The following is a 71,643-nucleotide window of genomic DNA, read 5'->3' on the forward strand; positions in this document are numbered from 1 at the left end:
AGTCAGTTGGTGAATTCGGGATTTTTCTATTTTTTTGAGTGAGGCTTGGATGGCTATGTATTTCCCCCTTAGGACCGCCTTTGCAGTATCCCATAGGTTTTGGACCGATGTGTTTCGTTCTCATTGATTTCCATGAATTGTTTAAGTTCTTCTTTGATTTCTTGGTTGACCCAAACATTCTTGAGCAGAGTGGTCTTTAGCTTCCAAGTGTTTGAATTTCTGCCAAATTTTTTCTTGTGATTGAGTTCCAGTTTTAGAGCATTGTGGTCTGAGAATATGCAGGGAATAATCTCAATCTTTTGGTATCGGTTGAGACCTGATTTGTGACCCAGTATATGGTCTATTCTGGAGAAAGTCCCATGTGCGCTCGAGAAGAATGAGTATTCTGTTGTTTTAGGGTGGAATGTTCTGTAAATATCTATGAGGTCCATCTGGTCCAATGTATCATTCAAAGCTCTTGTTTCCTTGTTGATTTTCTGCTTAGATGACCTGTCCATTGCTGAGAGTGGAGTATTGAGGTCTCCTACAATTAACGTATTGTTATCAATATGACTCTTTATTTTGGTTAACAGTTGGCCTAAGTATATGGCTGCTCCCATGTTGGGGGCATAGATATTTACAATTGTTAGATCTTCTTGTTGGATAGACCCTTTAAGAATGATATAGTGTCCTTCTGTGTCTCTTATTACAGACTTTAGTTTAAAATCTAATTTGTCTGATATAAGAATTGCTACTCCAGCTTTCTTTTGAGGTCCGCTGGCATGGAAGATGGATCTCCATCCCTTCACTTTCAGTCTGGATGTATCTTTAGGTTCAAAATGAGTCTCTTGTAGACAGCATATGGATGGGTCCTGTCTTTTTATCCAATCTGCAACCCTGTGCCGTTTTATGGGAGCGTTTAGGCCATTCACGTTGAGAGTGATTATTGAAAGATATGAATTAATTGTCATCATGTTGCCTGTGAAGACGTTGTTTTTATAGATTGTCCCTGTAAATTTCTGTTGTAGATCACTCTTGGGGTCTTTCTCCTTTTATAGAACCCCCCCTTAATATTTCTTGCAGGGCCGGCTTAGTGGTCACATATTCTTTCAGCTTCTGCCGGTCGTGGAAGCTCTGCATCTCTCCATCCATTCTAAATGAAAGCCTTGCCAGATAAAGTATTCTTGGCTGCATGTTCTTCTCATTTAGTACCCTGAATATGTCTTGCCAGGCCTTTCTGGCTTGCCAGGTCTCTGTGGATAGGTCTGACGTTATTCTGATGTTCCTCCCTCTGTACGTAAGGAATCTCTTCCCCCTAACTGCCCTTAAGATGGTTTCCTTGGTTCTAAGATTTGCAAGTTTTACTATTACATGCTGGGGTGTTGGCCTGTTTTCCTTGATCTTAGGAGGGGTCCTCTCTGCCTCTAGGACTCGAATGTTTGTTTCATTCCCCAGATTAGGGAAGTTCTCAGCTACGATTTGCTCAAATACATCTTCTAGCCCTCTCTCTCTCTCCACTCCCTCCAGGATTCCAATGATTCTGACATTGGAACGCCTCATGGTGTCACTTATTTCTCTGATTCTATTTTCATGGATTCTGAGTTGTTTTTCCCTGGCCTCCTCTTTTCCCTTTTTATCTATTATACTGTCTTCCAGATCGCTTATTCTCTCTTCTGTCTCAGTTACCCTGGCTGTTAGATTATCTAGATTGGATTGGATCTCATTGATAGCATTTTTAAGTTCTGCCAATTCACCTTTTATTTCTGCCCTTAGAGACTCTATGTTGCCATTAATTGATTTCTCCATTCTAGCCATTGTCTTCACAATTGCTAGCCTGAATTCCATCTCTGACATCTTGGTTATATCTGCATCCATTTGTAAATCTGCAGCATAAGTCATAATCTCTGAGTCTTTTCTGTTTTGGGGGCTCCTCCTCCTAGTCATTCTGTTGATGGGTGTTTGAGGGAATGTATAGAGTCCAAATTATTGACCAGAACCCAAGCAAGAGGCACCTGTTTTCTTGGGACCTTAGGGTTGCTGGCCTCTTTTTTTCCCAGCCTGTCTTCTGCGGGAGGGGCCTGCCGCGCTGTTACTCAGGCAACCCTGTTTGGGCGGAGTTGCCCTGCGCCCCTGTGGCGGGGGATGGGCTCAGTGGGAATCAGTCTTTGGGGCTTTTGTTCTCTGGCGCCTTTCCCTGGCGGCTTTCCGCGTCTCTTCCGTCTCTTCCGCGAGTCAGAGCAGAAGAGACCGTTTCCAACCCTCTGCCTCAGAGCAGAGAGACCTCAGTCTGTTCTTCAGTGAGCTCTCCAGGCCACACTGTCTCCATTTCTGTCCCTGCTGCTATAAACTGCAGCGTCCTGGGTTGTGCGCCCCTCCGCAGCGCTCCCAGTCCTGCCTCCAGGTCGGGGCATGTCTCTGCCCTTTGTGCTTCTAAAACCGCCAGCCGCTCCCAGTTCACACGAGCGCGACTCCGCCGCTTGGGGTTCTGTCCCGGGGACTGCAGTTCGCGTGCGCGCGACTCCACCGCTCGGGGTTTCTACCCCGGGGGTTGCAGTTCACCGGCGCGACCCCGGCGCACCGGGTTTCCGTCTCGGAGGCTGCAGTTCGCGTGCGCGCGACCGTTGCTTCGGTTTTTGTCGGGGGGGCTGCGGTTCGCGTGCAGGCGACCCCGCCGGTCTGGTTTTCCACCCCGGGGGCTGCCCTAAAGTTCTTTCCTGACGCTACCAGTCTGCGAGTCTGTGCCCGTCCGCAGCGTGCGAGGCTGTCACTCACCGGCGGTGTAGGATCCCCATGGCCAGGCACCCTTCCGCTGCCATTTATCCTCCGATATCTGCCCGCAGAATCATGGCTCCCCGCTTCGTACCCCAAAACCAACCGCCTGCGATATTCTGTTTGTAGAGATCCAGATCTTCTTACATCTCAGGCTGGTTTCGTGGGTGCTCAGAGTGGTCTGGTAGATATCCAGCTCAATTCCGGGGCCCAGTTGAAATAGGGTCCCCTACTCCTCCGCCATCTTTCCCCTCTTCTGGTTCAATATTATTTTTATACTGTTGATCCATGTTGTTGTCTGTTGGTCCAGGTTATGGTTTTCATTGGTGTCTAGTATTTCTCTATGAATATTACACAGTCCATTTGTTCTACTGGCAATTGATATTTGGGTTGTTTCTTGTTCTTGGCTATTGTGAACTGGTGCTATTATGTATATGCATCCTTTATATGCATCCTTGTACACTTGTGTGCAAGTTTTCTAGAATCAATATCCAAGAAGTAAAATTGCTGGGCCCTAGGGGAAAACACTCGTGTATACTGCCACAGAGGCTGTGGTCTGTACAATTAAAGGTAATATATTCCTATAGATAATGATGTCAGTGGAGCCTTGGGGGTTGTACATTGTGGCAGTTTTGATAGGGAATGTTTACCTTCAACTTCAGAAGAAAATGCCAAACTATTTTCCAAAGTGATTGTACCAATTTATACTCCCACCATCAATGTATGAGAGTTCCCACTTTTCCACATCCTGACCAATTGTTGGTAAGTCAGATTTTCAATTTTTTGCCATTGTAGCGTATAGAATTATTTTTATGGTTGTAATTTTTATTTCTGTGATTACTAATGAAGTTAAGCATCTTTTCCTTTGTTGGCCATTTGTATTTCTTTTTTTAAAGTGCTTAGATATGTCCTTTGTTCATTGTTCTGTTGGACTACCTGTCTTTTCATATTGATTTGTAGGAGTTATATATTTTGGACATGAGCCATTTGACATTTATGTGTAGCAAATGTTTTTTGCAATTCTGTGTCCTCTTTCCATTTTCCTGTACAGTGGATTGTTGAACAACGTGGGGATTGGGGGTGCCACCCTGCTCCCCATGCAGTCAAAAATCTGTGTATAACTTTTGATTCCTCAAAAACGTAACTACTAATAGCCTCCTGTTGACCAGAAGGAAGCCTTACCGATCATGTAAGCAGTCAGTTAACACACATTTAATATGTTGTGTATATTCTGTACTGTACTCTTACAAGAAAGTAAGCTAGAGAAAAAATGTTAAGAAAATCATAAGGAAGAGAAAATACATTTATAGTACTGTACTGTATTTATAAAAAAACCCACATAAAAGTGGACCCATGCAATTCAAACCCATGTTGTTCAAGGGTCAACTGTAGTTTCTTTTTAGGAACTGAAGAACCCAATTTTAGTATAGAGATGTATGGTCTTTACCTTTATAGTTTAGTGCTCTCTGTGTCTTATGAAGTCTTTCCCTAGTCGCAGTTGTAAAGTTATTCTCCTATGTTATCTTATAACTGTATAGTTTTGCCTTATCACATTGAGTCTAATCACCTGGAGTCTTTTTTTTTTTTAATGAAAGTATAGTTGGCATACTGTATTACATTGGTTTTAGGAGTACGACATAGGGGTACAACAACTCTATACATTATAATGTGCTTATCACAAGTGTAGCTGCCCTCTGTCACTATACAGTGTTACTAAAATACCATTAATTGTATTTCCAGTGCTGCACCTTTTATCCCTGTGACATAAACATTCCCTAACCAGAAGCCTGTACCTCCTACTCCCCTTCACCCATTTTGCCCATCCCCCCAGCCCCCTGCACTCTGGCAACTACCTGCTCTCTACTTATGGATCTGTTTCTGCTTTGTCTGTTCCTTTGTTTTGTTTTTTAGATTCCACATATAGGTGAAATCATATGGTTTTTGTCTTCCTCTGCCTGAATTGTTTCACTTAGCATAATACTCTTTAGGTCCATCTATGTTGTCTCAAATGGCAGAATCTCCTCCATTTTTATAGCTGAATAATACTATATTGTGTATATATACCATATATTCTTTCCTCATTTATCAGTGGACGCTTGGGTTGCTTTTTTAAAATTTTGCTTTTAATGATTGTAAATAATGCTGCAGTAAACATAGGGGTACATATGTCTTTTCAAATTAGTCTTTTCATTTTCTTTGGGTAAATACTCAGTAGTGGATTTACTGGATCATATGGTATTTCTACTTTTAATTTTTTGAGGAACCTCAGTGGCTGTACCAACTTACATTCTCATCAGCAGTGGACAAAGGTTCCCTTTTGTCCACATCCTTGCCAACACTTGTTACTTCTTTTCTTTTTCATACTAGCCATTCTGACAGCTATAAAGTAATATCTTCTTATGGTTTTAATTTGCATTTACCTGATGATTAATGACATTGAGCATCTTTTTTTTTTTTTTTTTTTTTTAAGTAATCTCTGTCCAACATGGGGCTCCAACTCATGACCCTGAGATCAACAGTCACATGCTCTACTGACTGAGACATCCAGGTGCCCCTGATGTTGAGCATCTTTTCATGTGTCTGTCAGCCCTCTGCACGTCTTCTTCAGAAAAATGTCTATTCAGGTCCTCTGCCCATTTTTTTAATTGGATTATTTGTTGTTTGGTGTTAAGTTGTATAGGTTCTTTGTATATTTTGGACATTAACCCCTTACCGGATATATCATTTGCAGATATGTTCTCCCATTCAGTAGGTTGCTTTTTTTGTTTTGTCCATGGTTTCCTTTGCTGTGCAAAAGCTTTTTATTTTTTATTTTCATTTTTATTTTTTAAAAGTATTTTATTTTGAGAGAGAGAGAGAGCTAGAGTGTGCACTAGCAGGGGGAGGAGAAAGAGACAGAGAATCTTAAGCAGACTCCATGCTGAGCACAGAGCGCAACACAGGGCTCAATCTCATGACCCTGAGATCATGACCTGAGCCAAAATCAAGAGTCAGACGAAAAGCTCTATGTTTTGATGTGCTCCCAGTAGTTTAATTGCTTTTGTTTCCCATGCCTGAGGAGACATACCCAGAATAATGTTGCTAAGTCCAATAACAACAAGATTACTGCTTATATTTTCTTCCAGGACTTTTATGGTTTCATGTCTCACATTTAGGTCTTCAATCCATTTTGAGTTTATTTTTGTGTATGGTGTAAGAAAGTGGTCGTTTCTTTTGCCTGTAGCTGTCCAGTTTTCCCAGCATCATTTGACATTCTAGGCTTTAGTAGTGGGTTTATTGTGATTGTAAATATATTTAGAGGTCTTTTGACCATTTTCTTTTGTTTTTTCCTAATCATCATTTTTTTTCTGTACTTTTTTTATTTTGGGGGGGGGTTGATTTTTCTCTCTTACTTTTTCTTCTCCACTATTGATTTAGAAGTTTTACAGTTCAGCTCTATTGATTTTTCTATTGTTACTCTATTTTATTGATTATCTTAAAATTTTAAATATATACTTAGGGTCCAATCAGCAGACAAACCACGTTGCATAGGTAGCTAACAGGAAAATTTAAAACAAGAATTGCTAACTAGTAAAAGGTAGTTAACTACTATGAAAGGGGATAAAAGAGGACTCTAGGAGGTACAAAATAGCAACTGCAGAAAGTAGATACTACCCTCAGGGATAAAGGAGAGTGAAGAAAGAAATTGTGAAATTTGGAAGAATGCCTTCCAACTAGGCTGAGATTGAAAACTTTGAGGAGAGGTTTGGCAGCCATAGGAAGAAGCCTACTTGTGGCAAAAAAAAGAACAAAACAAAACAACCCAACTTGCTGGCTGGTGCTGAACCATGAAGGCCATGGTTATGGTGGCAGAGCCCAAGGACATGAGCCAAGGGTAAACTGTGAGGGGTGCTTCCGTGACAGAGAACAGCCTCCACACAACAACCAGCTAGCTGCCATGGAAAACAGCACATTAGTAGAAAAAAGAAAAGCCCCCTTTTCTTGCTCCTCTGGCCTTGCAGTGTCTCTCCAATGCCCTCTACTGGGAAAGCCTAACATCAAGCCCCCTGGCAAAGAGACAAGTCTGGTGTCCCTTGAATCATCAAAGGACGGCAAAGATGGGCTGATTTGGAGCTGAGAGGTGATAAGATAGTAACTGACCTAAATTTATCTATAATTTATTTTTAAAATATAAAACTATCTTTAGTTTCCTAAATAAGATAATGACCTGAACACTTCAACTTTCCACTGAACCAGCCTCTTGTCCCTTTTTAAATGTTAATACCAGCATTTTAGTGCCACTGTGTTTTTGAACCCAGTTTTTGCAAAAACTTTTGGTTGCTTGCCTGTTTATATTTTGTAAGCAGTCAAGACTTAGGTTAACACTGTGGATTTCTTCGCTCCCCATTGTTTCCCATGTACCACTTCTGAATATTACACTTTCTTTCTTGCTGAAATACATCTCATGGCCATTTTTCAGTTTGATGTTCCCATGTGTTTTATATTTTTAAAATTCCAATTTTATTTTATAGTTTTGCCCATGAGCTTCTTTTAGTGGGAATTACATGCTGCAGGGGTCCCACATGTGCCCTGGATGGGCCTGGCAACCCTAACGGCCAGTTTTGTGGTTGCCTGTGTCAGGGCTTCACGTGATTGTAGGTTCTAAACCAGTTTTCACATTAGTTTCAAGGTTTGGGGTTTCTATTCCAAGTCAGTTGTGTGTAACCTCAGACCCTGTGTTCCTGTAGGACAGATTAGTTGACTGCTTCCACTCACTGTTGACAGCCAGTTCCTTGTCCTCATTGGCAGCCAAGGTGTTTTCTGATACAAAACTTTTCAGGCTTCTTGTCCCTTACATAAGCCTTGCCTTCTGTCAGTGTAGGCTAAAATTCTGGTTCCTGTCAACACTTAAATTCCCCTACAACTCCTGTACACTGCTTTAAATTTCCTCTTTGGACCATCACCAGGAAATTTACCTGTGTTACTTCTTAATCAGCCATGTTTAAAATAAATGCTGTTCCTGGTTTAAGTAGGTTTTCTCTGTGTTTGGAAGAAGAAGGGATAGGTTTTTCACTTGTTGGCCATCTTAACCAGAAGTTGTTTTAGGGTTGCTAATATTCAGGATGTGATACATGATGCATTCCCTTATACGTCTCCGATGCTTTACCATTTTCAAGGCACATGTATTTAGTGAACATTCCAATGCCATTGTGAAGTAGACAGGACAGGCATCAGTTGCCTGATTTTGTTATGAGAATTTGTCACTCAAAATAGAAATCTTAGCAGAAACAAATTTTATTACACATCTACCATGTACTTAGCATAGTCTTGGATGATGGGGGCTGAAAATCAATTACAGTAACTTCGACTGGATGGACAGTAAACAAACATTAAATTTCAAACACAGTATGCGTAGTTGCCTAGTATGTGACCTTCATAGATATCTAATAAGCCTTTTTAATAATTAAATGTTACAAGGCAGGGAATTATTAAAAAATACACAGCATTGACAGTAAATGTTGTAAGAGGTGGGGGAGAGGCCATTTCAGTGTGGACTGGCATAATAGAGGTGGGTTTTGAGACAAGGCTTTTGAAGAGGATAGGATTTGAGTAGGCAGGATATGATACATAGACTATTCTGGAATAGAGCATCTGCACATAAAGTTGTAAAACACTGGGGGCTAGATTGTTAGGTTTAAAGGACAAATTAAGGATTGGGTTTTATTCTTCTAGAAAACAGGAAATCATGGATAATTTATAAGTGAGAGTAACATGACAGAAACTTTAAGATGTTACCATTCTTCAGAAAAGCCGCAGTGAAGGCCGTGTGGGGGAGGGGACCAGGAAACTAATGGCAGGGGCTGTTGCCTGAGTGAAGAGAAAAGGATGCGAACTCAAGGGTAACTCTAGGATAACATCAGAGAGGATAAGAATATTTGGTGTTATAAAGTTTGAAATGCAAAAGAGGCATTTGTTTGTGCAATTTACATATTTTGCTTTTAAATGCTATTTAGGTGAACCAGCCATGTCTTAGAAAAGTGGAATAGAATTGCCAAACCATCTGAGAGACAGACAAGAAGCTTTTTCCTCTGGCACTAACACTCTGCAGCATTCTCGTGCTCTGCTGTGGGAGTGGAGATGTAGACCTGGGCTTGGGGTTTGGTTTGCTTTTTCCTATGGAAATGAGGCCATGTGCTGGAGTTTGGGGCCAGGCCATCCCACACTGGAGTATTTAACTCAGGGTATTTGCGTATATCACTGTAACATTGTTGCCGTCAGAAAAGTACATGCTGGTTCTACAGGAGATACAGGAACAAATGTCCTGGCGGCGAAGTACCAGAGGTGCCAGAAGGACCAGAAGGGCTTAGGTAGTGTTGGCTTTTGGCACTTTTAGTGTGGGTCATTTTTTATTCCCATAAAAGAAGCCTCTTCCCTTGGTCAGTCACTTCCCAGGAATACTGGTAGCTGCTCCAGGAACAGACGTCCTTCACCCCTTATGTCTGAGACAGGACACTTTGGACACATACATTTGGGCAAATCCCAAGTTATATGGTGTGTAATTACCTACATAAAAAAATCACCACTGAGGTTCTGATAATTTATTAAGTATGAATACCCCATTTCTTTCTGGATTTGAACAATTAAATCCAACTGAGAGAGAAGAGTACTTGCTTTTATATACATTTACCTCTCCCTAATATTATCCAGTCATGTACTTAAATTTCACACAAAAATGTATGTATATATTTTCAAATGGCTGTTCTGATTTAAATTACAAAATATACATATGTACACATTTTACTATAAAGGTAGTGAGGGTGCTCATCAACTTCTGGGCTGTCCATCTGGAGTCAGCTCGTACCTGTAAGACAGTTGGGTTTGGACTTGTGTTAGTATCGAGAGTGTGTTGTGGTGGCAGCATCAGGCCAAGCAGCCTCCTCTAGCCAGCCTAGGCCCCTGGGGGACAGGGAGAACCCATCCCTTTGTAAGTCGACCAGCCAGGATTAAGGCTAGAGCTTATAGAGGTCTGTTAGGTAAGTGAGAACTGCAGGCAGAAAAGCCTTAAGTATAGGTTATAATGTGTCTCCTTCCTTGGTAAGCAAAGAAGTGGACATGTACTGAAAAAGGAAGAATTTTGGAGAAAGATTATGTGCAACTGTCGGAGACAGTGTCTTGAGTACCAGATTAATGTGATAAAATGAAAGGGCTCACTTACCATCGTGAGAAGCCCTTAATCAGATCCTCTTTTGATAAGTCAATCAGTACCTAAACAAACGCAAATAATCAGTTTCCTTCCAAAAACTGCATTAAATGGAAACATATTGGGACAAATGGAATTGATCGTAAAAAGGGCCTCCTTGGGTTTCAGTTTTGAGCAGGGACTCTTTTTCTTTTAGCTCTCAACATGGAACCTCTCCAGAAGGGCAATATAGACACTGACCTCAGTGTACTGGGAAAAGGTGAACTGCTCTTTGGAGTTAAACCTCAGAATATATAAATGTTACTGAAAGAGAGAACAACTCGCCTTTACTCATGAACTGATTCGTAATTTTAAGCAAGACACCATAGTTGCCTCAACTGTGTAAAAATGAAGATAATTTCACCTACATCATAGAAGCAGGATCTTAAAAAGAAGGTCTTTATTGAAATACAACTGCAAAGTATTGTACAAATGTCATTCTTTTTGTCTGTCCTTGGCATCTTCCTGAAGATTATATTTTCTCTACTTCTACTTAAAGTAAAATCCCATCTCCACAAAAATCTTGACATAATGAGACCCAAGCTTCACACAGTGCTATATTTATCAAAACAATACTTAATAGATGTTCAAATACTTGTGCGATGATGAGTTTGGATAGATTCTCCAGTTTGTTAAAACAGCATTTATATTAATTTACACATCTGTTTTACTTTCAACAATGTTAAAACACACACACCCAAAAACCTCCCAGTGAGGCTCTAACATCCTTGAAGCCACTTCTGGTAACACCCAGATGATCCCATCAGAATTTCCGCAAGGTGTTCCACCAGTGAACTCCAGTTAGAGTGCCAGGGGACAGAGTACCAAGAGTCCCTCTTGTACTTACTTTTCCTAGCTCCTTCCTTCTGTGTGAGCCAAGTGGCCTACTGTTTTTCACTGCGACATCTAGTGACCTCTTCTTTACTTCTTCCATGGGAACAAAAAATTCAAATCTTTAAGATGCAAAAAGTCAGAAAGTGAGATTTACTTTTTTTTTAGATTTACATATTTTAATCATTTTTGTTGAAAATCTGAAGTGTTTGATCCATTTTCCTACTTTTAAAACAGAAGCTATAGACTATTTAGGGGACCGTGTAGAACAGTTGGCTCATAGCAGATATTCAGTGCATCATTATTACAGGTAATCACAGTCCTATGCTAATCACAAGCCGTGGACGTATTAAGAGGCTGTTTGCCTCTGTGAAGTGCCTTGTACTACTGTGCTTTGGGGTTTCTTACTTTCTCTGAGCCTACCCTGGCTGCCTTTCTTTCAGCTGCCCCTTCTCACTCTCAACAGTGCTTGCTCATAGGACCACCTCCACCCCTACCTCCGTTGTCTTTTCTGACCAGCTAAGGACTAGGATGCTGAAGAGTCAGCTGCAATGGAGTTTCATAGAAAATAGTGGCCCTTCCCTCTTCTGCCTGTGGAGTAAGGCAGAGGAATCTTAGTGTATAAGCTTTGTCATATACTCACAAGAGGCCACTGGAATCCTTACTTCTAGGTATGTTTTTGTTTTTGAGGTAAGGGAACATTAGTTTCAGGTGTTTAACAACGATTTGATATTTGTATATATTGCAAAATGATCATCGTAAGTCAACATCCATCACTATACATAGTTATAAAAACTTTTTCTTGTGATGAGAACTTTCAAGATCCATTCTCTTGGATCTAGCTACTTTCAAATATGTAATACAGTATTATTAAATATGGTCACCATGCTGAACATTATATCCCCGTTACTTCATTTTATAAGTGGAAATTTTTTCCATTTGACCCCCTTTACCTATCTCTACCCTCCCCCCACACACACATAACACCAGCCACCAATCTGTTCTTTATATCCACGGGCTTGGCATCTTTTGTTTTTTTGCTATCCTTTATGGGCTTTTTGTTTCCTTTAGATTTCCACATATTAGCATAATACCCTAAAGGTTCATCCATGTTTTTGCAAATGGCAAGATTTTTTTTTTACGGCCAAATATTCCATTGTGTATATGCCACATTTTCTTTATCCATTCATCCATCAGTGGACACTTAGGTAGCTTCCATGCCTTTTCTATTATTGTAAATAATGTTGCAGCAAGCATGGGAGTATGTATGTGTTTTTGAATTATTATTTTCATTTTCTTTGGATAAATATCCAGAAGTGGAATTGCTGGATCATATGTTCTATTTTTAGTTTTTTGATGAAACTCTGTACTGTTTTCCACAGTGCCTGCACCACATTCCCCCCATCAGTGCACCAGGGTTCCCTTTCTCCACATCTTTACCAACACTTCGTAATAGTCATTCTAATAGGTATGAGGTGATAGATCATTGTGGTTTTGATTTGCATTTCTCTCATGATTAGTGATATTGAGCACCTTTTCATGTGTCTGTTGGCCATCTGTATGTCTTCTTTGGAAAAATTTCTGTTCAGGTTCTCTATCTTTAAACCAGACTTTTTTTTTTGCTTTTGAATTGTATAAGTTCTTTGGATATTTTGAATATTAACCCCTTATCAGATAAATGGTTTGCATATATTTTCTTCCATTCAGTAGGTTCCCTCTTCATTTTGTTGACAGTTTTCTTTGCTGTGTAGAAACTTTTTAGTTTGAGCTAGTTGCATTTATTTTTGCTTTTGTTGCCTTTGCTTTTGGTGTCAAGTTCAAAAAATCATCAAATTCAATGTCAAGGAGCTTATTGCCTATATTTTCTTCTAGGAGTTTTATGGTTTCAGGTCTTACATTCAAGTCTTTAATCCATATTGAGTTTATTTTTGTGTATGATGTAAGATTGTGGTCCAGTTTTATTCCTTTAAATGTGGCTGTTCAGTTTTTCCAGCACCATTTATTGAAGAATCAGTCCTTTCCCATTAAGTTGTCATATTGACTATTGTCATAAATTAATTGACCATATATGTGCAGGTTTATTTCTGAGCTATTTTGTTCCATTGAGTTCCATTGATCTTTGTTTTTATGCGAAAACCATACTGCTTTGATTACTATAGCTTTTTAACAGAGTTTGATATCAAGTAGTGTAATGCCTCCAGCTTTGTTCTCAAGATTGCTTTGGGTTTTTTGTTGTTCATACAAATTTTAGGATTTGTTCTATTTCTGTGAAAAATGCCATTGGAATTTTGAAAGAGTTGCATTAAATCTGTAGATTGCTTTGGGTAGTATGGACATTTTAACAACATTAATTCTTCCATTCTATGAGCAGTAACTATCTTTCCATTTATTTGTGTTGTCTTTGATTTTTTTTCATTAATGTCTTACAGCTTTCAATGTATCGATCTTTCATCTCCTTGGTTAAATTTATTCCTAGGTATTTTATTCTTTTTGATGCAACTATAAATGGTATTGTTTTCTAATTTCTCTGATAATTCATTGTTAGTGTATAGAATGCAACAGATTTTTGTATATGATTTTGTATCTTGCAGCTTTACTGAATTTGATTAGTTCTAATGGTTTTTTGGTGGAATCTTTAGGGTTTTCTATAATGTCATGTCATCTGTGAACAGTGACACTTTTACTTCTTCCTTTTCAATCTGGATGCCTTTTGTTTTTTTTGCTTAATTGCTCTGACTAGGACTTCCAAAACTAAAAAGGTGGCAAGAGTAGGCATCCTTGTCTTGTTTTTGATCTTAGAGGAAAAGCTTTCAGGTTTTCACCTCTCAGTATGATGTTAGTTGTGGGCTTGTCTCCTGTGGCCTTTATTACATTGACGTACATTCCCTCTATACCCACTTTGTTGACAGTTTTATCATAAATGGATACTAAATTTTGTCAAATGTTTTATTTGCATCCATTGAGATGAACATACGATTTTTGCTAATTTGATGTTTCATATTGATTTGCAGATGGATACTGAATAATCCTTGCATTCTGGGATCCCCACTTGATCATGATGTATGATCCTTTTAATATATTACTGAATTCAGCTTTCTAATATTTTGCTGAAGATTTTTGCATCTATGTTCATAGAGGGTCTGTAATTTGTTCTTGTGTCCTTGTTTGGTTTTGGTATTAGGGTGTAATGCCTTGTAAAATGAGTTTGGAAGTGTTCCCTCTTCTGTTTTTTGTTTGTTTGTTTGAAGAGTTTGAAAAGGATGGGTATTCTTTGAGTGTTTGGTAGAATTCACCAGTGAAGCCATCTGGTCCTGGACTTTGTTTGTTGGGAGATTTTTTTTTTTTTAATTTAATTTTATTATGTTATGTTAGTCACCATACATTACATCATTAGTTTTTGATGTAGTGTTCCATGATTCATTGTTTGCGTGTAACACCCAGTGCTGCATTCAATACGTGCCCTCCTTAATACCCATCATCGGGCTAACCCATCCCCCCCATGTTGGGAGATTTTTGATTACTGATTCAGTCTCCTTATTAGTAATTGGTCTGTTCAGATTTTCTATTCATTATTCAGTCTTGGTTGTATGTTTCTAGGAATTTACCCATTTCTTCTAGCTTGTCAAATTTGTTAGCATATAATTTTGTTCATAGTGGTCTCATGATCCTTTGTACTTCTTTGGTATTAGTTATAATGTCTCCTCTTTCCTTTCTGATTCTGTGTTTTTTCTTGATGAGTCTAGCCTAAGGCTTGTCAATTTTATCTTTTCAAAGAACCAACTTTTAGTTTCATTGATCTTTTCTATTGTCTTAGTCTCTATTTCTATAATTTATTTCTGCTCTGATCTTTATTTCCTTTCGTCTGCTAACTTTGGACTTTCTTCATTCTTTTTATAGTTCCTTGAGGTATAAACTGAGATTGAGATTTTTATTGTTTACTGATGTAGGCATTTATTACTGTGAACTTTCCACTTAGAACTGCTTTTGCTGCATTCCACGAATTCGGCAAGTTGTATTTTCCATCTGTCTGAAGATATTTTTGATTTCTTCTTTGGTTGGTTGTTCAGTAGCATGGTGTTTAATCTTTACATACTTGTGAATTTTCTGGTTTATTTCTTGTACTTGATTTCTAGTTTCATACCATGTGGTCAGAGAAAATGCATGATATAATTTCAATTTTCTTAAATTTATTAAGACCTGTTTTGTGACCTACATATGATCTATCTTGGAGACTGTCCCATGTACACTTGAAAAGAACGTATATTGTGTATATTCTGCTTTTGGATGAAATGTTCTGTATCTATCTGTTAAATCCCAGTGGTATAACGTGTCATTTAAGGCTGATATTTCCTTAGTGATTGTCTGGATGATCTACTGTTGATGTAAGTGGGGTATTAAAGTCCCCTACTAGTATTGTATTGCTATTTCTTCCTTTAGGTCTATTAATATTTGATTTATATATTTAGCTGTTCCTATGTTGGGTGCATAAATATTTGTAAATGTTATATCCTCTTGGTGGACTGACTTCTTTATCGTTACGTAATGCTGTTTTCAAGTCTATTTTGTCTGATAGAAGTATAGCTACCCCAGTTTTCTTTTAGTTTCTATTTGCTTGGAATATCTTTTTCTATCCCTTTACTATCAGTTTGTGTATGAAATGAATCTCTTATAGACTGCACATAGATGGGTCTTGTTTTTTTTTTTTTTATCCTCTCAGCCACTCTGTATCTTTAGATTGGAGAGTTTAATTTAAAGTAACTATTGATAATTTATATTAATAGTAGTCAGTGCCATTTTGCTGTCTTCTGTTTTGTAGTCCCTCTCTATTCCTTTCTTCTTTTGCTCTCTTCCATTGTGGTTTTATGACTTTCTTTAGCGGTATGCTTAGATTACTTTCTTTTTAAGTTAAGTTTTGTGTACCTACTATAGGTTACTGCTTTGTGGTTACACTGAGGCTTACACAGAACAGTCTTTAAGCTGATAATATCTTAAGTTTGAAAGCATTCTAAAGCTTTCACCCAGCCCCACCACATTTTACATCTTTTTATATCCCTTAAAACTAGTTACTGTGATGATAGTTATTTTTAGTACTTTTGTTTTGTAACCTTCATACTGGCATTATGCGTGATTAATCCACTACCTTTACTATATATTTACCTTTACCAGTGAGATTTATACCTTTATATGTGTTGTTACTAATTAGCACCCTTTCTTTTCAGTTTACAAAGTCCCTTTAACATTTCTTTTAAGGCCAGTCCAGTGGTAATAACTTAATTCTTTATGACAACTTTGCCAGACAGAGTATTCTTGGAAGTTTTTTCTTTCAGCACTTTGACTATATTGTGCCAATCCCTTCTGGCCTGCAAAGTTTCTGCTGAAAAATCTGCTGATTGTCTAAAGGGGTTCCCTTAATATGTAACAAGCTTTTCTCTTGCTGTTTTTAAGATTCTCCCCTTACCTTTAACTTCTGACACTTTAATTATAATGTGTCTTAATATGGGTCATGTACTCACAAGAGGTCTCCGGGCTCCTTACTTCTAGGTTTATCGTGAGGGTGGAGGTTGCCAAGTCTGCCCTCCAGATAACCTGGTCATATCTTACTGTTACAATTTTGAGAGAGAATTACTAACAAACAGATCAGGTTTGTCACAAAAGCCAAATGTCAATCCTCTCCCTCCTGTGTTCCCACATAGCAATTGTGAAATCCTTTTATTTGAGGGCAAAGTCTTTTACTTGTGTGGCTCTAGAATATAGGATGGTGCCTGGCATAAAGTGTTCAATAAATAATGAATAGATTCTCTTTCCCACACCCTTTCTTGATATCAATGAACTCCAAGTGAAGCTCTTAAAGGAAAGTATTAGTTCTTAGACAAGGCCCAAAGAGGGCTCAATACAACTCTTATTTAAAATGAGTAACTACTGACCAAGATAAGAGGAAATCAAAATTATCAGGTATATTATCTTCCCAGGCTGGTTAGAAATGGCTTTTGTTAGGATTCTGAAGCAGAAGGAAGCAATAATGAAATTTTGACTTCTTGACTTCAAGTTGACCTCAAGGTACAGAATATTTCACGTAAGACTTGCTATACGAGACCCATCAAAAGCAAGAAATGTGATTAGGATCTCAGTTGTGTACCCAAGCACCTGGGTGGACAAGTCAGGGGAGGACATCTGTTTCACTTGCCACCTATGCTTTGTTGCAGAAGGGAAGACAGGCCACAGAGCTTGGAGCTTCAGAAGAAATTTTAGGTATCTGGATTCAAGATATGTTTGTTTTTAACTGCTACTTTAAAACAGAGTCAAAGAAAACATTTGGTCAGATTTAAATCCTTTTAGTGCTGAAGAGGCTTCATTTAGAGAAAAAGTAGGGAGCAGTTCATAATCAGAAATATTTTAGCCTCTATGAGCAAGAAAAGTTGGTAGCTGTTTTGCTAAACTGCCCTGGCAGTCCTTTTCTCCCACTAATGTATAGAAATTTCATGAAGGCATAGACTGTGTTATCCTGAGGCCCACAGACCTAGCCCTTCCCAGCATCGGGCAGGCTTGCCAGGCACACAACAGGTACTCAGCAAATACTTGAATGATAAGAAGACACTCTAAGCAGGGCAGTTTGGTTCACTTACGTCTCATCAAACAGGGGTTCCAGGGTCTTCCGTTTTACTGAGGTCTTCTTACGACTTGCCCACCTCCTCTCCGGTAACAAGTAGACACGGACATAGGGATCAGCCCCACTGCTGGTACAGGGTGTCAGGTTTCTGATTTGGTTTCAAAGACATTAAAGAAAAAAGTTTTGAAACACTGAAAGGACTCTTGGAGAAGGCCGTACTAGCCATTCAGCTTGAGATGGCTTGTGGATAAAAATGCCCTGTTGTCTAGATGACCAAAAAGCAAAAGTCTGCAGAATTTGGAGGATAAAACATCAGATGCGGATTTTGAAAACACGTGTTTTTTAAAGCCCGGAGTAGAGCAAGTACTTCCCATCTAAAGGAAATTGGAGATTCGCACTTGAGAAAAGGTACTGGCTCCAAGTCCGCTCAGACAGTTTTTGCAGTGGTTATATTTAAACGAAGCCCTTGGCTCTGGAGCCCGCCCACCGGCGTCACTGGGAACCTTGTCATTCACCGCATGCCGCCTTCACACCTCACTCCTTCCTAGTGTATTAGGATGCCCACCCCTACCGTTACTTCAAGCACCTCCACTCTCTCGTTCCCCCGGCCCCAGCCCCCCGTTACCTGCAGCCGTTGATGAGCACACTGAGGCAGCGCCGCAGACACACGTAACGCACGGTGAGCTGCACCTCACCCAGCCTCCGCCGCCTGAGCTCCCCGCCTCTGTGAGGAAAGGGCTCGTCACTCCCCTTGCCATTACGGGTGCTGGCCTCTCCCCCAGCCTCTAAGACAGAAGCACGCCCTGCTTTAGGCACATAGAGCCATGTGCGTTAGTAATTCTCATTGAGGTGCCTTTCAGTCAGAAGTCAGTTCCATCCATTCACATGTAATGATCCCACTTCACAGTAGGAAGAACATGAACCCTGGAGTGGGATCTGCCTTTATACCATGATTTCCTGTGGGACCTTCGGTGAGTTATTCGACCTTTATGATATTAACTTCTATCTCCTAGGGTAATTGTGAAGATGGAATTAAATAACATGCTAAGCTCATAGTTAATAAATGGCAGCCATTGATGATCTGTTTCCACATTCTAAGCTTTCCATATCATCCCAGTACACTTGAGAATTCAGGAAATGTTTCTGTCGTAAGGAACCTTAACAACCGAAGCCCAGCACCTGTGTTACCGCGGGAATGCACTTGCTCTCTTTCTCTCCCTTGCCCTGTGTTTCTAGCATATACCATGCTGCCTCTCATGAAGCCACTTTGTAAAAGACCAGAACTTGCAGAGAAAAGTGAGTTTGTATATCTATCTACTTTTCCATCCAGGAATGTATTTTTCACACAGGTCATTGTAGACAAGATTAAACAGAGAGGTGCATACTCAATGTTGAGGCTGATATCTGTCAGGTCAAAGCAGGAGGAGGCCAGGGAGTTGAGCGAGGACATGCTGGGAGCCAGCCTCTTGGGCGGCCATGCGAGTGGGGAGGCAGGGCATTTCATGGGTCTGGGTGACTTGATGGGCCCTGGAGAGTGGGGGCCTGGGACAGTCAGGAAGATGGTGGCCGAACTCTTCTTCTTCCCCAAGGGCTCACAGAACCCTTTGGCACCGTCCTTGCCTTTGGGCTCTGGGCCTGTCTCTTGGGGCGTGGGCTCGGTGGCAACAATAGTGGCCCTGGTGGTTGTCATGGTGCTCTTGGAGGTTTCTTTGGTATCAGAAGCAGGATCTGGGGGGCATGGCAAATTTGCAGGGCACTCTCCCTGGGTTGGGGCTTTGGGATCCTGGTTGGTGTCCACCTTCTTAATGAACAGAGGACCTTTCTTTAGGGCTTCAGGTCCTGTGTATGGGCTCCCCATCTCTCGTTCTTCCACGCGCAGGAACTGCAAGCAGATGACAGGATTATGGGCTGGGCCTCCCACATCCACTTTCTCCTCCTCTGCTCTCATCTTAACCTCTGGGAAATGGTTCCTTCCTGACTGCCCAACCAAATGGATTTCTCCCCGCCCCACCCCCATATCTTCCTTAACCTCTCTCTGCCCCTGGGTCCCTGTAACCAATTATTCTCTTTTTCCCTTACTACTGCCTCAATAGTGAGTCTTCATGAGGACTCAGTCCTGGCCCCCACTCACACTGACTGGTGGAGACCTGGCTCATTCTTAAAGTATGTATTGTCCCTCTATGCAAAGGACTCCCAGAATCTACACCTCTACCTTAACCTTCACATATATCACACACTGCTTCTGGATAGGGCCCTTTCCAGCTGTCACCCTGTTCACCATTGCTTTCTCTAAAATGTGTTTCCTGTCCACACACACCTCTGTGCTCCTATAACCAAAGTTTCAAACCTCAGCCATTGTGTTTCTCCTTCCCCCTGTCATCAAGACCATTTCTAGGTACTTCCATTTCTAGCACTATAGTGATCAAATATTCTGAAAAGCCTCATTAAGAATGACTAATAAAATGAAACAAATATCCTTTTTAAATGCATAGCCAAAGTTACAAGAAAGTAAGGAAAACCCCTAGGGTTACTGAAAAATAAAGGCTAAGCTTTCCTAGGGTCATTTATCAACCTTGAAAAATCCAAGGGGTAATTAGGAGAAGAGGCCTCAGGTCAATGTGAGGCTGAGAGTTGAAGTCGGAACCATGAAGGTGGCGTCTCTTTAGGGAAAAAAAGTCTAGGATAAACATTCCACGCCCCCCCCCCCCCCCCCAAGGAAAGACTGCTAAGAAATAGATCCATCTCTGCCTGTACTCTGCTGGGGGAACTGAATATTTTCTGAGAATATGGCACCTGACAGGACTGTCTTATATGAATTTTGGTTCATATTTATACCTGTGGAATCTTGAAACCTAAAATTTAAAAATTAACCTAAGAATGGACCCTAGTTTGTAATGCCCCCAACGTGCATGGTTATAGCAAAACAGAACCTCCTTGGAAACAAGCAACCTCAATCTAGGTCACAAAAGAACACTCAACATATGTTTGCAGCGCAAGTCACCAAACGTAGAAATGAGTCACCCTGAAAAAGCATCAACAGATACAACAAATATCAAAATCTAACTCTCAAGATCTTCAGATAATAGAATTCACAGACACACATTATAGCATAGGTATTTTCAGATGATTAAAGATGGAATTAGAAACAGACACAGTGGATTTGGAAAAGATAGAAATAAAAAACAGCCTTTGAAATAAAAACCATGAATATGTAAAGAAAAGAATTAGTGGTCTAGAAGACAGATCTGGGGAAATCAGAATGTAGCACCAAGAGATAAAGAAATAGAAAATATGAAAGTGAGGTCAGGTGGAGACAGAGGAGATGGGGAGAAGGTCCAGTGTAGGAGTTCTAGAATGAAGGATTAGAATGGGAGAGGCAATATCTGAAGCTGACAATATTCCAAAGTTGATGAAAACTATGGATTTCCTAGCTTCTCAGCACAGAGCAGGTACTTAGTGCTGGGATAGTCCGCCTTGTTCCATGGCCAGAGCTCCACCCCTCACGTACCCTGGGGAACAGGAGGAGAGATTTACCCGAAGCACCAGCCTCATGGAGATGAGGCTGTCCAGGCCTGAGTGGTCCAGCTGAAAGCGCTGCTCAAGGGTGAGGTCTGTATAGGGTAGAATCTGGCACAGGGGGAACTCCAGCACTCCCAAAGCATACTCTTGGTCATCGTCTAGCACCTGGGCAGGGGGCCAGTCACAAAACAGGAGAACCAAGCCCCACACCCACCACCACCTCTCTCTGGGCCCCATTCAAGTCTAAGTTCACTTCAGTAAGCATGTACTGTGCTTCTATTGGCCTCTGGTCCTGTTCTGAGAACCCAGGACTAGGACCAGATCTGTCCCCCGTTTGCAGTCAGGGTAGAGGCAGTTAGGAGCTCTATGCGGCAAGTGTGGCAGATGCCCAGGGTCGCAGGGGCTTTAGGGACTGATGGGCTGAGGGCCTTAAAAGATCCCAGTTCTAACATTTGTTGTTTAAGCTTTCATGACTAAGTCACTGTTTGTGCCTCTGTTTGCTTCTGTGTAAAATAAAGAAGCTATCTCTTTTCCACAGATCTTTTGTGAAGATTAAATTATTTTTTTAAAGAAGTACATCATCATCAAGGTCCTGGGATGATCCCAACACAGGCCACTCTGGGTGCTGGGTAACAACTTGAAAGAGTCTTGCAGGGAGAGCCAAGGGACTTGAGGGCTTGTCCTTCCACAGCCTCTTAACCCACTGCCCTTGGGCACCAGCCTCATGAAGATGTGGGGCCTCTGTATCCTCTCCCACACAAAAGGGGCCGACTTTACTGCTGGGAGAACCTGCTCAAGGTGAATTACAAGCTCCCCACCCCTCCTGGCTTAGACACTTCTTAGCTTTGTTCCAGGAGCCCAACTTCAAACCTTCAGGTGCAGCTCCTCAGCTGCCACGTTGGACACAAAGAAGGAGAACGCCTGGCTCCACACTGGGTCCTTGCTGTGGGGACAAGTCTGGGGACAGAAGAGAGAAAGATCATTGAAGGGTCAGGATGGGCAGCGCAGGATACTGGCACCCTCTGCTTTCCACTGGCCACCCACTATCACTGGGAGCCTTCTCCGCCCCCGCCCGGGGATCAGACCCCACACACTACCGCTTAGGGGAGGCATTAGAGCAGGGCAGCCAGACCCAAAGGCCAGAAGGGAGCTTTCCCAGGAAGTTGTGCAGGGGCTGAAAAGCATACCAGCAGCACTAGCGCTCACTTCCCGAGGAGGGGACCAGCAGGATTTCTGCTGCTTTCTAGCTGGTGCTCTTGGGCAAGTCACTCATCTCTGACCCTCAGATTCTTTTTTTTTTTTTTTTAAGATGTTTTTATTTGACAGAGACACAGCGAGAGAGGGAACACAAGCAGGGGGAAAGAGAGAGAGGGAGAAGCAGGCTTCCCATGGAGCAGGGAGCCCGATGCGGGGCTCGATCCCAGGACCCTGGGATCATGACCTCAGCCGAAGGCAGACGCCTAACGACTGAGCCACCCAGGTGCCCCTGACCCTCAGATTCTTAAACCATAGAACTATTTTGTGAGGTTGTTCTGAAGACAAACTGTCTAGAATGTAGCCTGGCACCTACTAAGCATTCAGTTCTCTAATTCCCTTCCCTTTTCTTCTCTCCTTGAAAAGGTGTGGCACCCCCTTTCCTTGTCCCATGGCTACATACCACGCTGTCTTACCTTGCTCGTATGTGTCTTCTTGCCTACAGATAGCTTGACATAGGAAGAAGGATCTCTATTGACTTTATTCTGTGAAGGGCAAATCCACAACAATGAAAGTGGCACCACTGGCTTGAGACCACCCCCCACCCCACCTTACCTCCCAACTCCCAGAGCATTGGTGGGATCTGGGACCAACCGATTGCTTCCCTTCGAGAGAAGGCTACTGTGGTGCTCCCAGGGCCACTGGGCTGCCAAAACTGTGCAAGCACCAGGATAGGGCTAACCCCAGGAGAGGTTCCAAGTTAATGACAAGAGGCCGGGAGCTGGGCCTGGTTCGGCACAGGCTCTTGTTCCCTGGGGCTATGGAAATGGTCAAGTTCTGGCTCTTTAACTTATGACCCAGGTACTTAACCTTCTGGGTGCTACTTGTAAGATGGCAACAAAAACAGACACACTCATCATGGGACTCAGGCATAATGAACATGGGGGACGAGTTGTAAAGCCCAGTGCCTGGCACACAGCAGACTTAATGAACGCACTCTTGTCATCCGTAGGCTGTGGGTGCACAGATGATCACCCAGGGGACAGGGCTGTGGTCACTCTGGGGAAAAGGAGCCGCGATTTGCTTTCACTTACCTTGGTGAACCTGGAGAGTTTTTTGGCTCGATATTCACCATTCAGGTAGTCAAAAGGGTTTCTCTATAGCACAAGGACAGGATAAATGAATGACACACGGACATTTGCAAGTGATGGGCACAAGGCAGGGTGTGACACTGGTCATGTCACCACTCACCGGCAGGTTGCAGGCACTCTCCAAGAAGACCACGAGGATGGCAGTTGAGAGGCCACCTTGGTCCTACAAACAGACACAGACCCTCACTAGGTGCGGCAGCAGCAGGAGACACAGACTGGTTTTGGAAAGGAAGCCAGCCAGCCCTTGCACTCCAGACAAGCCCTAAGATTCCCCACAACCTAGCTTTTGATTGAGACTGAGTCTACAACTGCAGCAGGACAGATTCCAGTCAGACACGGGGGGACTTCCCCATGAACTGGGCTGACCGGCACTAACAGCTTTTGAGGACCCCATCTTCCTGAGATGCTCAGAGGCTGTCTGCTGAGAGGTCACGAGCTGCCCTGGGTGGAGATGAGGCTGAGGGACAGGTTCTGCAGAAGGTGGGGCTGGCTGGACGATTCTGGGAGTGGGATCTGGGGGCTTCATCCCGCCCCCTTCCACACAGCTCTCACACGGACCAGCCCTGCCACAAGTCCCACCCCCGCCCCACCACACCCACACACCTTTCCTTTAGGGAGCACTGACACCCCACACTCACCTCGATCAGAGCTTCTGGGTCGGCGATCAATGAAAGCCACTCCAGCCGCAGGTGCAGCCGCCCGCTGGTTGTGTCGTTCAGGACAAACCACTGCAGGAGGAGGGTGAGGAGGGAGAGGAGAGCTCAGGCAAAGGGCCAGTGAGGTGCTGCTGACCCTCTTCAAGTAGTTCCGTTCTGGGACCTGGGGGGGGGGGGCGGCCTTCGTAGAGGCTTTAAGGAAAAGGTGACCCAGCCCAGATGGGGTGGGCTCTGGGCTTGAGGGACCAGGAGAGGTGGTCATAGAAGTGCTTCTGTCCTTCTACGGACAGATGGCAACAAGGATGTCCACAGGGAGGGGGTGACAGGCACCAACTCTACCTCATCCACCACTCTGTTCGTCATGACATCCCCGAGGCAGATCTGTAGGCTGGAATACAGAGGGAGTCAGCTCCACTCCAAGGAGGCAAGAAGCCGCAGATGGGAGTGCGGCCCTCAAGGCAGGGGAGCTTATTCAGCCCAAGGAAGCCATGGTAGACCACTCGCAGCTCAAACAAATGAAGGACTGTCTGACCATCAGGGCTGCTGCCTGGGCAGGCAGGTGGCTCCGATCCCAGAGGAGAATGAGCAGACACTGGACACACTGGCTCTGGATTTCTCCGTGATGGTGCTACTGGTGTTTTGAATGGCATGATTCTTCATTGTGCAAAACTGCCCATGCATGGCAGGAATTTAGCTTCCCTGTCCTGTGCCCTCTAAATGCCAGCGGCACCACCTCCCACAGTCATTGTAACAACCCCAGATGCCCTCCGAGGGTAGGTGTAGTTGGCATGCATGGGTTGGCATGTTCACAGCGTGCCTCCACCTACCCGACCCAGGCCCAAACGGGAGCTCCCGACAGCCGGCGGGGAGACTGTGTAGCCGTTAGAAATGTGCTTGAGCTCAGAACACACTCGAAATCAGTCACAACACGAACTACAAGCCACACTTCTAACTTGCAACAATACAAAAACTGCAGCTTTTTCCATTAAGATAAAAAGAAAAATAACATCTGGTGGTGAGCTGTTTCTTAGGCTGTCAGATCATGCCCCTCCCACTTTGCTTTGTTTCTGCTTTTACAATTACATGTTCATGGAAACAAGCTAAACAATACAGCAGTGTGAAAATTTGGGTAAAACTCTTTTCTGCCTCCTCATCCCAACCCCCTGAGATGAGCAGTGTGAACAGCCTGCTGTGTAGCTTCCATGCCCTTCTCTGTGCTCACACACACACTCGAGGGTCCTCCCTGGAGAAATGAATCAGACTGCACAAGCCACTTCCAGCTGCTTTCTCCCCCATACTGGCGTCCTCCACGTCAATGCACATAGATCCTACTACTCATCATTTTTAAAAGCTGCAGAATATTCTGTAGTTTGGCAATGGCAAATTTATTCAAATATTCAGCCAGTATCCTCTGAGGCTGGACTATTCCTGTTTCGCCACCACAGTTCTGCTCATTGCGGAGCATTTCAGGTATAATGCTTTTACTTTACAGGAGATTCCTGGAAGTGGGGCTAACGGGCCAAAAGACATGTAAATTTGCAATTTCTATAGCCAGCCCCAGCAGAGCCATTTCAGTCCTCCCACAGCCCTGAGTTTGGGTTCTGCCCCAGAGCAAGTGGCCAGGGCTCCTTGGCACTGGGGACCTGCCCATCTGTGCCAGCTTGCCCCTACGACTGCTCCAAATGGGGATTCTGGGTGCATCATCATCAGGAGTGCAGGAAGCAGAGCCACGGTACACAAACGTTGGGGTCCTCGGTATCCCCAAAGTCCAGCTCAGGGCTGGGCACTCAGGAGACTTCTAGGAAGGAGGTTAGCGGCAGGAACGTAGAACAACGGAGCCAGTTGCCTAACACAGTCACCGTGTCACAGTAACCAAGCCCAGGGGTGCAGGTCACTGAGTGGTGGAAGCAGGGCTGCTGTGTCCCAACGCCCTCGGGGCCCAGCTCAGCCCTCCTCCTCACCTGCCCAGGAAGTCGTCCCTGTTGGGATCCTCGTCATACAGGTCCACCTCCAGGTCTTGCCCAGGGACTTCATACACTATCAACTGGAAGGAGAGACAGGTGACTTGGTCTGCAGGCCACAATGGCTGATGGAGCAGGGCTCGAGCATGACCCAAGGGGAGCCAAATTCCAGCTCTGCCACCTGCCAGTTCAGAGCCCTGGGCAGGTTCCTGCCTTCCGGTGCCTTTGGAGAACCCCACCTCTAAGAAGGGAGTGATGCCCTCTGGCAGGACGGGGAGGATTAGGGTGGGTGCTCAAGGGACGGTGGCTGCTGGGTGTTCTGCACGGGGCTCGCAGCTTCTGGAGCACTAAACAGGCTGTGGGTACTCCTCTTCAAGTAGTAGCGATTGTGGGTGAATTTAAGGGAGAACTTTAAGCTCCTGGCGTCAGGCTCTGGCAGGGGAGATTGAGAGGATTTGGGCAGAACCGACTCTGAGGTTCCGAGTCTGCCAAACTACAGACAAACCATACTCTGGTTTGAAAAATTCCAACAAAGCTGACTGGTGGGGAAGGGAGGTGGGAATGCACCTATGAGCTGTCCCTCCAGCAGGGCCACATTAGCCCCGCTCTGAAAGCCTGGTGGATGTGGGAACTAGGCCCACGCCTTGGGCCCAGTGTTGCCCCATGGGTATGTGAGGCCCTCCCTTGTTTGGACCCAGCATGACCCAGCATGGAGCCTGGAGGGCATCAGAAGAAGCCAGGAGACCCTCACCTCAAATACCTCATTCCAGGTGGGGTTCAGGTTCTTGTAGATGGTCCTACTCCGGAAATGCTGTAGGCCAATGCTCACCTTGGCGTAGGGGTCTGACTTGCCTCGGACCCCTAGGAAGCTGTCCTTCTGAGCCAGCTGCTCCGCCTCCAGCAAGTGGACTCTGAGCACTCCCTGGAAAATGCCCCAGCCCAGGGCTCACAGCCGCTTCCTGGGCTGTGGCAGCCCTCCAGGCCCGCAGCGTTGGGGCCGAGGGCCGATCAGACATCACCCCAGGCCCGCCCCGCTTTCTCCATGTCTAGATGGCAGTCAGAAGCCAGCTACGGCAGTGTCCCCGCCAAAGCCATACAGCAAGTGACGTCAGGGCCCAGGGCTCTGTCCGCTGCATCACGACACCCTGCCCACCTTGCGGGCCCTCCCGACCTTGCTGGCCTCCAACCTGGCATGGGACTGGCTTGTTCAACTGCTGTGGAGCCATTTCCTCCAGTGCCAACAACCACCATCCGAGGAGGTTTTCTCCTGTGCTCCCCACCCTCTCTCTAACCTGCATGTAGAGCAAGTTCCAGTCATTTCTTTCTGACACCCAGGGGTACACACCCCTATGGGCACTGCCTGCTGTGGGCAGTGGGTCCCTGTGCTCATAAAGGCCCCGCACTGACTCCCCTCCCCCCCAAGCTTTGTTCTAAGGCAGAAAAGAGCACAAGAATTAGGAAACCCACTTCATGGGGCCAGTAAGGGCTCCTGCCTGGAACTGTTTTTTAAAATACCAGTAGATACATGTACACTTATCACGATAAGCGGCTGAGGAATTGCTGAATTGCTGGATCACTTCACTATATACCTGCAACTAATCTAACACTGGATGTTAACCATACTGGAATTAAAGTGAAAAAAAAAACATCAGTAGATACACATTCATTTACCCTTTGACCCAGCAATCCCACTTCTAGCTCTAAGAGGATACTGGTAAAAATATAAAAAGACATGTACGAGGCTGTTCGTGACAGCACTGTCGGTAACTGTGGAAGACCGACACACTCACCGGCGCTCAGAACTAGCTCAGTAACACACAGCCACTCACCCCACGGGGCACGGTACGGCTGGAGGAGGAAGGGCTCTGTCTACGCTGTCACTGAGGGGCGCCCAGGACGTAGGGAGTGATAAAAGCAAGGTGGAGAAAACTGTAGTTCACTGCCATCCATCGAAGAAGGGGAACGTGACCATAATTAGATACGCACACAACTGTACGTGCATCTGCTCATATTAGAAAATCAATAAGGAACAGTGGAAGGATAAACCATTACTTATAGGAGGAGGGTGGAGGTTAGGTGGAGAGAACAAGGGACAGAAGCCAGGCTCCTTAAAACAGAATTTGTTTTTTTTATATTGGATTTTGGAAGCTTGCAAATATTTTGCATGATGGTAAAAGGAAGTTACGGTCAAAATTAAGCCCTAAAAATAGAAAATGGAATGAAACAAATCAATCTAAATATTCATGGCCAGTCGTCACAAACACACAGAACTATTCCAAGTGGGTTTAAATCGGAGCCACTTGCCAGTACGCCTTGGGGATATATCCCAAGGACAGACTGCTTTCAGTAATGGCGATGCAGGTGATGGTACTGAGCTGTTATTCTGAGACTGCCACACACAGTGTGGGATAAAGCCCACGCGTCACCGTGGGAAGGCTGTGAGGACGCGTGCGCTGCCTCCCTGGCCAGCCCGGGCCTCCCCCGGGTGCGGCTGGAGCAGGCCGATGCCTCATACCTGGCGCTGACGGTGAAATGGGCACGTACCCCTCTCCTGAGCCCTGACTGCCCGTCCCGAAGGGCACCTTCTGTAGGGAGGCCGTGTGTCTGTGCTCAGAGGCCTCCCAAGCGGGGCCCAGGATAGAGGGTGCAGTGGGGCTGAGCACACAAGAGAGCCCCATGTCCCAGGCTGACTGAATATTCTTCCCAATTTACCCCAGGGATCCTTTCCACCCCGAAATGATGGAGTCCGGGGAGCTTCATGTCCCTGAAGGAAAGACAGGAGTCTCCTGGAGTTTCCTCGGGGCAGGGGTGACTACCCAAAGTCCCCAACCCAGGCGGCAGAGGGGGGCCAGGATCCAGGAAGGAATGCCACCTGGGCTCTGCCCCTCCTTAGATGGGTGGCTTTGGGCAAGCCAGTCAACCTTCCCAAGCCTCAGTCTTCACCCAGTAAAATGAGGATGCCACGCTCCCACCGGACAGAGACAATCATCATGTGAGAATGCCTTCCCTCCGCCAGCCTATGTGTCCCTCGGTCCCGGGCCCAGTGCTCCGTGGCCAGTGTGGGTACTCACGCAGGGCAGAGGGAAGAGCAGGGTGGTCACATCCAGCCCCCTCTTCACAGGCACAGTCACACGGTTGGGCAGCACCAGGTGGGTGGCAATGAGGTCCTCCAGCAGGCTGTCTGACACCTCACTGGGGACAGTGGGCACGGCCAGCTGTAGAGGGGCGGCACAACCTTCCCCAGGTCACCTGCCCCTCCAGCCAGCCCCAGAACCGGAGCCAGGAGCAGAGCTTGGTGGGCGGGGTGGGCCCTGCCGGGGAGAGAACAGCCCTGACTCCAGCCTGCCTGGCCTGGGGGGATGTGGGGCATACATTTCGACAGCCCCCGGCCACCCTCTTCCCCATTTTTGTTCTCTGAGGCATCACAGTGGGGCAGCTAAGAGGGGTGACCTGGAGCCTGTGTGCCAATCTTGGCTCCATGACCCATGAGCTGTGTGACCTTGGGTAAGTTGCTAACTTCTCTGGACCTGTTTCCTCATCTCTAGACTGAGGATATTAATACTACCTCCTAGGGTTGTTACAAGGAGAGTTAAAACACACAAAGTGCAGAGAGCAGCGCCTGGTGCACAGTAAGTGTAGCTAAGGGTTTCTTCCCGTGGCCCTTCTACTCCCGGACATCCCATCAAAATTCTCTACCGCCGGACCCCATCTCCCCAGGAGAGGGGCAGGGATAGTGCCGAGAGCACGGCTAGCAGGCAGCAGTACTCAGTAAACATCTGCCAAACGACACACTGTACAACTGGATTCTCTGACTCCAGGGGGCCAGGATCAGTGGGAACACCCCCCGTGAGGGGCCGGTGGTCCTTCCTGCAGGCAGGGGAGGTGCCTGAGCCCGGTAAGCCCCAGCTTGCCCTCGTGGGGACATGTGTCCACATGGGGTCGGAGCCCTCCTCTGCTCCTCTCGGGGGGCAGGAGCCCCCGCAGCCAGTCCCAGGAATGTGGAATCTCCCGGACCAGCTCCTCTTCACTGGCCTCTGCTGGGAGAGCGGCCCCCTGCGACCATGGCTGGGGTGGGGGGGGGCTTGTGGGCATCTCACCACACACTTGGGTCGGGGAGGGGATGGGGTGCAGCTGAAGGGAGGCCATCGTGTGTGCCCACCCCACTGTGCCACCGCACACACCTAAGTGTCCTCCCAGGACCACAACACAGAAGGAGCAGGCTCCCCTTTCATGGAGGGAGAGCCCAGAGGGGTAAAGTAAATTGTCTGAAATCACACAGCGCTGAGCGACCGAGCCAGGACCCTGGTCTGGCCGGGTGTGGTTCCAGAGCCTGTGCTCTCAGTAGCCCCCACGGCCTCCCCCGCCCAGGACAGCTCATCTGGCCAGTGTGTGCCCAGGCATTTGGGGGTGTGTGCGTGTTCTGGGTGCAGCGCCTGCCCACAGAGGCCAAGCAACACTGCTAGCCTTCCGCTCCCTCTCCAGACACACCACCCCTCTTCCCGCCGGAGCAGGGACAGCTTGGTGCAAGCGCCACTCCTCCCGTGGGGCCCCGGGCAGGAGGGCACAGCCGCCGTGCCGCGCCAGTCACGGGCTGCCCAGCACAGAGGGCCCCACTCCGGGGTCTGCCCGGCAGCTCCCGCGGCGCACTCACTTGATTCCTGGCACATCCAACAGGTTGGTCAGGCCCGTCCAGTTGATCTGCAGATGCTGCAGGGGCAGAGGGAGGCTGTTAGACTGGAAGCAGCCAGAAGCCCAAGGCTGAGGTCCCTCTGCCAAGCCCCTGGCACCCACCAGCATGGAGAACGCAGCCGGCTGCGGGGGGCACCTCCACAGGGGTGTCAGGCCAGTGAGGGCACCTCTCAGCCCTACGCAGGCCTCGGCTTGGGACGTCCGGGGCTGCCAGGCCTGCCGCTCCCTGCCAGGACCTCCCAGGAGTGGAGCAGTGCACAGGGCCACAGGCCGGCCTGGACCGAGAGGTCTGAGAGACACACTCCTGTCCACCTCACACACTCCTGGACCCTCTGTGTGACCCGGGCAAGCCGCTCTTGCGAGCTGCTTCCTGCTCTCGGGGAGCGCAGAGTCGAGCACCTCAGGCTGCCTCAGACGGCGGGACACGAGGAGTGTGGAGTGCCCGGGTCTAGGCTGGTTTCGGCCGCTCCGTTCTCGGACTCACACTAGCACCTGGGGCCCAGCAGGCGAGTGCTTACTCACAGGGAAACAGGGCCCGCGTCCCTCCTCGGGACCTACCGGCTTTTGAAGGAAGAACACGGTCACGGCTCCCACGAAGGGCTTGTCCACCAGGAGGGGCTCCAGGATGACCCGCAGCGTGCCCTGCAACTGGATGGGAACGGAGGGCGCAAACTGCACCTCTGCCTCCCTCCTCCCCGCACCTGCCGCACTCGGCCAAGGCCACTGCTGTCTCGCTCGTGCCCATGCTGCCCCCAAATGTCAGGGCCACCTGCTGTGGCAACAGGAACCACACGCGGGGGACAGAAACCTGCACAGGGCTGCCACCCCTCTGCTGGCTACCAGGGGCCATGGGCTAGCCACCACTGCTGTCCACTGGTGCGCTGGGCCTGAGGGGCCTGCAGCCTCGCCCCCATCTCCGGCCAGCCCAGCCAGCAGGGCCCCAGCGCCGGCACTCCTCCTCTGCCACGGCTCTCTCCCCCTCCTTGATCCACCCCGTTCCTATGCACGGCTTCTGCATTACTCCATAAGCAGAACCTTGCCCTTCCCTGGGCAGCTCATGTCTCCCTGGGGGCACTTGAACAAAGAGAGGCAGGTGTGGGGCCCCGGGGCCAAGCAGAAGGTTGGTAAAGCCCAGTCACTCCTTTCTGGGCCTGTGACCTCAGGCCTGGAGCCCCTTGATCATTATCAGCCTGTTTGTGATGTCCTCACCTTTTCTGCAGCCTGCTCCGTGAGAGCCGGTTTCCCCCTGCCCAGCCTCCCACCCCAGGGGCAGGAAGGGTGGGGGGGGCAATGCCGCCAGGTTCCACGCACCTGAATCCCGCTCACACCAGCCTGGATCCTCTGCAGCTCCACACTGATCTCACAGTCCCCAATGTAGCTGAAAGTGGGGAGGGAGAAGGAAGGCCGGGAGGAAGGGGAGGTCCACCGCTCAGAGAGACCAGGAAACTTGCCCAGGGCCACACAGCCCAGGCTCAGGCAGCCAGCCACCACGCCTGAGCCCTGCATCACCTGGCTGTGGCCTCCCCAAAGCCTCAGCCTCTCTCAGCTCTGCAGCAACACTGACCTAGGCCCAGCCCTGGGAGGCAGCCCCCAGGTCCCTGTACCCAGGTGCCCCATGCACATCCTCTGCCCACAAGGCCAGTGACTCTGGGCACCACTTTGCCCCACGACACCCCACAGATGTCAAGGAGGGGCTCTTGATGAACATACCGCCCATCCCTCTGCCGCTGCTCTGTGCCGACCCTGTCTCTGCTTAGGTCTCTTTCCCAGGGACACAGGAACCTGAGTCTAGCTGGCGGCTCTTACCAAGCGATGGGCACAGGGAGCCCAGAATGGGTGCCTTTGAGGGTAAAGATCCTAAGACCCCATCAAAGGACTGAAGGAGAAGACGAAGGGGAGAGAGGGGGCAGCCTTCAAATACCTGCAGGACAGGTGGAGGGGCTGGACGTCACAGAAATGCTGGGTACCCTCCGGAAGGGGGGCAACCTAGGGATCCCAGGGGCTGCCTGAGCTGGCTGAGAAGCTAAGTGGGTGCCAGGTGACCCTGGCGGATCTGGTGGCACAGCCTTGGAGCCAGGAGTGCCCAATAGCCATCATCATCCCAACACGTCCCCCAGATGGGGATGGGTGTTCCCAGAGTGGGCTCCGATCTACCCAATATGCTCTCAGTGCCAGCCTCTGGGCTAAGGACAGGAAATGAGACACTGCAACGTTCTGGAACTTTCACAGTTGATCCTTGGTCCTTTACTTTTTTTTTAAGATTGATTTATTTTAGAGAGAGAGCACAAGTGCGGGGAAGGGCAGAGGGAGAGAATCTTCAAGCAGAGTCCCCACTGAGCGCAGAGCTGGACCCCAACACCCGTGAGATCATAACCTGAGCCGAAACAGAGCCGGATGTTCAACTGACTGAGCCACCCACGCACCCCTAATCCTTGGTCCTTTAAAGCACAATTAAAACGTCACCACCTCCAGGAAGACTTCCTGGACTGAATGTCCCTTCTCTCAGACTCAAGCCTGCTACAAATATCTTTCAAAAGAGGTACCTTTGCCCAACCCACCGAACTAGTCACTCATGTGTCTTTGCATCCTTGTTTTCCTTAGGCTCCAGAGTCCAGTTCTCCCACAGATCTCTCACAGCCTGTGCTCAGAGCTCCCTGGGCCTTACCACAAGGCCCCACATCTTCTTGTCGTACTTGCTCCCTCTTTCTACATCCTCTTTAAGGCAGCTGGTCTGAGCCTCCAGGTGACTGCCCTGAGCCTCCAGGTGACTAGCCCAAGAAAGCCCTGCGGCCTGGGCCTTGGGACCCAGAGCCTGCCTGGTGCCTAGTCTTATGGGAGAAGCGAGGCCTGGGCTGAGGGGTCAAACAGAAGCGGCTTCCCTGGGACTATCCATTCTCCTGATACTCTTCCCGTCCCAAGCAGGGACCTTGTGCTCCAGCCCAGGGTGGTGGGTGGGGGTGGGGGGGTGGGGGGGGTTGTGCTGTGAGGTGCTTTCCGACCCCAAATTAGAATGTAACTACGCTACTCCACCTTCAAACTGGCTGGTCTCACACGGTGTTCCCCTGTCCCCTGCACCTGGCCCACACAGGCAAGAGGGCTCACCATATCTGCAGGTCCAGGACCACCCGTCTTCGGTTGCGCTGGTTAGTGTGCGCCTTGACCCCGTTGACCCGGGGGCACTGGAAGAGAGGCCAGAGGGCTAGGTCAGCGGGGATCTCGCAGCAAGGGATGGCTGCTGGCCCCCTGCCCAGCACTGGCTTTGTCCATAACAACGTGACCACTACACTCCTGGGATGGGGCACAAACAGAGAAATTCACACTGTGGCCCGTCTGTCCTTGGACCTATGATACCTCCCCTCCCTAGGATATGCATCCTTCCTTCTCTCTCTCTCCTACCACAGATATTCACAGAGCACCTGCTCTATGCCAGGCATTAGACTGGGAAGAAGGTAAGGAGCACGACAGGCTGAGCCTGCCCTCATGGGTTGGAAGCCCAGCAGAGGAGACAATGGTGGGGTACGGTATGATGAGGTGCAGCCCCTGCTGTCACATGGGGATCAGGGGACTTCAGGAGTGCCTTCCTTGGGTAGACCGAGGGTAGTGAATGCTTTTGGAGGAGGCGGCATTTAAATAGTTCTGGCATATGAGTAGGAGTTGGCCCCCCAAGGGCAAGAGAAAAAGGCAGGGATCTGACCCTAGAAATTAAAGTGTCCCACACCAGGGCCATGGTCCCCCAGCCTCTGGGGCCAAGGGCTGAGCTCCTAAGTAATCTCCCCCACCCCACTCCTTTTTTTGCCTCCTGTCAGGAGGCTAGTGGGCATTGGAGTGGGCTCTGATTATTAAGAATAAAAAAAGTATCATTTGAATTTGAGTTATATGCATGATGAAGTAATTAGGGGTGAAGTTTACTAATGTCTGCAATCTAGTTTAAAATGCATTAAAAAAAGTGAGGAGGAAAAGCAGATGTGTGGATATGTGCTAAAGCAAATATAACAAAAGGTTAGCAGTTATACAATCCAGAGGGTCCACTGTCTAATACTCTCACATTTTCTGTATGTTTGAGATTTTTCACAATGAAATGTTGGAGAAAAAAAATTAATCAGCCATACTAGAGGAGATTCCATTATCTTTCTATTCTCTCTTTAGAAAGTGACATTTACAGGGCACTGGGATGGCTAAGTTAAGCGTTTGCCTTTGGCTCAGGTCATGATCCCAGGGTCCTGGGATCGAGTCCCACGTGGGGCTCCCTGCTCATTGGGGAATCTGCTTCTCCCTCTGCCTCTGTGCTCTCTCTCTCTCAAGTAAATAAAGTCTTAAAAAAACAAAGTGACATTTACAAATGCACTGTCACATAAAAAGCTTATCAGAGTACAGAGCCAAAAATGCAGGGCAAAAGGTATTATGGGGGGGAGCCTGGGTGGCTCAGTTGGTTAAGCGTCTGCCTTTGGCTCAGGTCATGATCCCGGGGTCCTGGGATTGAGCCCCGCGTAGGGCTCTGCTCAGTGAGGAGCCTGCTTATTCTCTCCCTCTGCCTGCCGCTCTGCCTACTTGTGATCTCTCTGTCAAATAAATAAAATCTTAAAAAAAAAAAAGGTATATAGGGACATCTTGAGCAGTTAATTAAAATCATCACGTGGTTTTTCCAGAGTTTGTGATGTGTGTGATATGTCAGCTTTTTTCTTTTTTAAAAGATTTTATTTATTTATTTGACAGAGAGAGACACGCGAGAGAGGGAACACTGCTTAAGCAGGGGGAGTGGGAGAGGGAGAAGCAGGCTCTCCGCCGAGCATGGAGCCCGATGTGGGGCTCGATCCCAGGACCCTGGGATCATGACCTGAGCCGAAGGCAGACGCTTAACGACTGAGCCACCCAGGCGCCAAGATACGTCAGCTTTTTAAAGTGTTTAATTTGCTGTGGTTTATTTTCCTATTCTTTCTCATATTTACTTAATATTCATTTTTCTCCTGATTTTACATTTTAAATTTCATGTCCTTCTTTTTAAGAGGGTCCTCCAAATCATAGGCACTTCAGGCTGCATGGCACCTGGCTCCACCCTGGCCTCCAGGGCCTTGATGGTAAAGACCCAGAAAAGCCAGTGGAAGCCTGGGAGGCGAGTGGGGCACTGTAAGGGACCTCCCGCAGCCTGGAGTCGCCGCTGGGCCTGCTTCTGCTGTGGCGAGGGATGGCTTCCCAACAGCACCGCATCCCACAGGCATCGGGCTCTGCTCTAAACACAGCAGTCTGCCGAGTCCTCCGAATGCCGGCTCAGCCGTCAGCCCCTCCCGGCAGTCTTCCCGGACGACCACAGCCCCCGACAGCCCTCCGCTCCTGAGCTCGCGCATTCCTGCTCCGCGGAGTACACGGCCGTGTGGTGGCCCACCAGTCTGTGTGTCTCCGTAACGGGCCAGGGACCTTCCCAGAGGCAGGGGCACAGTCACACCCATTTCTGTCTCGGGTGCCTCCGCACACAGCCACGCTCCGTGAGCCGACACGAATGCAGCAGGGAATGAACAAAGGAACTCACAGATGCGGGGACAGACGAGTCCTGGCTGAGTGTGAGAGGCACAGACCAGAATCTCCACGGGCCTGGCAGGCCCGCTGCCCTCCCCACTCAGGCGGCTAGCGGGGCAGGCTGGCCTGCGCTCTGACACCTGCCTGTCCCCCAGCAGACCGGATGCCAATGGGTCTGGTTTACCAAGGCATGGACATCAGGCAGTCCTCTGCCCACGGGATGCAGTTCTTTTTAAGTAAACCCTACGCCCAACGTGGGGCTCAAACTCACAATCCCTAGATCAAGAGTCACATGCTCTACTGACGGAGCCAAATGACAAAAATAAGACTCCTATCAATGGGGCCCTTTGGGACAGCAGAAGTGGGGCAAGAGGGTAGAGTAGGAAGCCGTCAAGAATAGGGACATGATGTTGGGTGTGTCAAACGCAAACCTCTTCTAGCCTGAGTCACCTATTAGCTTCGGAGAAGTAGTGAGGCTTGTAACCCTAACTGACAGAACCGATCAACTGGTAGAGAACTGTCCCCTGCTTTGAGGCACTGTCCCCCCCACGGAGGTGTGCTCTTCCTCGCTGATGCCTTACCAAGCACGACTTGTACATTTTCATATCTGGCTGGCTTCTACTGCATGGCACGTTTTCAAAATTTGGCTCAAGAAAAGTGGACTCATTTCCCACCTTTCCTTTTTGTTCTCTCGGAGCCAGGCTTCCTTTGACCCTGCAGACATGTTGGTGCTGGGACGCGGGGGTGCAGGGTCTACACTGAGGCTGAGAGGCTGAAAAGTGCAGGTAGGGGCCGCGTCCGCAGGGAGCCTCCCTTGGGATATTTTCAGTCAGGCGAGTGACCTGAGGCAGGGTCTGGGACAGAGAAAAGACTGCATGGTAGACAGGCTGCCCCTCCTGAGACATCACCCACCTTTTGTCCAAAGTAGAGCTTGGTGAAGGTGAAGGTCCTCAGGTGGACGCTCTTCTCCCGGATCTTGGGCTCGAGTTTCTCCCGGAACTTGTTTTCCATGATCATGCTCAGGTAGGGCCAGGTCTGACAGATGATCTGTGGCAACAAGAGGAGGCTCTTGGGGGTCAGGTCTGTTTCCCCCACCCAAGACCCAGGGCTGCCCGGGACAACCCGACCCAGGGGTGGGGGGCCCGCGGCCCTTACGCTGCAGCACCCACAGGCCTGCCTGCCCAGCTATCACCCCCCCATCCATCCATGTGTCCATCAAACATCGCATAACTACAGCAGTGGTTCTCACACGTGCCCAGGCAGTGGGACCCCAAGATTTGGTGCTGTTTTGCAGAGTACCATGAAATAGTCACTAAACTTAGTATTATGAAACTTTTGGTTCTGTGCTAAAACAAAAGCTATCAGAGTCGACACTGTGGTATAATCAAGAAGTAGCAGGTGCCAGAGGCTTAAGGGAAAGAAATCACAGAAAACAAAGTTAGACTGTTTCCTGTGGATTTAACTTATTCTAGCAATCAGAAAAGGCCGCCTTTGGCTGATCTCTGCAGCAGAGTGACTCATGGCCCAGGTCTGGGAAGCAAGGGGCGGGGCGGGGGGGGGGTGCCAGGGAGGGGGGGGGAGGGCGTGGAGGGAGGGGAAGGGGGGAGGGCTCCAGGGAGGGGTGGGGAGGGTGCCAGGGAGGGGTAGGAAAGGAGCAGCAGAGGCAGACCTGTTCTTTCTGGGCCAAAGGCTTCGCCCTCCTCCTCCTCCTGGACGTGGGTCATAGTTTACCGATGCACCTTGGCTCCCCAGACCCATCATCAGAGGAGGCTGAAGCAGCGAGGTTTCAGGGCCCTACTGCCCCCATCTCTCTCAAGGGCCCCCTCAGGGCTGGACCCAGCTTCCTGACTCGCTGCTTTGGGGTCTTGAGCACAAAGCTCTTCGGGACACACGTGGTGCCCCAGTGTGTGGTCTGTCTACACAGCTGTCTCCCCATCCATGCCCTGAGCTGAGGGCAGGAGGCTCATCACACCGGTCACACGTCCCCAGCACCTTGTGTGGGGCTGTGTGTGTCAATGCAAGAAAGAAGGATGGAACACACGAGGGCACCCGTGAACTAGTGGACACACAGGCAGGAAGAACACGGTCTGTCCCAGGGGCCCTGGGCCCTGCATTAATCCACAGAAATCCTTGGAAAGGAGCAGTCCACTTCCTCCAACTTCTGCCTGCAGGCTGGGAACGGTTTTTGATCCACACTGGCAATGACATTTCTGGTAACACGAGACTATCAGCCTTGGCTCAAAAACCATCAGGAAGTCCTTCTTTATACCTAAACTTAAGTCATTCCCGCTACAGGCTGTTCTAACCAGAACAGAGGCAAGGTCTGTATTAGAAAAAGTCCCGAATCAGGATACTTGAAGGGGTGGGAAGATACTCAAGTCTCCACATCTAGGAGACAGGTTTGGGCTGATCAGGCAGGGGCCAGACTCTGTTCCTCATCTGTAAGAAAGGGCCAGACCAGGAGTCACAGAGCCGGGCCCTCCCTGAGGCCTCGGCAGCAGGGCCCGAGGGAGCTCCCCCCAGGACCTAACAGCAGTCATTCCGATGGTGACAGTGTTCCTGACCCCCCGGGCACTGTGGGGCTTTCATTACCTCATGAATCCTCACAACCTCACCAGGCAGGGACCATAATTAGTCCCATTGCGCAGATGAGGGAACCGCTCTGAGAGGTGGCAGATGTGGGCTGGCGACCAGGTGAAGGGCCGCAGCGGGGGTGGGATACCGCCCTCCTCTCCCTAGGAAGCCCCGACCTTGGCCTCCTGCAGGGCCGCATTTTTCTCTATCCTTCCCTGTATTTTCTAATATGTCTGCTACCGCCGTGCACTAATTTCACACTAAAAGAAGGTGTGTGTTTGTTTTTTAAAGAAAGTCATTGGTAACGAGAAGAACCCTGAGGGTAGGAAGGGGGAGCGGGCAAGGTTACTGCCAGCAGGCCTTTGTCCGTGGCCACCTCGCCCGCATCCAGTGTGGGGTCACTGAGCCCAAGAGGCCAGCCCCGCCAGGCCCACCGCAGCCTTACCTTGTTGGCCCACTCGACCCGCTCCACATCCGGGAAGTGGATCTAAGGAACAGAAGCCCCGAGGGCAAGTTAGACTCAGCACCTGGCCGCCCCTGGAGACCCAGCCGCACGCAGCCTGGGGTTCCCGCTCCCACCCCACGCGCGCCTCTGCTCTTCCTCCCCGCCCCCTCAGCGCCCGCTGGCCACCGGCCAGCAGACTCAGCCAGCCCTGCCCCGGGGCGCGCAGTCCGGAGGGGCAGGCGGCAAGCAGCCAGACTGCACCAACGTGCGCCCGGAGGGGGACACGCGGGCGGTTCCGGGCAGACAGCTCCCCCACCCCCGACTGCGCCCGGCCGCCCTCAGGCTCGAAGGGCGGGGCTGGAACCCGTCGTTTGCTTATGCACATAAGCCCCACCTTCCCGGTGGAAGCGCAGAACCCCCACCCGGCCCGCTCAGGGTACCACCCATACCACCCGACTTTGCTCCTTGCCACTTCCATCCTCCTTATTCTTTTAATGACACAAGTAATCATGGCCTCTGGAGAAAAATTAGAAAATGTGGGTGAGCAAAAGGAAAGACATTTCATCAGAGAATGCTGAGTGGCAACCACCGTTAACAGGTGGATGCATCTCCTTCCAGCCTCTTACAGAAACAAGGATATGTAGTTTTCACAGGAATTGAGGTGTTTGGTAGTCTGCTTTTTCCACTTAGCAACGAATAGGACTGTGTTGATTCCTAAGGTAATGATTGCCAATTTGAAAGGCTGAAAAGGGGATCATGCTGTTTTCATAGGCAACTGGGGAATGGGAGCACCCCTCCCCAGCAGGCCAGATCCTGGGGTCACATAGGGGAGCTTCCTTCAGGTCACAGCCCCCAGCCCTGGGTTGGTGTGTGTGTGGGGGGGTTATCCCCAGGAGAAGTGACAATCCTATTGGCTACCCTTTGCATGACCGGATTCTGAGGGTTCTTAACCCCTTCCTTGCCAGAGTCTCAGTCTCCGCCAGTGTCTGCTGAGCTTCTCATAGACCCCCAGCCCAGCCCCAGGGTTTTCAGGGACAAACAGGGAAGACTGTACTGGTGCCTGACACAAAACCTGATCAGTAAAATGGTAGCAATGGTCACCTCTGTCACCAAGTCCTCAGAGCACAAGGCCAACTCAGGATCAGATTCATGGTGGGTGTAGGACTCCCAAGGTCAGGAGAGGAAACATGTCCATGCAGTTCACACATCTAGTGCACGCCAGGCCTTGGGCTTGCTCTGGGGGTGCCCTGAAGGCCCAAACGTAGACCCTGGCCTAGAACACTATGCCCAGGAGTATAGAGTAATTTAATTCTTTTAGGAGTTTTCCTTTTTTTTTTTAAAGATTTATTGGGGGGGAGGGGCAAGTGGAGGTGGGGGGAAGAGAGAATCCCAGGCAGACTTCCCGCTGAGTGTGGAACCCAATGTGGGGCTCCATCTCATGACCCTGAGATCATGACCTGAGCTGAAATCAAGAGTCAGTGGCTTAACCGACTGAGACACCCAGGCGCCCATTAGGAGCAGTTTTTAACAGCCTTGAGAAGTCAGAGAAGCCCAGTGCTTCTGGGACTCCCGGAACATCAAGCCCTTCTCCCAGCCTCAGTTTCCCCAGTTCTGGACGGTGATCCATACTAACTTGAAGAAGCATCTAATATTTCCAGGTGCTAAAGGAAAATCACTGCCTGGCTCCCAAGGGGGGGCTGGCCCAGTCCTTAGGAACAGAAGGGAATGATGGGAAAGGAATCTTGGGGGAAGTGAGCAGGAACTAGGGCCAGCCCATCCAGTTCAGCTGGGGAGAAGCAGCCTATTCACCATACATTCCCTGCTGCTGCCCTGGGTCAGGTCCCAGGCTGGTACCACGCAAATGGAGGGTGAGACCCTTTCACTGTCCCCTATCACACCACCCAGCACTAAAGTAACAACTCCTCCATATGGGGCTGAAACCGACATCCCCATTCCTCTTTGATCGCTCCATTCATCACCATCTTTGACTTCACTTCTTCCAGGCAGCCTTTCCTGATCTCTCAAGTCAGAGATAGGTGTCCCTATTAGGTGTCTGCTGGTTCTCCATCACAACATTTAATACACCTCATTAGAGCTGCTGGGTCTTACTGCCTGCCTCCTTACTAGACTGGAAGCTCTAGTGGGCTGACTCAGACTTGTTCCCTATTAGTGCCTGTCCCTGGCATATGAATATCTTAATAAATATTTGTGGAATGAATGAATGCATAAATGAATGCAAGCTTCTTGCCTACCAACAGGTCCTAGGCTGGTAAAGGAAGCAGGCAATTAAGAGACCATTCCAGTACAGGATCAGTGCCAAGGTGTGGGGAGTGGGACCCTCACAAAGGAGAAAGGTAGGTGATAGCTGGCCTTTCCCTGGCACCTTTGCTCTTCTTCTGCCCAAGCCTGCTGGCTGGACCCCTTCCTCTCCTCCTTCCATCCCAACCACTGTGCTCCCATCCTGCCCTGGGGCACACCTGATGTGTATACCCTTCCACCTCCTACCCCCGCCTCTCCAGGGGAGGACCCAGGGGAGGTTCTGCACCCCTGGGAGCTGAGTTCTGATCTCCTGAACCCTGGAAAAGTGATCCAGCCTGGCAGGTCCAACCCTGGCCACACTTGGGAGCCAGTCAGACAAAGATTCCTGAGCTGCCTTTCACACCTACTGAATCAGAGTGTTTCCGGGTGGGGCCTTGCAATTTATTTTTAACAAGCTCCTGGCATGATTCTGGAGTTCCATCAGGGTTGGTTGTGAGGTATCAATGGCCAGCCCACCCCTTGCAGTAGAGTGGCCCACACTCACCCTGACCGTGTAGATAGCAGCGGAATGTCCAGGGCCCGCACTGTTTTCATGGTCTCTTGGCCAGCCACACTTGTGTTTGAGGCTCCTTGCTAAGAGATTCCTCTAGAGAACAAGTCTGAATGCCCTGATGAGAGCAGCAATTCAGGCCAAGAAAATAAAGAACCATCAAGTCACCCTATTCTGCTTTAAGCACCCTGCCGGCTCTCCTCTGCCTAAATCTCAGCACCTGTCATGACTCCCCAGTGAGCCAAATCAAGAGCCAGGCCACCGTCTCTGTGACTGCCCCAGAGTGAGTCCTGGACCACGGAATGACATCAGAGAGACAGACACTTAGGGAACAACTACTCAGCCCCAATGCTCCCTCAGTTTGGTGGAGACAAAGGAGTTGTCATTTTTTCCATTATAATTGGCCTTTAAAAAAAATCTTTCCCTACTCCAAAATCTCAAAGTTATTCCATGTTTTTATCTGTTGACTTTATATTTTAGCTTTGCACTTAGGTCTTCAATCTGTCTGAAATTGTTTATAGTGGGTAAGATAGGCATATACTTTCATTTCTCTCCAGACTCCCACTAAGGCAATTTTCTAATATCATATACAAAAAAAAAAAAAAAATTTCCATCCTTCCTCCTGACTTGTGAAGCGACTTTCCTCATATGTCAGCTTCTCATGTCTGGTGTATTTCTGGACTTGGCATTGAACTCAATGGTCTGACTGCCTGTTTCCTGCCAGTACCCCCACTGTTCTAATCACTGTGGCTTTGCAGCATGACCCAAGGTAGGTGATTCCTCTCTGTTTGCTTTTATTTTTCAAACCAATTTGGCTAATAGTGGTTATTTATGCTTCCATATGAATTTTAGAGTCTTGGCCATCTTCCCCCCAAAAATCCTCCTGGGATTTTGATTGTTATACTTTTAGTTTATACATTTGTGGGAGAATGGATAGCTTTACAATATTAAGTTTTGCATCCATGAACAGAATATTTCCCTTTATTAATTCACATTTGGTTGCATTCACATTTAAAATCATAAACCTTTTCTATAAAAATCCCATACTTTTTTTGTTGTTGTTGTTAGATTACTTTGTGGGTTTTACACTTATTAAAAATGGTATTTCATTTTATGGGTAACTGTTGGAATTTGTTGTTGGTTCTAACTGTTCATTAATTCTCATAGGTTATTTATATATACTTCTAATCTCCAATAAGTTTTTCCTTATCCTTATCCTTCTTGTTCCTCTTAAGTTTGTCTTCACTGGCCCAGCCCTCTGGTACTACACCAGGCAGCACCAGGCAGCGGTGATGACAGCGAGCAGGTCTATCTGGTTCCTGACATCAAATGGAAGTTTTTCCATGAAGCACGATTTGCACTGTAGATTTTTAGAGGACAGCCTCTATCTGATTGAGGAAGTTCACTTCAATAGCTACATTTCCAAGAGCTTTCATCATAAATGGCTTATTGAACTATATTCAACACTTTTTTAAATCTACTGAGATAATCGTGTTATTTTTCCCTTTGGTCCATTAAGGTGGCCAACTTAACTGATTTCTTTATAAAACAAAACCATCTCTAGTTCTTGGGATAAGCCCCATTTGAAGCAGTACATTTAGTTAGCCTGATATCTCATTTAGGTTTTATATACTCACGATTCAAAGTGATACCTACAATTTTTGTTCTTGTACAATCCATATCTAGTTTTGGTATAAAGATTTTTACAATAAATTAGAACACTAGTGGGACAGCTTTTCCGTATCCTCCTATTCTCTGAAACAACCTGTAAATAATAGGAATTATCTGATCAGTGAAGTTTAGGGTCTCTTACCTATAAAAGCCATCGTAGCCTCAGGCTTTTTGGATTGGGAAATTACCTTTTCTCTCTTCAGTGGTTAATGGTGTGTATTCAAGGTCTACTTATCTCTTATTGTGGTCATCTGGGCATTTGTATTTTTCTAGAAATGTATCGTTCATCTAGGTTTTCAAATGTATTGATATATATATTTGTTTATAATATTTTATTACTTTTAATCTGCTTTATCTGTAGTTATTTCTGCCTTTTTCATCCCAGATTTTTTCATCTTTTTCTATTTATTAATAGATCAAGCTTGACAAAGGTTTTGCCCATTGTACTAATCTTTTCAGAGAACTAGCTTTACTTGTTAATAATTTTCTTTCCCCTTTACATTTACATTAAAATTTTTGTTCATTTTCACCATTATTTCTTTCCTTGTTTCTTTGATCTAAATCTGTTGTCCTTTTACATTCTTAAGAGTTGAAGAATTTATTTTCAGTTTTTGGTTTATGAGAAATTCAAATTTATAAATTCCCCTATGATTTTTGGCATTGTATTTTCATCACTATTCAGCTCCTGGACTTTTCATAATTACCATTATGACTACCTTTTAAACGATGATTTTTTAATAGTAATATTTTTAAATATTTAGACATGTGAGATTTCTAAGGCTATTTATTGTTTTCTGACTCCATTTCTTTATGGTCTGCATAGTGTGTAGGATAGCAATCCATTGGAATATACTGATAATTCCTTTGTGGCCTCGTGCACGATTAATTTCTGTGACTGTTCCATATATGATCAAGTTATTAATCATGTCCTTTTAAAAAAATATCATGCCCTTTGACTATTCTTTATCCTTGTTTCCTCTTGATTTATCATTTTCAGAGAAGAATGTATTAGAATTTCCAAGCCCAGCTGTTGATTTATCTACTTCTCCATGCAGTTCCATCGGGTTGTTGGTTTACATTTCAAGTTTATTTTATGCAGTACATACATCTCCATGATTGTTATATTACCTTTTTTAATTACTGTTTCTTTTATGATATAACATCCTGGTCTTTAGGATATATCCAAGTTACATTCTATTTTGTCTAATATGAAAATTGCCATTCTCGCTTACTTTTGTTTCAAGGTTGCCCAGTTGTATCTTTTTCCACCCTATTTTCAACCTTTTTCAGTTCATGTTATCTCATGTCACTTAAAACTCACCTTAATCCTTTATCAGCCCCATTGTACAGATGAGGAAAGTAAGGTTCAGAAAGGTTGCTCACAGTCACCAGCTATGGAGTGCCAGAGCTGAGACAGAGACCCAGGTCTGTCTCACCACCAAGTCTGTACTTCTCCTTCACTTCCCCTCTCACTCCTCTTTTTTTTTTTTTTTTTTTTTAATATTTTATTTATTTGAGAGAGAGAGCACAAGCAGGGTGAAGAGAGAGAAGCAGACTCCCCACTGGGCAGGGAGCCGGATGCGGGACTCGATCCTGGGACTCCGGGATCATGACCTGAGCCGAAGGCAGACACTTAACCCACTGAGCCACCCAGGTGCCCCCCTCTTACTCCTCTTAAGAAAACCTTACATACTACTAGGTTTTCCTCTTTTACAGAAAGTCTAGTTTAGCAGAGGATTGCCCTCAAGGGACCTGAGTCTTCACTGGTATACCATGCTTTATAGTTTACAAAGGACATTCTGCAGATACTTTCATTTCATCCTCCTAATACTCCATAAAGTACACAGCAAAGCCACAGTCATCCTCATTTTACAGATAAGGAGAGGCTCAGAGACAAGTTGGTACCTGCCCTGATCACCCAGGTGACCAGAACTCACATTTCACCTGCATATAATTTGAGCCCAGTCTTAAACATTTTTCTCCCCACCTCCTGCACTTGAAGTGTCAGCCTGTGAAGTCCGTATCTTAGTGTCTTAGTATTCCTCGTGCATTTAAAATTTCACCTCTGTCAGCCTCGGTTTTCTCATCCACAAGATGGGTACAATGCTGCCAATTTCAGAGAGTCCCTGAGATGAGTAAATGAGACAATGCATGTGAGGTGCTTGGTACCCTCCCTGGCTCAGGGTAAATACTCCAGAAGTGGTGACTGTTGTTGGCAGTTGTATAGACACTGGAGGTGCACTCTGGCACCTCTGTCCTCAGGTACATGCCAAGAACAATGCCACCTGGGCTATGTGTCCAGCTCTGTCTGACCCAAAGTCCCAGAAATTCTCTACGGGATCTCCAGGTGCCTGCGGCTCCGCGCTTTGGGAAACCACAGAGAAGGGAGAAGAGAAAACGAGGAGAGGAGGACACAGTGAAAGTGGCTGCGGCTGAAAGAGAAGAACCGCAGTTGAGTGTTGTTTTCCCAGCCTCTGCTGATTGGCTGAGGGGTGCGCCCCGCCCCTGTGAGGCGCCTGCGTGAAACTGCCCAATGTGGGGCGAGGGGAGGGGGCTCCACAGTGAGGCGTGGCAGAGGGACCCAATCAGAGCCTCTGTGCATGTCTTTCCTCAGTAGGTAGACGAGGGGAAGGCAGAAGAAGACTGGAGGGCCACTGAGACTGAGTCCTAAAGTCACTGAACTTTTGTCCCAATACCTCACAAGGCTGGGGGTCCCCGAGACCAGCCAGCAGGGAGACACCCACACCTCCTGGCAATGCAAAGGGCCATTCTCAGGCAGGGGGTCTCAACCTTTTGTCTACAAGACCACCACCTGGAGAGCTCCTTAAAACGTGGGTTCTTGGTAAGGGCCCTCAGAGATTTTGATTCAGGAACCTGAAGCCTTTGGGCAGGGGGCCAGAAACGAGCTCCCAGGTCGTTCTGATCATGGTGGTGGAGAGTGTGGGAGAGTGAGTGCTCAGGGCTCCCTAGGCGGGAGGACCGGCTCAGGCCCTGTTAGAAGGTGACTCCTCCGCCCTCTGGGGCTCCTGACTAGGGCTCCAAAGTCACTGTCTGTGTCTCCAGCTGTCACTCCTGAGAGAATACTGCTTTGTCATCCAATTCTTACCAGCAGCTTATGGACCTCGATTCTTTTACAAAGGGAGTTAACTTTTGTGCCACAAGAGCAAGGGGAGGCAAGAGCCAGCAGATGAAAAACACCGTATTATGAGTCTGCCTGGCTTTGGGCGCTGCCGCTGCCCCTAAAATGTGAGCCACTCCCACCTCCCAGCTGCTTTCTATAGCCAGGCAGCAGGAGTAGGAAGCGCTCCTGGGGGGGGGGGGGGCGGGGAGGCGGGAGAAGCAGGGTCTGGTCCTGAGCCCCCCTCTGCAGCCTCAGCTTTCTCCTGCCTGAGGGAAGTGGGGCTGCAATGCCTCCGCTGGCCGGGTCTACAATCAGGAGATGATGAACGCGAATCTCCTCGCAACGGAGACACATTCAGAGCTCTAGCACGGTTCATCCTCCAGAACATGAACGGTACCCTGACTGATGTATGACAGGGGTGGGCACTTCCCCCAAAGCAGGCCTGGAAAATCTCAAAGTTGCCCGGGCCCGTGGTCAAGTCACCAGGACCCCGGATGCCTGCCCTTCCCCCTGCAGTGGCCCTCAGGGAAGCTTAAAAAGATGGGGGCCCTGGCCAGCCCCTGAGGCCTCCCTAATGTTAACTCACCTATTCTGCTGTTAGTGTGCTTGGGCCCAAGCCTCCCAGGCAGAGTGTGCTCCTAGTTTAATGACAGCAGTTTTTCAGCAGTGGAGGTAATGAGAGCTCAGAGAAGAGAGACAGACTGTAAAGCAAACTCAAGTCTAAGTCAGAATTCCAGGCTCACAGAGGCCACCACAACGGCGCTACACATCAGTGCTTCATCTCTAGGTGTCGTGTGCTTTATTTCTTAAACCCTTTAGGAAAAATGATCCCATAGCAGCGAGAGAACGGAGCCAGGGTGATAGCCCGCAGCCATCAGCGCCAGAGCCCAGGCAGGGCCCACAGATGGGCTGGGGGCCCGGGCAGCAGCTTTGGGCCACCAGACCCTCTCAGGAGGCAGGGGGATCGGACGACCGCACTTAAAGGGCCTGCCTGCCACCAGGCCAACCTGGCTCACTCCCTGTCCCAGAGATGGTGGCTCCTCCCATGGGAGCAACCTTGAACACACACACAGACGTAGAGAGGTACAGAGAAGGTCTGTCTCTTTGTACCCCAAAGACCTGAGACTCGCGCCCTCAGAACTACACAGACACACGTCCACACAAGGGCACGCCCTCTTTGCTGGGAAAAAAGCCTCATGGTTCTTCTCTGCACCAGTGTGCATATCCTTACACTCACACACCGGCAGACTCAAACTGATGCTGCCAACTCCCTCCCACGCTCAGAGAAGAGAGGAGCCCCCTCATTCCGGGTGTCCCCCAGGGAGGTCCTACACAGGGAGGCCCCGTGGCTCCGGTCTTTCAAGATAGGCCCCTGCCCCCTAGTGCCTATTCGGTGCTTCCTCCTCTACTAGAAAACGGTCCCTCATTTCATGCACTTTTTCCTGGTGAAGCACAGCCTTTGACCCATTTTCTCTCCGTTCTTGAGAGGTAAACATTTAACCATAAAAACTGCTTCTAAATCTGCCCACCATTCTGCTTAAAATTACCCGGCCCAAAGTTGCTTTAAAGGAAAACATTATTTTGCCAACTTGAAATTCGTCTAATGCTGTTCTAAAATCCATAGGGTCTTTAACAATACACCCAGCCTGCAAACTGGCCTAAGTCAACTGGACCCAGTAGGAGGAGGACACCATGCAGGTAAAACTGCAGAGGCAGTCACTGGGGACAAGAATACCAGTGCCAGGAGCCTGTCCCCCTTTGCTGAGGAATAAGGGCCTGGAGCACAGAGGGGCTGCCCTGAGCCGTGCACAGAGGCGTTTTTTTCATGGAGACCTGAGTGTAATGGTGAGTCACCAGAGAGTTCAGACAGTTAGGTTTGCTAATGCCCAAAGGTTAAAAAACGTATTTTTTGCTTATCAAACTAGTATAGGCATTCCTCGGAGATACTGCCGGTTTGGTTCTAGATCATTGTGATGAAGTGAATATTACAATAAAACAAGTCAAATGAATTTTTCAGTTTCCCATATAAAAGCTATGTTTACACTACACTGTAGTCTATTAAGTGTGCAATCGTATTATGTTTAAAAAATGTACATACCTTAATTAAAAAATACTTTATTGCTAAAAAATGCTAACCATCCCCTGAGCTTTCAGGGAGTCATACTCACTAATCACAGATCACCAAATATAATAATGATGAAAAAGTATGAAATACTGCAAGGATAACCAAAATGTGACACAGGGACATAAAGTGAGCAAATGCTATTGGGAAAATGCACTGATAGACTTGCTCAATGCAGGGTTGCCACAAACCTTCCATTTGTTTAAAAAAAAAAAGGGCAGCAATTATCTGCAAAGTGTAATAGAATGACATATGCCTTAAAAGACCGAAAAACGGGGGCACCTGGGTGGCCTTCGGCTCAGGTCATGATCTCAGGGTCCTGGGATCAGGTCCTGCATCGGGCTCCCTGCTCGGTGGGAAGCCTGCTTCTCCCTCTCCCACTGCCCTGCCTGTGTTCCTTCTCTCGCTGTGTCTCTGTCAAATAAATAAATAAAAATCTTTAAAAAAAAAAAGACCAAAAAATGTAATCCTTGATGCTGATGAGGCCACAGTGAAGTGGGAATGAGAATCTTTAAGGTGTTCCTAAGCTTTTTTTTTTTAAGATTTTATTTATTTGGGAGAAAGAGAGAGCATGAGCATGAGCAGGGAGAGGGGCAGAGGGAGAAGAAGCAGGCTCCCCGCTGAGCAGGGAGCTCGATGCAGGGCTCAATTCCAGGACCCTGGAGCTGAAGGCAGATGCTTAACCGACTGAGCCATCCAGGCGCCCCCAGGTGTTCCGAAGCTTTGACATAAGTTAAACATGTAGGAATCCATGGTAAGGAACTTGAGAAACATGGACTAAGATTCCCGCAGCACTCACTAAGCCCCCGTGGGACAGACTTTTCCTGAGAGCCTACTATGCACTGGGCACCGAGCCAGGAACTGAGGGCACAGATGTGAGCAGGAAACACACCCTTGCCCTAGAAGAACGTTCAGTTGGGAGGAAAAGTCAGGAAAATTGGCAGGTGCAAGTCCAGAAAGGAAGTGGGGTGACACAGGCTCCAGGTGCTGTGGGGACCCGAGGAGTAGGATCTGGGGGTGGGGGAGGGCGCTGGGCTTGGACTTGAAGGAAAGGTCAAGGGAGCCAGGCTGGCAGGTCAGAGGGAGAAAATCCAGACAGACCTAGGACACGCCACCCGCCTCAGCTAGCCACATGAGGAGGACATGCTGGGAAATAATAATCAATGCTAGAAATGGTTCAGCAGCACAGGGTACGTATGAAGGATATCATAATCCTTAAACATGTTTTTTGGAGAATGTTGGTAATATAATGTTAAGAATAGAAAAAAATAGGAAAAAGAAAAAAAGGGTACAAGTATTTTTAAAAACTGTTTTCATACACCTTCCATACAAAAGAAGTACACACAGAACACTGTTCTGGGTGGAGGGACTGTAAACACTTGTTCTAATCCTTTTAGGCCATTTCCAAATATTCTACAATGGGAATACTTTCACTTTTATAACCAGAAAAACCAGATTTTTAACCAATTTATAACCAACGACTTAAAAAAGTAAACATAACAAGGGTAAAAGAATGGAGTGGGTGACTCCAAGGTTTTGAAACATCCCGTGTCCCTAAGAAGCCCCCTGGCTCTTTACTCTGAGCGTCTGGAGGACTCCTGGCACGCTGCCATGGGGCTTCTTGGGCAAAAGCGGCCACCCCGCCTCCAGCCGTGACTCCCTGTGTGGCCTGAGGGGGTGAACTCTCATTCCCTTGGCTTGAAAAGCAGGGGAAAGAGAACAGGGCTTTCCCCTTTACTAGTCCCCACTGGGGCAGAATATTTTCCCTCTTCACTATTTGCAGGAAAGGAGGAGGAAGAGAGAAAGCACTTTCCTCAAGCGCGTGTGAATATGTTGGAGCTTTAAGCTCTAGGTTTCCCTCAATTAAAAACCCCTGGAAGTCTCCCAGGAGGAGTAACTCTGAATGGAGGGGTGGGAGGGTCAGGAAGGGGGCAGGGAAGCCTAGGTCCCAGTCCCCTGCTCCTCTGTGTAGCTGGGTTGTGGCCTTCAGGGGACAGCATACAGCCCCCAGCATTCCCCCCCCCCCCCGGGAGTGACTGGGGACATTCCCACTGAAGTGCCAGCTCAACCTGCTGTCAAGACCGGGCTAGGAGGCCAATGGAAGCTGGTGGCCAGCTCTCCACACTTCCTGCCCATGGGACAGGGGGCCACGACGGAAGAGGAGGACAATGGTTGTCGCCTGCCTTGGCCCTGAGCCTTATCCACCACGTGACCTCCCCATTACTAAGGCCCTCAGGTACTTGGCTTGGAGAAAAGGTTGCTGTGGACACTTTTTTTTTTTTTAAGATTTTATTTATTTGACAGAGAGAGGCACAGCGAGAGAGGGAACACAAGCAGGGGGGGTGGGAGAGGGAGAAGCAGGCTTCCCGAGGAGCAGGGAGCCCGACACGGGGCTCGATCCCAGGACCCTGGGATCATGACCTGAGCCGAAGGCAGCCGCTTAACGACTGAGCCACCCAGGCGCCCCTGCTGTGGACACTTCTGTTGCAGAAAAATTCAGCCCCTTGTACCTAAAGCAAGAAGGTTAACTGCCTTGCTAAATCTGTTGTATTCTAAAGCTCTTACTTTTTCTGTTAAACCACTGTATCATGTGAGTTTGGGTATCCTAAATTGCTGTCCCAAAATCTGCTCGCCCCAGAAGGAGATTATGAGCTCAAGTGACCAAACCTGCCCGGAGTCCCCCTGGAGACTCTACCCCCTACCACAGCCAGCAACACCAAAGTGTCACTTCGTGGGCCCCTTCCAGCCTGGATTAGCTCCCCTCCCCCAGGCTTTCTCGGAGCCTTGCACGGCCACCTCGTAGGACTGATCACACTGAATCAGGAAAGGCGGTTCTAGCAGGTCTGACTCCCCATCTAGACCAGGGATTCCTTGCGGGCGGGGACCATGTGTCACTCATATCATCGGCCAGCCCGCAGCACTGGGCCTGACACATTGCAGAGATGTTTGCTGACTGAGTACAGCAGTGAACACACGGATGCCTAAGATCCCTGCGCTGGGCCTGGAGGGGCGGACGCCCACATTCTGTCCCTCTTCTTGCCCAATCCTGGCCCAAGACAGGATCAGTCCATGAAGCATCACTAAGATGCGGGGCAGAGACCCAAGGGGCATGACTAAAACATGCTGTGCCTCTTCCTTCCCGAGGACAAGCCTGACTCCAAGCCATACGCATGACCTCACAGGGCTGCAGCGACCTCACAAGTAAGAAGTCCCCTCACTCCAAGCAGATGTTTAAGACCAGGTCCCACGGCACGGGCTCTGAGAATTGAGCTAATGGGAGTGGCCAGCCCAGCTCAGAGCTGTCATTGCAGTTACTTCCTCTAATTAACAAAAGTGTCAGTACCGGACAGATCAGGAGAGCCTGGGCCCTGACAGACTACTGCTCCACCCACAGAAGGAATGTCCAACTCAGCCCCAGAAAAGCAATGTACTCAACCCTGGTCCTCCGCCTGAATGCTGGCAGGGAGGCTTGGAGGGGACCATCCCAGGGACACCGCTGGGAGCCCAGGAGTGCTCCCTGCTTTGTGTGAACAGTTCACTTCTCCCTGGTGCTTGCCTAGCTGATTACCCCAAGGTGCACCCAGTTAGATGACAGGTAGGCAAGAAATGCTGCTGAACAGGGTCCTGTGGGCCCACGGCACTACAGAAAAGCCAACTTGGGACCGACTCATGATGGCAGACCAAAAGCTAAGATGACTCCACAGAGCATCTCCTAAAGCCTCGCCATTTTCAGAGGGGAATCAGGGACCCAGGGAGCACAGGGGCCCTTCTCAAGGTCCGCCCCCCTCCGCCGTGACTGAGCATCAGACTCCAAGTCCATACCTGCCACCACATCACATCAGCCCCCACCCCCATCCCAGCAGATACACGGGGTTAATTGTCCCCAACAAAGCTGCCAACTGATTGCTATCAGCTGGCGGGAGAGCAAGCCCGGCTACAGCTAGGGCCACAGAGAGACGTGTTTGCTGGCGAGATCCCTGGTGATGAGTGTCATACTGGGGAAAGGTAGCGTTAGGAGGCCTGGGAGACTGAGAATCCAGCCCCCTGAGCGCGCCCGCGCCTCCTCTCTGCGGACAGCTCTGCAGCCGCCACCGCCACCGCCTGCAGAAGCGACCCTGCCAGGCCTGTGGCGGGATGGGACGGCGGAGCTGGGGCTTCTCCAGCTCGGTGGCGGCAAGGACTCCACTTTCGGCACCGTGCTGTCCCCAGTCCCCAGCCCCGGCAGGGGGGGCTCATGGAAGAGGCTCTTCGTTCCTTGAAAAATAGACTAAAAACTGTGTGCAAGATCTATATAAAAGTCTATCACAAACAATTCACACACACACACACAACATTCGCACGTGAACAGCGAGTGGCAGTGGCTCCTTGCTCAGAGCACGAGCAGTGGAGGCAGCGTGGCCCGCTCTCTCCAAGTGGCCAGGCCACGTTCACACGGCGGGAGAATCCACGGCTTCTATGCTCCTGACCCCTTTTAAAGCAGAGGCATCCTTTCCTCCAGCTAGCTCTTGCACGGAAGGGAACCAGAGGAGGGGCAGGGCTGTGTGAGGTTTGACCAGAAACAACCGCGTTTCACAGGTGGGGACACTGAGGCCCAGCGAGGGAAAGGACTCTCTAAGATCACCTGGGGGCAGCAGGTTGGAGCAATGTGTTGAGAAGGAGCCTTGGCTTCATTGAGAACTAGCCATGGCCACCATGGCCTGGCAGGGGAGGCTCGTTCCAGCTCAGCCTGGCCTGGGCCTCCACCCCCTCACGGGGGCTTGGTGCAAAGTAGAACAAGATGCCCTTTCCAAGCAGCACGCGGACTGCGTTCCCCACATCCCCCTCACTGGGTGCTGCCGTGCAAGGGACGACTTGTGGGACTGTGCCTGAGTGCGGTAGCCAAGACCCTCAACTCTTCTTCAACCCCTGCCCCAACTATGGGTTTGCGATCTGTTATTTTGTAAAAATATTTCTTGAGACCAAAGGAGGTCATAAGTCATCGACCCCACTTCCTTGCAAGGAAATCAGTTCTCCAAACAGGGAAATAGGCATGCTGCAAGGCCCATGTATAGGGATAAAGACACCCATGCTCTAAAGTCGTGGGCAAGGGGCACACTGCCCCCGCCATACCCAGAGCCACGGCTCCGAATGTGTTCCTCGGAAGACAGGGACAAGACGGGAGAATATTCAAACAAGTAGCTTCCAGGTTTTCTGCATCATCCCCAGGCTTGGCAACTTCACGAGGCAGGGCGAAAAGCCCACCCTTGCATCTAGTTACTCACTCTATACAGGCGTTCCCACCACCAATCTCCCAGACCTGCTTCTCATTCTGGATGCCCAGCTCCCCAGATCAGAAAACAGTCTGGAAGATTCCTGGATCCCTCCCTCACACTAATCTAGAGGCCACCAAGTCCCCAGAGTCCCACTCTTGCACGTCTCTCGTCCCTCTCCTCCGACCCCGCTCCCATCATCTTGGCTTAAATCAATTTCTCATCTGGTCTCTCTTCTCCAGCTTCGTTCCTCCCCCCACACTGCTTTTTACAGGGTCTTTCCAAAGCCTTCCACAGGCTCCCTGTGGCCTTCAGAATTCGGCCCAACCTCCATCAAGCCCACCTCAGCGTGGTCCCTGTCCACCAGCTCCTACTACACACTTCAGCCAAACCAAACGAAAGCACGTGGGCTCCCTCGTATACTGGCCATGCTGTGCTCGAAAGCCACCCCCAGCTTGGAATGCCCTTTGCAGCACCACTGCCTCAACCCAAAAGGCAATCCAGGCCCGGCCCACCAGCCAGGAGAGTCTGGAGAATGCAAGCTGAGGCCAGGCCCCTCCCAGAACTCTGGCAAGGAAGAGGGAGGCTATGGCCTGGGGACAATCTGCTATGGAAATCAAGTGGGATGTCCTTCACTCCACACTTTTGACCCTTGGCTGGACTCTGTCCAGACTCCTATCTCTGGCTTCTCTGAGACCTCCATGGCAATTACCTATATGCATCTACTTCCTGCCCCAGACTACCCTCTTGGTAGGAAAGACACCATCACCTTCCTCTGTGTGTCCCTATGCCCAGCTGGGTCAGGCCTGGGGTCTGTTTTATGAGGTGAGATAGCTTCTTGTGTTGTCTTACCCATCAGGCTGAGCTCCCTGTTGGCTAGTTTCACATTGCTTCTGGTGTTTATGTGCATGGGGGCAGGTGGTGGTGGTTGGGGCATGTCAAAGCTCCTACAGGATCTGATCCTTGCCTCAATTTCAGAAACACTGCCTTTTGCACACAACTAAGTGTCTAGAGGTGTTCCCTAATCTAAGAAAGGGCAGAAAGGGAGCCCTGTCCCTTGGTGAGGGCTTACAAGCTCACCCTCATGGACTGAAGCCACAACGGGGTCCCAACAGAGATCTGACAGGCATCCAAAACTCCTTCAACAATGAGCAAGGAGTGTGGATAGGTCCAGGCCTGCTCTCTGGATCCAGATCTTTCAGGATCACAAGCCCCCAAAGAATAATCAGGATAACCAAGTTTGGGAGATAGGCCCCAAATATTGTTCCCATGGCTGCTATCCTAGGAAAGTTGTCACTGTGCTTTTTTATTGTGCACCCTTAGCAGAAGGTTTGGGCCTCCTCATCCTCAATATGTGTAAACCAATTTACAAAACTGTACTGTCAATCCATATATTAAATATCAGTGTCACGAAGTGAACCATATTCCCCAAACTGGTATGTTGAAATCCTAACCCCCAGTACTCCAGAATGTGACTGTTTTTAGAAACAGGGCCCTTAAATAGGTGATTAAGTTAAAATAAGGTCATTAGGATGGGCCCTAACCCAATCTGACTGGTGACCTTATAAAAGGGGGAAATTTGGACACAGATTATCTACAGAGGGAAGACCATATGAAGACATGGTGGAGACAGCCATCTACAAACCAAAGAGAAGCCTCAGAAGAAGCAAACCGTGCTGCCACCTTGATCTTGATGAACTTCTGTTGTCTGTGTCTGTGGTATTTTGTTATAGCAACCACAGCAAACTAATATAGTAAGGCTTAATTTCTCTCTTGTTTTAAAGATAAATATAAACAGGCCTTTCTAATATGTTCCTCGCACATCTCGTTTTGCTGGCTACTGTCAGGGTGGGGCTGAATTTTAGAATAAAGGCCCCAGGCCAGAGGAAATGAGGGGTCTGGTGGCTTCTGGTCATCTCTCCCTGTGGGCCTGAGTGTATCTGGAAGAATCAGAGAAGCACCCAGAAGTGTAGTTTTGCCACAGACCAGACCAAAGCTTGGACCCAGTGCCCCTGTTGCTGGTGTTTCCCAAATTCACCCAGCTGCCTCAGTCCCACCTGGGAGTGGTGAGGTGGGCTCAGAACTTGTTTTTGTTAAGTGGTCCAGGTGATTCTCAGGACCGGAAGCATTTGAGAAACCCTAGTCCAGGCCATTCCACACCAGGAGATGGGTCTGTAGTTGCGGAGTGTGAATGTGTGAATGTGTCTGGGCACGTCTGAGCATCCCTACCAGGCAGAGGGAGGGAGAGAAGCTGGTGACCCAGCCTCCCACCCCATCCCTTCAATCCCGGCCCCCTCTTGGCCCTCCTCTGTCTGTCCGGACCTCTGCTGAGGCAACTAGCCTGCAGTTTCTGTCATTGCTGCATTTGCGGATCCATTTTGCACCCAGCGTTCTTTCTTTGAATCAACAGGCCGGTGGAAGAAAGGCCTTCTGCTTCCCTCCTGAGTAACTTTGCAAAGTCCCAGACGCCCTTGTTTTTTTTTTCCTGGGTGTGGCCCGCCCGTGACTTTTCTCCCAGGCTCTGGGCCCTTAAGTAAAACCTAAGTCACGCCCCCCCTCCCCCCTGCCAACCTCGGACCGGCGGTGGGGAGGAGACTGAGGGACGCCGCGGCCAGGGGTCTGTGCTCCCGGCTTGGTGGGGCATCAGGGGTGCGGATCGCGGAGCTGCCGCCCCCAGCTCCCCGGCCGACCGCAGGTTCTTTCCAAACCTCTAAGAGCATCCGCCCCACCTCCGACCTCAGCCCGGCTCGGCCCAGCTCACCCAGGCCGGCAGGTGCTGGTCCCGCAGCTCGCGGCTAATGAACTGGCGTTCGTTGTCTAGGAATTCGAAGGCGGCCGCCAGGCGCCCAAGCTTCCCGCGGCGGTTCCTGCGCCACCACATCCACAGCAGAGCGCCGAGCAGCAGCCAGGTTATGCTGAGCCCCAGGTAGCCGGCCAGGTAGACGGGAGCCAGGTAGAACAGCACTCGCGCCACGAAGGTGTAGAGCTCGGGCAGCAGCTGGCTGGACAGGCGCGGCTCGGGATTGGGTGAGCGCTGGCTTCTCGGGGCACCAGGGGCGCTGGGGGCGCAGGGCTCCTCCGCTTGCATCTCGTCGCCGCCGTGTTGCCCTTTCCCAGAGCTTCACCCGAGCCCAGGTTCACGCGCCCCGACACCCAGGCACATCGGTCCGCCAAGTGCGAGAACCCGGGCACCGCGCCGCCCCTGCCCTGCGGGACTCGCTCGTGCGGTCTGGGCGCTCAGCTGTAGGAACGCCTAGCACTGGGCCGTGGGGTCTGCAGACGCGGTGCGCCGCTGCCGCGCTCTTCTCGCGGCCAGGCTCGCCGCTGCCGACGTCTCCGCCCCCAGGGGCGGGCCCGGGGGGGCGGGGTCAGGCCGTGGGCGGGGCGGCTGCGGGGTTTCTGCCGAGGAACCAGCGGGCGTGGGTGCTCTTCGACCCCAGCGTCGCGCTCAGGCGTCAGAGGGGGGCGCAGTTGCAACGCCCGGGTAGAGCCCTAGTTGGAGTAGGTGTCGCCCCGGGCGGTGTATGACTCACCGAGGCATGTGGACAAATGGCTTGTCATGGATAAACATCACATAAAACCTGTTTCCTACACCCAGTCTACAATAGGCCGTCTAGTATGGGCTGTGAGCTGGGCGTTCGAGGCCCTCCACGGACCGGCTCGCCGGGCCTCCCCACCCAAGGGTGGGCATGACTCTGGCCCCTAGAGCCGGGCATCTCTGCCCCCTCCTCTGGCATCTCATAAAGCTTAGACCTGGCCCCCAACCCAACCTAGCCAAGCCCAGGGTCCCTTTTGTCCCCCACAATGCCCTCTGCCCCGCATTCCCCACTCTCTGTCGGGTGTCAGTTTGGATCTTAATTCCCTGCATCGTCAGACTCCGAGTTCCCGGGTGGCCAGGCCGTCCTGCTAGTCTCTGGGGCGCCCAACACAGCAGGTGACAGGTGGACACAAGAGAGATGAAGGGCAAGCCCTAGGGTGCTTGGGGGTCAGTTGTGAAGCCTATAGTTTCTATCTAATCCTTTTCTGAATTATCCGAGCAGGGGAGTCTCAGTCTCCACATTCAGACATAAATCATCTTGTGGATGGGCATACATTTTAGGAGGCTTGCATGAGTGAGCACATCCATTACTGGAATGTGATTCTGGAGTTGACAAATGTACTGGAATGATTCTGAGCTTTCAGTAATTTCATTGAAAGGCTGGACCCAATGGACAACAACCAGAAGATAACTGTATTCTTTCTCTCTGTCCCTTCAGGTATTGCTCTCTCTCTGGCCTTATCCTTCTCTATTGGATAAAATTACTTGCTGCAATGAGTGTTTTCAATAACAGGCTTGTTCCTGGTGGTCAGAATAGTTGGGCCCTCCTCTATCATTCTCAACCTTCCAGGACTCAACCAAAATGGAAGCTGAAAACCTCCCAGCTTAAACACTGTTACACTCTTCCCCAGTGTAACCTGGGAAATCAATGTAGGAAATGCGGCTCACTTGAGGGTTTTTTGTTTTGTTTTGGTTTTGTTTTTGGAGAGCTCCTTTTTGGTTGTACACAATCCTATTAAAGGCTCTGAGAAGTCCTGCAGATAGAAAGCTGTTAAATTTTATTTAACTCACTGTTACCCAAATTATTTGACCACAGAATTCTTTTACTCAAAATGCTTCTCTTATTGGTTGACCCAAATCAACTTATGCTAAAGAACTGAGAATGTATGATAGGAATATCGGCAAGTGCCCTGGAACTTGAGGCAGGAATGCTGCTGGATGTCAGGATGGATGCACCAGGAAGCTGACTGTTGACTCAGCTCTGATTCCCTGTTGCTCTTCCAATTGACCTCCCTCCTCTGCATCTGGCTGAAGTGGAGAACACAGCACCTTTCTCACAGCTTCCAGGTTCACAGAACTTTCCAGAGACTGCTTGACCCTTATCCTGTCCCAATTCCAAATGCTCTGGAGAGAGGACCCAATTGTATCCATCACCCCCCCCCCCCTTCACGCACACCAGGTCCACACCACATCCTCCTCGTGGGTTAGTGTGCTTGCAGAGGGCGTGTGGAAGGTAAGGTGTTTGGAGGACAATTAGCAGATAATGGAAGGTTGCTGACTTGTGAGCTGGATGGACACCCACAAAGATGTCCAGTAAGAGGCTTGGATCATCCTGTGGACCACTGCTACCGCCAGCTGCATTGCCTTCTCTGCTCCTTGAACACACCAAGCTCATGGATGCCTCAAGGCTTTTATACTTGCTGTTTCTTCTACCTGGAAAGTTCCCCTCTTGAATTTTCCCCAAAGTACGTTAGGGTAGTGGGATTATGGTTGATTTTCTTGTCCAAACTTTATAATGCCATTAAATTGCTCTCATAAATTAAATATGTAAGAACACTGAGAATGTGGCACCTAAAATTTCACATCCCACCTGAGGTTGAATCTGTGCCTAGAACATTGGAGCCATTATTTCCCTTGACCTGGACACTCTGGTTACTATAGCTAGTAAAAGACATTTTATGTACTGTTTGATCATCACAAAACCTGGGCAGAATGATATCTTCCAAAGCCTTTGCCTGAACTCCTTTGAGAGTTCATAATATTATAGCAGTTTTTCAGAGAACACTAAATCATTTGTTCAATATATTTATTAGCTACTCTTGTGGGTCAAATTGTGTCCACCCCAAAAAATTTTGTTGAAGTCCTAATCCTTGGTATCTGTGAATGTTATTTTATTTGGAAATGGGGTCTTGGTAGATGTAATCAAGCTAAGACGAGATCATACTGGATTAGGGTGGAGTCTAAATCTAAGGACTGGTACTTGTAAAAACGGAGATTTTGAAGCAGAGACACAGAGGAAGAAGGTCGTGTGACGACAGTAGTAGAAACTGGAGAGATGCAGCTACAAACCGGGGAGAAAGAATGAGACAAGGAAGGAGTCTTCCCCAGAACCTTCAAGAGAGAGCTTGGTCCTGCCAACACCGTGATTTCAGATTGCTAGTTCCAGGACAGTGAAAAAAATAAATGTCTGTTGTTTTAAACCCTCCCGTTTGTGGTATATTGTTATGGCAGCCCTTGGAAACTAACACAGCCAACTACTAAGTGCCAGGCACTGTTCTAGGCCCAGGAGATTCACGGTGAACAGACTAGATAGGCTCCCTGCTCCTAGAGAGCTGATATTCTAGTGAAAGAAGACAGACAAACAGGAGAATAGCAGGTAAGGAAAAGCACTATGAAGACAATGCAGTGAGGGGGGGTGAGGGTGACTGGTGGAAGGTGGAGGGCGGTTTTCGCCGGGGTGATTTGGAAAGGGCTCTCTGAGAAGATGACATCTGTGTTGAGACCTAAATAACAAAGAAGGCTAAAGGTGTACCTATGATTTCATCTTTTTAAAAAACGTAACATCTCATAAAAGCACCTGTCCTTTGGGACAGAAAGACAAGTAGCCTCTGCTGTGTAGATGTCATCAGTTTTACTTTTGCATTTCTGTGTGGGGCTAGAGTAATTTTCTTTGTGTCTGCCCACTCCGTTGGGCTGGGAGTCCCTAATGTCCTCCGTGTCCAGCGCAGTTGGGCATACAGGAGGCCGAGAGGGCACTGGGTGAGAGCATGGTCTTTTCCTCCATCTGCCTGAGTTTAAATCTAGACTTGAGTACTTCCTGGCTCTGGGAAAGGTCCCTAACTTCTCTGCAGTTCAGTTTCCTCGTCTGGAAAATGGAGATCACAGTAATACTTAAATCATACGGGGGCGTGAGGAGTAAATAAGACACATGGGTCCAAAGCTGTATATTCAGATGGGGAGGTTGTCAAGAAGACTTTAGTTTGGTCTATATTGTTTGACTTTTTACAGCAAGGATGTACTTATGTACTCTCTGTATAAGTAAAATTTTTTTATTGTGAGAAAATGCATAGAACAGATTTATGATCTTAGCCATTTTAAGTGCACAGTTCAGTGGTATTGAATAATATTGTGCAACCATCACCCCATCCATCTCCAGAGCTCTTCATCTCACAAAATTTAAACTCCTGTCCCCTCCTGCCTCCCTCTGGCAACCACCATTCTCTCTCTGTGATTTTGACTTGCCTAGGTATCTCATTTAAGTCATAGAAATCATGCAGAATTTGTCTTTCTGTGACTGACTTACTTCACTTAGCATAATGTCCTCAAGGTTCATTCATATTATAGCATAGTGCAAAATTCCCTTCCTTTTAAAGGCTGAATAATATTCCATTGCATGTATACACCACAGTTTGCTATTCCATTCATCAGGCGCTTAGGTTGCTTCCACATGTAGCTACTGTGAATAATGCAGCCATGAGCATGGGGATACAAATATCTCTTTGAGACTCTCTTTCCATTTTGGGGGGTATATACCCAGAAGTGGAATTGCTGGATCATATGGTAATTCTGTTTAATTTTTTGAGGAACCACCATCCTGTTTTCCATGGTTTTACCTTTCACATCCCCACCAACAGTGCACAAGCCTTCCACTTTCTCCACCAACCTGTGCTGTTTTCTGTTGTTGTTGTTTCTTTTTTATAGTAATCATCCTAATGGGCATGGAGGGATCTCATTGTGGTTCTGACTTGCATTTCTCTAATGATTAGTAATGTTGAGTGTCTTTTCATATGCTTGTTGGTCCTTTGTATATCATCACTGAAAAAACACAGAAACACTTCTGGGGATATAAAGTACAACCATGGCAACCATAGTTTCAAATCCGGTATTCCATATTTGAAAGCAGCTAAGAGAGTAGATCTTAAAAGTTTTCATCACACACACACACACACACACACACACACAACTGTAATTATGTGAGATGATACATGTGTTAACCTTGTTTTGGTGATCATATCACAATATATACATATATCAAATCATCACATTGTACACCTTAAGCTTACCCAATGTTATATGTCAATTATGTCTTAATAAAGCTGGAAAAATTTTTAAAAACACAAAACAATGATTTGCTGTATGACCATATGCAAATGTCATTCCCACTCTGGACCTTAGCAACCCCTTGTGTCCAATGTGAAGAGTTTAACCAGAGCATCTGTGAGGTCTCGGGCACCGATTCTCTCAGTGGGTCTTGATAATTTATTGGGTTACCAAGCTTAGTACCCAGCAGTAGGTGCTTTATGTTTGTGAAGGAACACGCACAAGAATGAAGACCCGAATGTGTTTGAGCCAAGAACAGGATGGCCCTTAATCATATCCTCTGATAAAAAGCAACAGAGGGAGCTGCAAATCCATAGCTCCTTAGCCTGGAATCTTCTCAAGCTAGGCCTACAAACTGCATAACCAGTGAAATTTGACAATATTTCCAGAGCACTGTTTGGGGTGCTGGGGGTGGGAAAGTGTACCGGCTATACCCAAGAAGTCAATTATTTCATACTCTCATCATGAAGATGTAGTAGAGGGGTGAGTGTGTGTGTGTGTGTGTGTGTGTGTGTGTGCGCACGCGCGCGCATGTGTGTGTCTGGTGAAGGAAGTGTGGCAGCAGGAAGATATCGGGGGTGGGAGGGTGAAGATGTCCCTACAATGTCCTTCATGCTTTGACCATGGCCTGTCACTCCAAGACCACCTCCTGATGGCTCCAGCCTGTGTCTGCGCTTCTGGTGCCACCTCACTTCTCACACGCTCTTGCACCCTAAACCGGAAGAAGGTGGCCCTGTGGCTCTTAGCTGTTCTGGGTCAACGTGGCATTCCTGGGCACGTGCTGCCATCTCAGAGGGTCAGGCTCTAATTGCTTCCCTCTTTCTCCAACCTGGCATGGGGGACACAACCATGGAGATAACCACTTTGTTAAAAGCCTCAGCCATGTCTCCCTCAGACTCTCACCATGGGCAGGGTCTGTTACCTCCTACCCCACAGATGTGGGTCCAGAACTCCTCACACAGGTCCTAGAGGCTGAAGTCTGGGGATCCTGCCTCATCCCTTCCTATAGAACTCTTCCCACCCTTCCCCCTCTTCTCCTCTTCGTTGGCTCCAACTTCCACTCCTGCCATGCTTGACACCCACAAACTAGTACTTTGATTACCAAAAATAAATGAGACCAAAGGTGTCTTTTTTTTTTTTTACTGTGGTAAAACACACTAACATAAAATGTACTATTTTAAACCATTTTGAGTGTACGGTTCAGTAGAATTAAATACGTTCACATTGTTGTGCAACCACCACACCATCCATCTCCAGAACTTTTCCATCATCTCAAACTGGAACTCTGTACCCACAGAACAGTAACTCCCCATTCCCCCTCCCCCAGTCCCTGGCAACCACTATTTCACTTTCTGCCTCTATGAATTTGACTATTCTAGGTTCCTCATATACTTAGAATATTTGTCCTTTTCTGACTGACTTATTTCATTTTGCATAATGTCCTCAAGTTTCATCCATGTTGTAGCACGTGTCAGAATTTCCTTTTTAAGGTTGACTAATATTCCATTGTGTGTATATACCACATTTTGTTTTTCCATTTGTCCATTGATGGGCATTTGGATTGTTTCTACCTTTTGCTTATTGTGACCAATGCTGCTACGAACACAGGTGTACAAACATCTGTTTGAGTCCCTGCTTTCGATTCTTTGGGGATGTACCCAGAAGTGGAATCACTGAATCATGTAGTAGGTAATTCCAGGTTTCATTTTTTGAGGAAATGTCATAATGTTTCTCATTTGTTTGTTAAACTTAATTTATTCAAGTTTGTAAAATTTCAAAAGTAACTCATGCTTGCTTTAGCAAATAATGTATAAAGAAGTTTAAAATTAAAAAAAAGAAGTTTAAAATCATGTACCCTATATGTGGTCAGTGGTATCCATTCGGTTTATGTCCTTCCTCATCTCTCTCTCTGGGTTCATACAAAGACACACACACGCACAAAAATACAGAGCTAGTTTTGGTTCTTTTTCTTTTTTTTCTTTCTCTTTTCTTTCTAAAATGAGATAACAGAAACTCAAAAGCTCTCCAGTATAACTCACAAAATCCCTATGAGGTACATATTAAATATTGAAGTTATTTTATAGTTGGTTATTAAAGCAGATCAAAATAACATTCATGTGCTCATAACAGTGGTAAAAGTATGTGGAGGGAAGAAACAACCACTAGATTTTTGGAACCAAACAGGAAAAAAAAATTAGAAAAAAAATAGGAAAAAAATTAGAACTCACCCAAAGAAGGTAAAAACAGTAATTTGAGAAGATCTATGCACCCCTATGTTTATTGCAGCATTATTTATAATAGTCAAGATGTGGAAACAACCTAAGTGCCCATCAATAGATGAGTGGATAAAGATGATGTGATTACATATATATATATATATATATATATATATATATATATATAGTCAAATATTACTCAGCCACAAAAAAAGAATGAAATCTTGCCATTTGCAACAACATGGATGGACCTAGAGGGTGTTACGCTAAGTGAAATAAATCACAGAAAGACAAATATCATATAATTCCATTTATATGTGGAATCGAAAAAACAAAGAACAACAAAAACCAGACTTATAAATACAGAGAACAAACTAGGGGTTGCTGGGTGGGGGGGTAGGTGAAATAGGGGAAGGAGATTAAGAGGTACAAACTTCCAGTTATAAAATAAATAAGTCACAGGGGTGAAAAATACAGTATAGGGAATGTAGTCAATAATATTGTAATAACTTTGTATAATGACCTGTACTAACCACACTTATTATGGTGAGCATTTCATAATTGTCAAGTCATTATCTTGTGCACAAATATATGTCAACTATATTTCAATTACAAAAATAAAAATAAAAAAAAAAATAAAACAAGCGCCAAAAAAGAAAAAAGAAACCAAAACAGTCTTTCCGGTAACTCGTTACTCATAGTATGTTACCTTGCAGATGATAAATGAATTTTAAACCAGACCAACAGAGAACAAAGGTCTGTTTTTTTCTGTAAAAGTAAATATGAAATAGGGGTGCCTGGGTGGCTCAGTCGGTTGAGCATCTGACTCTTGGTTTTGGCTGGGGTCATGATCTCAGGGTCCTGGGATCCAGCCTTGCATGGGGTTTGTGCTCAGTGGGGATTCTGATTGAGGATTCCCTCCCTCTCCCTCTGCCTCTGCCCCTTCCCCCACTCTCAAATAAATAAATAAATCTTTTTTTTTTTTAGTAAAGATGAAATCTGTCATTCAAATCATGAAATGAGATCTCACCCAACACATAGTCCAGAAAAATGCCAGGAAAAGTAAAAATAGGTCTTTTAGCAGAAGGAAGGCACAGTGACTACTGCAGTGAGACTTTCTTGATCCCTCCTTTGAGTTCACCAGCACCCAGCCTGTTGTGTGGACGGCCTCTCCTCAACTCTGGGAAGAGAGTCTCTAAGATCCCCCCAACCCTTATCCCATTCACATGTGTCTCCCATTTCTACTCCAGTAACACACCTGCCTGAAATAAATCCCTGATGAATGTCATCACAGAGTAAGTAAATCTCTTTGATTATAAGAAAAGGTTTGTCTTTCCAAAAGCACATATACATATATATTGTAAGGGAAAACAGACGAGGTGTTTTATTTTAGATTCTATAATTAGATCAGCCTTAAATGTGTTGATAATTTTCTTTTAAGCCATAGTATTATGAAGGAAAACTGCAACTATCATTCCTTAATTGGGAAGAGTAGGTTACTGGGAATATTAGTTTTTTATACCTGTTGTGGTAGATAATTGTTTAATATCTGTCAGCAATTAAAATTCTGACCATACAGACTTATAGTAATTAGTAGATCTTTTTAGTGTGGAAACATGATCTGAGAGTGTTGATATTATTTGATTTTGACTTTTGCGTAATATCCTTTCTGTTCCCTTGTATCCTCTGAAAAAAACCGATTCTTCTAATTGTCCAAAAAGAGGTCTATGTCCTTCAATCTCGTGATTAATTCTCCTCCCAGATTTTCCACATTTGTCTTTGACTATTTCATTCATTTATTCAACAAGTATTCAGGGAGGGCCTTTTACACACCAGGCACTGTTTAGAACACTGGCGATGTCGCAGTGAATAAAACAGACAAAACTGCCTTGGGAAGTTTATGTTCTAGTTTTGCTTTTCTAGCTTAGTTGGCTAGCTAATACATATATTTTTTTCTAACATCTTCTACTCTACTCTTTAAGGACCTAATATAATTTTTGAGCTTCTTCTTCCCATGCCTAGGCAAACTCTGTTGTTTGACCTCAAACAGCAGTCCTAGTTATCAGTAGCGGATCTCTATCTAGAGTCTTCTCACACACTAGTGTTAGAAACTGTTTCACATTTGTTTGCTTTTCTTTGGTCTGGGATCTTTTGTTAGTTCCAATCCTGTTACCTAGCTGCATATTGCTCCTCATACTGTCTGGGAGACCCCTTAGTTGCAGGATCGTGTCCCACAGATCCTACTAGGGCTGGCAGATGCAGGAGTGACACAAGTGCCCACTGTGGAAGGTCTCTCAGGCAGTCCACACTGACACCGCAGCTCAACCCCACCTGGAGGTCTGTCACAGCTGATACAATCACCGCTGAGTAATGAATGCCCGTGCTGACCAGGGTGCAAACCTGGCTCTTCAAGGACAAAGACCAAGTGAGACATGGACAATCCTTCCTGTCCTTACTGCCCTTCTGGAAAACTGTCCAATGGCACATCTCCACGCTGACAGCAGTTCTACCTCCAGCCCTTCAGGTCCAACCTGGTCATTCTATATTTTCCATCACATTGTTTTAATAATTCTAGGACTGCAAAATTTTCTTTCTTTTCTTAATCAGTTGTGTTTTCAAAATAAATTGTGAAGTTGTTTTCAAGGAATTTTTCAATTTGACCTAAAATTTAAACATGTTGGCATAGGGGTGTTTATAATATTCTTATTTTTTAAAAATGTCTGTAGGATCTGTAGTGATGTTCTTCTTAAAATATTTTTTTTAAGTAGGCTCCACACCCAGTGTGGAGCCCAACACATGGCTTGAACTCACAACCCTGAGATCAAGACCCTCATGAGCTGAGATCAAGAGTTGGATACTTAACCAATTGAGGCACCCAGGCAGCCCCTTAAATTCTTGTTATAGATACTTTATATTTTCTCCTTTTGTCCCCTTAAGCAGTCTTGGTAGGGGTTTATCAATTTTTTAAAAAAGATTTTATTTATTTATTTGAATGAGACCCAGAGAGCACGAGCAGGAGGCAAGAGGAGCAGAGGAAGAGGGAGAAGCAAGCTCTCTGCTGAGCAGGGAGCCCAATCCAGCCCCATCCCAGGATTCTGGGATCATGACCCAAGCAGAAGGCAGACACTTTACCAACTGAGCCACCCAGTTGCCCTAGGGTTTATCAATTTTATTAACCTTTTCAAATAAGAAACTTTTGGCTTCAATTATTTTCTCTATTGTTTGTCGACTTATTTCCATGATTGTGCTCTATATATCCTTTCTTCTGCTTTCTTTGAGTTTACTTTGCTGCGATTTTTTTTTCTTCTAGCTAGCTTTCTTTTTTTTTTTTTTTTAGATTTTATTTATTTATTTGACAGAGAGAGAGACACACAGCGAGAGAGGAACACAAGCAGGGGGAGTGGGAGAGGGAGAAGCAGGCTTTCCGCCGAGCAGGGAGCCTGATGCAGGACTCCATCCCAGAACCCTGGGATCATGACCTGAGCTGAAAGCAGATGCTTAACAGACTGAGCCACCCAGGCATCCTGGAAACAGTGGTTTTGAATGATACATTAGATTGGATGGACTTAACAGACAAATACAGAACATTCCATTCAAAAACAACAGAATACACATTCTTTTCAAATGTACATGGAACATTCTCCAGAATAGATCACAGGTTAGATCACAAAATCAGTCTTAATAAATTTAAGAAGATTGAAGTTATATCAAGCATATTTCCCAACCACAATGCTATAAAACTAGAAATCAATTACAAGAAATAAAGTGGAAAGAATACAAATACACGGAGCCTAAACAACATACTACTAGACAATGAATGGGTTAATCAAAAAGTCAAAGAGAAAAAAAACACATGGAGAGGGGTGCCCAGGTGGCTCAGTCGGTTAAGCATCTGCCTCTTGATTTCAGCTCAGGTCATGATCTCACGGGTGTGAGATCAAGTCCCACACTGGGCTCTGTGCTCAGCGGGGAGTCTGCTTCTCTCCCTGTATCTCTCCCTCGCCACTGCCCCCCCCACTCATGCTCTCTCTCTCTCTCTCTCAAATAAATCTTAAAAAAAAAAACAAAAAACCACACACACGGAGACAAATGAAAATGAAAACACAATGTCCAAAATCTTTGGGACACATAAAAGCAGTCCGACAAGGGAAGTTTATAGCAATACAGGTCTATCTCAAACAAAACAAAACAAAACAAAATCTCAATCAACCTAACCTTACCCTTAAAGGAGCTAGAAAAATAAGAATAAACAGAATCTGAAACCAGCAGAAGGAAGGAAATAATAAAGATTAGAGCAGAAAGAAATGAAATAGAGACTAAAAAAGAACAATAGAAAAGATCAATGAAACCAGGAGCTGGTTCTTTGAAAAGATAAACAAAATTGATAGACTTTTAGTCAGACTCATCAAGAAAAACAAGAGAGGGGACTCAAATAAATAAAATCATAAATGAAAGAGGAGAAATGACAACTGACACCACAGAAATACAAAGGATTATAAGAGAATATTATGAAAAACTATATGCCAACAAATTGGACAACCTGGATAAATTCCTAGAAACATAATCTTTCAGGATTGGAGGATTGAATCAAGAAGAAATAGAAAATTCGAACAGACCAATTACCAGCAATGAAATTGAATCAGTAATGAAAAATTCCCAAAAAACAAAAGTCAGGACCAGATGGCTTCATAGGTGAATTCTTCCAAACATTTAAAGAAGAGTTAATACCTATTTTTCTCAAACTATTCCCCAAAAAAGAAGAGGAAGGAAAGCTTCCAAATACATTCTACAAGGCCAGCATCACCCGCATACCAAAGCCAAACAAAGACACTACAAAAAAGGAGAAAATTATAGGCTAATGGCTCTGATGAGCACAGATGCAAAAACCCTTCACAAAATGTTAGCAAACCAAATTCAACAAAGCATTAAAAGGATCATTCATCACAATCAAATGGGATTTATTCCAGAATGCAAGGATGGTTCAGTATTTGCAAATCAATCAATATGATACACTACATTCATAAGAGGAAGGTTAAAAACCATATGATCATCTCAATCAATGCATTTGACAAAATACAACAGCTTTTCATGATAAAAACTTTCAACAAAGAGGGTGTAGAAGGAACATACCTCGACATAATAAAGGCCATATCTGACAAACCTATAGCTAACTTCACACAATGGTGAAAAACCTAGAGCTTTCCTCTCAGAGAAAAAGACAAAGATGTCCACCCTCAACACTTTTATTCAATATACTAATGGAAGTTCTAGTTGTAGCAATTAAATAAAGAAAAGAAATAAAAAGCATCCAAACTGGTAAGGAAGAAGTAAAGCTGTCACTATTTGTAGATGATATGATATAATATATTAAAAAAAAAACAACAACCCTAAAGACCACCAAAACACTATTAGAACTGGTAAATGAATTCAGTAAAGTGACAGGATACAACATTAATGTGCAGAATCTATTGCATTTCTATACACTAATAATGAAGTAGCAGAAAGAGAAATTAGGAAAATCATTCCATTTACAATTGCACCAGAAAGAATAAAATACCTAGGAATAAACTTAACAAAGGTAGTGAAAGACCTGTACTCTGAAACCTATAAGGCAGTGATGAAAGAAATTGAAGATGACATGAACAAATGGAAAGACATTTCATGCTCATGGATTGGAAGAATTAATACTGTTAAAATGTGCATACTACCCAAAGCAGTCTACAGGTTCAGTGCAATCTTTGTCAAAATACCAACAGCATTTTTCACAGGACTAGAACAGATAATCCTAAAATTTGTTGGAACCACAAAGACCTAGAAGAGCCAAATCAATCTTGAGAAAGAACAAAGCTGGAGGCATCACAATCTCAGATTTCAAATTATACTACAAAGCTATAATAATCAAAACATTATGGTACTGGCACAAAAATAGACATATCAATCAATGGAACAGGTAAGAGAGCCCAGAAATAAACCATACCTATATGGTGAATTAAACTACGACAAAGAAAGCAAGAATATACAATGGGGAAAAGACAGTCTCTTCAATAAATGATGCTGGGAAAACTGGGCAGCAACATGCAAAAGAATGAAACTGGACCACTTTCTTACACCATACACAAAAATAAACTCAAAATGGATTAAAGACCTAAATGTGAGACTGAAACCATAAAACTCTTAGAAGAAAACAGATGGAGTAATCTCTTGGATATTGGCCGCAGCAACATTTTTCTAGGTATGTTTCCTCAGGCAAGGGAAACAAAAGCAAAAATAAACTATTGGGACTACCTCAAAATAAAAGCTTCTGCACAGTGAAGGAAACAACCAACCAAACAAAAAGGCAACCTACTGAATGGGAGAAGATATTTGCCAATAATATACTCAAATATATAAAGAATTTATACAACTCAACACTGAAAAAAAAAACCCAAAACAAAAACAAACAAACTAAAACCCAAACAACCTGATTAAAAAATAGGCAGAGGATCTGAATAGATATTTTGCAAAGAAGACCTACAGTTGGCCAACAGGTACATGAAAAAGTGCTCAACATCACTAATCTTCAGGGCAATGCAAATCAATACCAAAATGAGATATCACCTCTCACAAGAGGTGATAGTAGCAAAAGGCAAGAACCAACAAGTGTTGGTAAGGATGTGGAGAAAAAAGAACCCTCGTGCACTGTTGGTGGGAATATAAATTGGTGCAACCACTGTGAAAACAATATGGAGTTTCCTCAAAACAGAAAAAATAAGAATACCATATGACCCAGTAATTCCACTGCTGGGTATTTACCTAAAGAAAACAAAACCAGTAATTAAAAAAGATATATGCACCTCTATGTTTATTGCAGCATTGTTTACAATACCCAAATATGGAAGCAGCCCAATTGTCCATGGACTGATGAATCAATAAAGAAGATGTGGTGTATACATACAACTTAATATTACTCAGCCATAATGAAGAAGGATATCTTGCCATTTGTGACAACATGGATTGAACTTGAGGGTGTTATGTTAAGTGAAAGAAGTCAGGCAGAGAAAGACAAATACCATATGGTTTCACTTATATGCAGAATCTAAAAAACAAAACAAATGAACAATAATAACAAAAAACACAGACTCTTAAATACAGAGGACGAACTGGTGGGTGCCAGAGGGGAGGTGGATGGAGGGGGGGATGGGTGAAATATATAAAGGGGATTAGGAGGCACAAACTCCCAGTTATAAAACAAATAGGTCACAGAGATGAAAAGTACAGCATGGAAATGTAGTCAATAATATTGTAATAATGTTATATGGCGACTACACTTATCTTAATGAGCACTGAATAATGTATAGAACTGTTGAATCAATATATTGTACACCTGAAACTAGAATAACATTGCATGTTATTTATACTTCAATAAAATAAATAAACAAACATGTGATTTGCA

The 71,643-nt window shown here is 46.9% G+C and overlaps 1 protein-coding gene across 1 annotated transcript; it reads right to left on the minus strand.

Moving 5' to 3' along the window:
* Positions 1-5,950: 5,950 nt before the first annotated feature.
* ESYT3 (extended synaptotagmin 3) lies at positions 5,951-57,395 on the minus strand. The gene is made up of 23 exons (XM_032408623.1): positions 56,839-57,395; positions 39,106-39,147; positions 36,999-37,133; positions 33,678-33,754; positions 31,887-31,953; positions 31,134-31,223; positions 30,538-30,593; positions 28,958-29,078; positions 26,638-26,808; positions 25,887-25,969; positions 24,265-24,313; positions 23,908-23,997; positions 23,370-23,432; positions 23,213-23,275; positions 22,595-22,663; positions 21,795-21,881; positions 20,940-21,089; positions 18,791-19,287; positions 18,031-18,129; positions 17,422-17,553; positions 10,815-10,920; positions 9,944-9,993; positions 5,951-9,589 (listed from the first exon to the last, which is right to left on the minus strand). The coding sequence occupies exons 1-23, from the start codon at positions 57,163-57,165 to the stop codon at positions 9,553-9,555; spliced, it is 2,661 nt and encodes an 886-aa protein (XP_032264514.1). The 5' UTR covers positions 57,166-57,395; the 3' UTR covers positions 5,951-9,552.
* Positions 57,396-71,643: the final 14,248 nt, after the last annotated feature.

Source organism: Phoca vitulina, unplaced genomic scaffold (genome assembly GCF_004348235.1).
Source record: "Phoca vitulina isolate PV1807 unplaced genomic scaffold, GSC_HSeal_1.0 scaffold10, whole genome shotgun sequence".
Taxonomy (NCBI): domain Eukaryota; kingdom Metazoa; phylum Chordata; class Mammalia; order Carnivora; family Phocidae; genus Phoca; species Phoca vitulina.

What these genes read in the sequence shown, in the direction of transcription:
- ESYT3 (XM_032408623.1), bottom strand. Translation starts at nt 57,165, where the DNA reads ATGCAAGCGGAGGAGCCCTGCGCCCCCAGCGCCCCTGGTGCCCCGAGA. An exon ending in ACCAGCACCTGCCGGCCTGG is followed by an intron (nt 39,148 to 56,838) that starts GTGAGCTGGGCC and finishes TCTGTTCCTTAG; the next exon opens with ATCCACTTCCCGGATGTGGA. An exon ending in TGCTCTTCCCTCTGCCCTGC is followed by an intron (nt 26,809 to 28,957) that starts GTGAGTACCCAC and finishes GGCATTTTCCAG; the next exon opens with GGAGTGCTCAGAGTCCACTT.